General features: G+C 49.8%; 2 protein-coding genes and 1 long non-coding RNA gene across 5 annotated transcripts in view; 1 reads left to right on the top strand and 2 right to left on the bottom strand.

Moving 5' to 3' along the window:
* The window catches only part of SMAD7 (SMAD family member 7), a 26632-nt gene extending 10522 nt beyond the window's left edge, over positions 1 to 16110 (top strand). For both annotated transcript variants that reach the window (XM_052670091.1, XM_052670090.1), the window contains exon 4: positions 14843 to 16110. In XM_052670091.1, the coding sequence (XP_052526051.1) occupies positions 14843 to 15381 (539 nt within the window). In that variant the 3' untranslated portion in view covers positions 15382 to 16110. The remainder of the gene's footprint in view (positions 1 to 14842) is intronic.
* LOC128074343 (uncharacterized) lies at positions 10326 to 10929 on the bottom strand. Of its 2 annotated transcripts, none has more exons than XR_008203163.1 (4): positions 10816 to 10929; positions 10636 to 10725; positions 10456 to 10590; positions 10326 to 10410 (listed from the first exon to the last, which is right to left on the bottom strand). It is a non-coding gene; the product is annotated as an uncharacterized LOC128074343 (long non-coding RNA). The 2 variants fall into 2 exon arrangements; XR_008203164.1 differs by lacking the exon at positions 10816 to 10929 and adding an exon at positions 10771 to 10808.
* Positions 16111 to 24001: 7891 nt separating the features above from the next.
* On the bottom strand, positions 24002 to 65821 carry LOC128074335 (CBP80/20-dependent translation initiation factor). The gene is made up of 6 exons (XM_052670100.1): positions 65737 to 65821; positions 50270 to 50711; positions 48542 to 48841; positions 38125 to 38280; positions 28128 to 28181; positions 24002 to 27250 (listed from the first exon to the last, which is right to left on the bottom strand). Exons 3-6 carry the CDS (start codon positions 48797 to 48799, stop codon positions 27035 to 27037), a joined length of 684 nt encoding a protein of 227 aa, XP_052526060.1. The 5' UTR covers positions 48800 to 48841; positions 50270 to 50711; positions 65737 to 65821; the 3' UTR covers positions 24002 to 27034.
* Positions 65822 to 69160: the final 3339 nt, after the last annotated feature.

Genomic DNA, 69160 nt, shown 5'->3' with positions numbered 1-69160 from the left:
TTTATGATCATTGCTCACTCTTTTCCCTCACAAATGTAATTGTAGCCATTGAGCTTAATGAGGAGCTGATAGGAGAGTTCACTCACGGAGGGACATGGTTACCTACACAGGCCATGAAACAAAGCCGAGTGCCTCCACATGAAAGAGCATTTGTTTTGCATTTGCTCTGATTTACTGGCATCTCCGCTCCACGCACAGAAGTGTAGCACTGAAAATTCCCAACTGGAGGGACCCAGTCGAGAAAGGAAAATAAACACTGCTTGCAGCAATTCTCTAAAGCCAACTTACTCCTTTTTTCTTTTTTTTTCTTTCTTTCTTTCTCTTTTTCCTTTTCCTTTTTCTTTTTCCTGGCATATTTAAATTAGCAGAAGAGAGTGTTTGAAGGGGACGTTAATGAGTCAGGGCATTCTCGGAGCTCTTTAGGGCAGACGTGGGTTGCAGGTTCCTTATGGAGAAATGCATCCTCTGCTCTTGGAGATCCCAGAGCTTGTGGCGGCCTTACAATGAGGAGCTTTCATAAAAGTGATGAAAACCCATTTCTGGGGGTTTGGAAGCTGGGCCAGTAGGGATGTGATGAAGAGATGCAGCTTTGAAGCACCATGAGTGCAAGGACCAAGTTGGATACAGCTGGGGAGCAGTTGGGCAATGGTTGGATACCAAATGGAGTGGGCACCAGTTGGGTACCAGTTGAGTAGAAGTTGAGTGCTGGTTGAGTACTAAGTTGGGTAGCAGTTGAGTAGACAACTCAGGTACCACTAGGGCAGCACATTGGGTACCAAGGTGGGTATCAGTTGGGCACAAAGTTAGGAGTCAGTTGAGTACCATTGGGTGCCAACTGGGTGCCAGTTGCATACCAAATTCCATAGCCGTTGGGTACCAGTGACAGGCAGCAGATGAGTGGCCCCATCCTGAACCACAGAGGGATGGGTGGAAAGCTCAGTTTGCTCTCCTACCAGGTGGAGTTGTGTTTTCATGTTGTCAGCAGCAGCGTGGAAAGGGACAGAGTGCGAGGGGTGGGGACAGAGGGAGGGGACACAGCCACATGATGCCTCCGTGACCTCATTGGCGTCAGTTGTAAATGGGGGGGAAAAGAAAGAGAAAAAAAAGGGTGGGGATGAGGTTTGTTCCAGAGGTCAGAACCAGAGGAGAGAACCCGTGGAACGTGCGTGTGGCATGACTGGGCACTGTGCAGCATCACTGCGCCCACGTCCCTTCGTGTTGATCCATGGCACAGCCCTCGCTCTCCCACTCTCCAGCCCTTGTCCCCCACTGTGCTGCTTTGTATGGGGCTTCCCTCTCTTTTTTTCTTCTGTTTATTTTTATGGGTAGTCTTTGCGTTGCCCATTGGGTGGTTGCTCTAGATGGTCTTCAGGATCCCTTCCAACCCAAAGCCTTTCTGGGTGCTCCCAGCTCTCTGTCATGTTGACACAGAGGGACAATATCCCACTGGGGATAAAAATAATTCCTGCAAACAGGAGACAGAGGGTAGCTCTTCCTGGGTTTGGAGCTTGCTCCCAGCAGATGGGTTTTGGTGAGTGCTCTGCTTCCAAACAGAGCACGTGGGGCTGGTTCTGGGGGATGTGTTGGGCACAACACCCCTAGAAACCCCAATCCCAGTGGGGAGCTCCCAGCACAGGGGTGGGATTCCCATGGGTTGGAGAAGATGGGAAACGACCAGCGAAGGCTGGAGGCAGGGAGCAGACCTTGCGTGGTCTGATGGAGCACTTCCTTCAGATCTGCTCCGTCTTGGCGGCATGCGACTGAGTGACATTTCATTATGGGATGGCAGGCAGGCCTGGAATGTTGCACTATGCCTCTGATCCCCGCTGGTATCTGCTCTCAGGGACCAGCACCTTGCCCAGACCCGCAGCTATCCGCCAGCGGTCCTACATAGCTCCGGTCCCCCCTTCCACCTCCCCCCAGCACAGGCTTTATGGCCTCCTGTGAAATGCCTTTATTTACAAATGGGCATCCTATTATAATCTGGAATTGAGACATCTTCCTGTGCAGCTTGGGTTGTATATTTGTCCCAAGGATAAACAATTGCTTGGAATTTTTTTTTTTTTTTTTTTTTTGGAAGGGGGGGGGGGAGAGTCACTTATTCTTGATTTATTTGTGAGCTTACATCCTCCTTTTAAATTTCCTTTTTTTTTTTTTTTTTTTGGCTGCTTCCAACGCTGCACAAAACTGCTGCACCCTTTCCTCCTGAGCCTCCCAGCAGAGCGTGGCCCCCGTGCTGCAGGGCGGAGGTTATCAGGGGTTAATGCAGGATGACAGTGCTGGAGCCGGCGTGCTGCAGGCTGCCTGCCAGGCGAGGAGCCTCGGGCTGCTCAGCATCAGCTGACCGCGCCACTGCCGGCCTGGCACCGACTGCTCCTCTGCTCTGGGGAGAGGGGGGGGGATTCTATGGGGCACTCAGCCTGTAGGAGCCCAAAGGTGGTCAGCACCTGTTGGGTGGTGGCTTTGGGCAGCTCTGGAGAAGGGGAGTGTCGGGGATGTGGGCAGTAGGCATGGTGGGGGTGGGTCAACAGTTGGACTTGATGGTTCTTGGAGGTCTTTTCCAACTCTGATGATTTTGTAGTTCTGCTTAGGAACGCTGTCAGTGGGTATGAGAGTGGTGGGTCAGTAGTTGGGCTTGGGGATCTTGGAGGCCTTTTCCACCTTTAGTGGCTTGATGAATCTGTGATTGTATGAGCGGGCACGGTGGTGATGAGTTGAGAGTTGGACTTCTTGGAAGTCTTTTCCAACCTTAATGGTTCTGTAATCCTCTGAATGGGCATGGTTGGGATGGGTCAGTGGTTGGACTTGGTGGTCTTGGAGGTCTTTTTCAGCCTTAGTGATTAGGATACTCCCTGAGGTGTTCTCCCAGGATGGGTTAAAACCCAAAGGATGGCAATGCATCACCCCATCCCACTTCCCAATTATATGATGCCTTGGGGGTGGTCTACACTAAGTTGCAGGAGGAATCCCACAGCGAGCCGTGTTGCAGCCCTTTGTTTGCTCTCACTGCAACAAAGGGAATTGGGTTTTTGGGGGCGATTCTCAGCCCCCTGTGGTGCCAGTGTGGTGCTGATGGTTCAATGGTTAGGCTTGTCGGAGGTCTTTTCCAACCTCAGTGATTCTATGAGTGGGCATGGTGGGGGCAGGTTGACAGTTGGACTTGATGGTCCTATTGCTGTTTTCAAATCCTAATGATTAGAATCATAGAATCATGGAATTGTTCAGGTTGGAAAAAGACCTTAAAGATCATCAAGTCCACCCACAGCCTAACCATCCTATCCTAGATCTAACATCCCTCTGTTAAATCAGAATCATACCTGAGCAGATTCCGTGATTCTATGTGGCTTTGGTGCTGTTGAGTTTTCTTCTGTAGCCTGGAGCTTTTGGGGGGAGGAAAGAGGGTAGAGAAGTGGATTTGGAAGCGTGGAGTCAGGGAGGGGTGTGTGCCTGCACTGGCAAGCAACCCAAACCACTCTGCTTGCAAAATAAAATGTCCCAATGAGCAGCGGAAACCCGATCGTTGGGGACATTGAAACCGAGACAGGACACAAACACTCATACAGGGCAGGAGCCATTCCATCCCCACTATCTGCGTGCAGGTATCGGTTACGCTTTGGGAACAGTGACATTAACCCCACGCACCGACCCGCCGTGGGTCACTGGGGCTACAGCTCCCAACGCCAGCACTGCGAGCGTGGTGGTTGGGTGTGCGTGGCAAATACAGGGCAGCGGGGACGCGCTGAGGTCCCCAGACCCCCTCTTTGGCACAGGGCAGATGTTGGGAGCCAGGCCCTGTGCGGTGCCAACCCCCAGCAGATTGAATGACCCACGCTGCAGCCTGGCTGCCCGCCCACTGTCACAAAGGAGCTTCCTTCCCAGTTTATTTTCAGCGCTGGGATATTATTAACCGCTGAGGCACGGTCTCCGTTTTAGCGTCCCCATGCAAAAAAAAAAAAAGAAATCCACTTTGCTTGTACGGCCTTCTTGTCCAAATCCCATTGGTTTGTTCCCCGAATGGCCGCTGGCTGCTCTTTAGGAATAGGGTGGCACTGGGAATACCACTCTGTCTGCCCTTCTCTCCCACTGCTTCTTGGTTGTTTTTTTTTTCCACTGGTTTTTGGGTTGCCGTTGAAGTGCGTGATGATAACTTTCACCCTGTTAACGAACAGGAAACATTGGGACAGGACAGGAAATTACATCAGGCTTTGGGTGAAAAGAGCCAAGAAAGGGGAAAGGAAAAAAAAAAAAAAAAATGCAAGAAAACAGCGCTATTAGTGAAGGGGAAAAAAGTGCCAAGGAGGAGGAGAAAAGGAGAGGGAAGCAGAGAAGGAGGGACGCAACCCTACGGAGCGCAGCTTGCAGCCGGAGCGCTCTTGTTTTATTTTCATTCTGTTGAAAAATATTTTACTAGCGGGGTCACCCCTGCTTGAGTGCTCCACTTCAGTGCACTGAGGAATCGTTTCATGGCTGCTCTCAGCTTCCTTCCCCAAACGGTGAGGCCGGGGAAGCGCTTGGCTCGGAGGCGCATTTTGGTTTGGCTGCTCAGCTCTCCAAACTGGTCCCCACCCAGTGTCATTATCTTGGTTTTAACTTGCAAAAAGTAAGAAAGGAAAAAAAAAATAGAGAGGGAGCAGCTTGGTAAGAGCTGGCTCAGCCCTTCTCTGCCTTTCTCACTGCCTAGGATCCATCATGGCTCCGGCTCAGCAAAGTTGAGTACATGGTGTTGGAGGATGTTGGGGTGAACCTGAGAGTGGAGATGAGCTCCTTCCCTTGTGTTCCTCATCTCATCTGGTTGGGGGGAGTCAGCACCTCATTTCTTGCCCCTTTTCCCTCTTCATCTCCTCTCCCAGTTTCTGAAACCTGCTGTCCATTTTTCCTCATCTTCTCCTTGATCTTTTCTCCTGCTTTCCCATCTTCAATGTCCCATCACTGTCCCAGCTCATGAGCACCCATAACCACCTTGGAAATGGAGTGGGACATCCGGCATGCATCACAAACCTTTTCTGGACAGCCTCCATCCCTGCAGGTGTTTGAGAACTGATGGGGGTGGTTTGGGGTTGGGCTTTGGGATCTCAAAGGTCTTCTCCAACTTTCATGATTCGGTGACTCTACGACTTTCATGGGCTTTTTAGGGCAGAGCACAACTCTTCATGATTTTCCAAGACGTCCTCTTTGCACATGGCAGGTGGGGAGGTAGATTTCTCCCACCCAGAAATGGCTCCAGCTGTTGGGCCGTTGGAGCATTGTTGCAAGCATATCCGTGGATATGATATGCACGTAATAAGGGAGCTGGAGCTGATGAATAGTAATTTTCTTTCTGAATAGATTCTGTTTGTAGGAATGCCAGCGCTGATTCAATGAGCGCCGGCTCACAGCAGTGTGCCTTGTGGCCACGTGGCTCTGTGGGTCAGAGCTGCCGCATGTCCTCCCATCCCATCCCCTCCATCCCAAATCTCCCAGGTCCACATTTTTAAGACTGAGAGACGTGAATCTGGGGAGGTGAGGGAAGTTCAAACACCTTCTGCTTTCACAGACAGGGGAGTTGGCGCTTGCTCCGTTGACTCGTGCTGATGAAACCAATGGCGCTGCCTTCGGAATGCTACAAATTCCTGGGATGTGCCACTGGTGGGAAGGTCCTGGTTGCTGCATAGGGAAGCTCCATAGGCTGTGGAGCCCTGTGAGGTTGCTGCGCTCTCAATTTGTGGGGCAGGGGGCTGAATAACCCCATAAAGCCATCCTGTGAGCAGGAATCGGATAGCAGTAGTTTTATTTGGAAAAGGAGAGGGAGCTGAGGTTACATCACTGTGTTTGAAGCGATGGATTCGTTTTCTTTGGAAGCTGGGCCGAGACGCTGGAGCTCACGAGAAGGAACAAACCCATAAATCTTCACGCCCAGAGCCCTGCGGGTTCGCTGTGCTTTGTCACAGCCCCACAAGAGCCAGCGTGGAAAATGTGTCGCGGTGTCACCGCCGTCACCTGCGGCTCTTGGGGTGGGAGGAGCAGGGTTTAGGGCTGGGAGGATGGCACAGTGCATGGGATGTGGGGACAGGTGGCCCCGGTGCCACTGTGCAGCTGGGCAAACCCACCTCCAGCACGGGGCAAGCAGCTATTGGGGTTCTTCATCTGGGGGAAGAAGGCTTTGGGGGGGTCTTCCTCCATGAGCAAGCGATTTTGGGGGAGGTCTTCATCCATGAGTAAGCAGTTTTGGGCGGTTTTTCACCCCTCGGTGCTTCATGGCTTGGGACAAGCAGCTGGCCCCATCCGTGCCAACCAGGGGTGCCAGCTCCACCGCAGCGCCAAGAGGGTTAATTACTTAACGAACGTAATATTCTCTCTAATTGCTCCGCATTATTAATCCCAAGCAAAGCAAGAGGCGCAGGGAGGACTGCACAGCCGGGCAGCTCCCGCCTTGTCAGCTCCAGCCAAGAACCCTTCATCGGCCCTGGGTCTCTTTGTTGGCCAACCTGGCGGTTCCGTGCCAGTCCATCCGTCTGTCCGTCCATCCCTATGCCCCAGCTCCATTGAGCACCAGGGCTGTGCCACGTGCTCCTAGGAGCGGCCGTGATTAGATTACGGAGGCAGACAGCAGTAATGATTAACTCGCTCCGTCTGCGCGCTGTCTCCAGTCTGGCGCGGGGTGCTTTTCCCCCTCGCAGGGCCCTGGCCCCGCGGCGGCGATGAAGCTGTAAAGCCAGCCGGGAGGAATGAGGGGGGAGAGAGCCGCTCTGCAGCGGATCCGGGAATGGAATTTATTGGCAGGAATGCAGTAAATGCTCCAAATGCCAGCCCCGCTCCACCGTTTTCATAATGGTTACGCAGCGGGGCCGGCGGGGGCACGGCGGCGTGAAAAGGACTTTTGTTCCGTGTTTCCATGTTTTGCAAAAGCCTCTCCCTGCCCTCTAGGAAGGAACGCGGCGCGGGGTGGGTGGTGGGCTTCTTAATTCTTTTTTTTTTTTTTTTTTCCCTTTTTTTTTATCCAAGGGAAACGTCTGTTTTTGCTCTTGCAATAACTTTGGGGAGAGCTGCAGGTCAGCGTGCTGTGGGGAGGGGATCTTTTTTTTTCCCCTGTGGTTGCAATGGGATGCTGTGTGTGTGTGTATCTGTGTGGACTACACTCAGGAACAGATCCCAGCACACATCTGGGCATTGGGTGTCCGTGTGGAAACAGTGCCCCGCTCTGCTCCGGGTTTAGGAGGGCTTCTACAGCCCTTGTAGCATGCAGCCTGCAGAGCTTCATGTTGTCAGTGAGGGGATGACACATGGGCAGCCACCATATCCCCACACTGGAAGCCAGTTCCCCAAAATTGTGGGTCATGGTTGGATTGGTGGTGATGGCTTGGGGTTGTGCTGGGTGATCTGAGTTGGTCTTTTTCAACCTTAATAGTTCTGTGATCTGGGAGAGATGGGAGCTGTGCTGGGGAGGGTCATGACCTACCGTGGCTTTGGTGGCTGTGATTTATGCCTGTGCTGGAAAGATGACGGGCAGGGTGCTGTCACCAAGTCAGCATTTCTGGCAAGCTTGGGGCTGGTTGGCCTAGTTGGAAGCCAGGAGCTCTTTGTGTGCTGGTTTCTCCTTTCTCTGAAGGTTGAGGTGCAGAAGGGGTGTGCCCCGCTGGATCCAGGCAGGGAGGTGTTGGCTCACCAACAGGGTCTGGGGCCAGTACCACCCCCCAGTGGTTGGTGTTTAAGGAACTTGGGGATGTGCCACATGGGGACAGGATTAGTGGGCATGGTGGGGATAGGTTGGGGTCAGGCTGGGGGGTCTTGGAGATCTTCTTCAAACCTGATGATCCTATGATTCTTTTTAGGGTCACGGTCAGTTGGCATAGTGGTAGGGGTGGTTTAGGGTTGGGCTAGAGGATCCTGGAGGTCTCCAACTTCAGTGGTTCTGTGATTCTGTAATCACTGAGGTTTGCTGAAATCTCCCTTATTGGCATTAAAATGAGATCACACCTACTTGTACAGAATGCACTGCCAGAGCATCCCGGAGCCCTCAGGATGCAGTAGGACACATGTGGTGCCAGTGGGGTCTTGGGAGAGCGTTGCATTAGGATGCAGTGTATCTCATTCTTTTGGCTTGAATTCCCTTGGTCATTCCTTCCTATCCCCGGGGCTAGTCCCTGTCCCCATGGGGGGCCTCCTCCTTCTCACCCCATCTGGGCAGGTCTTGGCACGTGGCACAGGGAGAGGAGGGATTCCCATTCTGCTGCTTTGAGAAAAAGGAGCAAAGTTTCCCACACCTTTGAGGGGTGCAGCAGGAGAGGCAGATAAAGAAGGTTCTTTAAATTAAAACTTCAAAAATAATTAGGCTGACTGTATACTAAACAACAGCAAAGAGGCCCATTTACTGTAAATATTATGAATGGATTTGGCTGCCTTCTCCATCCCCGCCCTTCCTCTAAGGCTTTTCTCTGAGCTGAGTCGAAATTCGGCCTTCAGACAGCGCACTACTCTATAATTTGCATGGCTGATGAGGCCCCGAGCCTGGTGCAGAGGAAGCTGGAGTCAGCTGGCTCCGCTCTAACCGCTGCAGACGGCAGACGGGCGCTTCTGGGGTGTGCATGGGGATTTTTTTCCCCTTGTGCTGCAGCAGGCTCAGCCCAGTGGCTTGAAAAGAAAATGGGCACAAAGAAGGGTTCTTCTCTTCTCGGGTAATTTTTAGCCATGGTAATTGATTAATCACCGTAATTAGACAGTAGCAATGACTAATAGGATGTTTGTGAATCAGATTTCTGGGTTGGTGGACTCCGTGAACCCAGCAGTTTCACTTGTGCTCTTTCTTTGCTGTTCCATTAGTGTGCATTGTAGGGTTTGGTTTCTTCGGTCTGTGCTTTAATTAAGCCCCAGTGTTTGGGGACAGGTTCCAGCTGGGCACCCCAGGAGAAGGGTAGCCCACAGCGCCCCTGCGTTGGGCTGGAAGCCATAGGAGATGTCCTCAGGGACCCACTCTTTCCTCTTCCCACTCCATTTTTGTCATGATTTCATGAAGGAGTTTTGCTGCCCTGGTGAAGGTGATGGGATTTCATGCATGGGTCCCCATGGGGTGCCTGGAGTTCCCATGGAATACGGAACAGAGTGCTCCCATTAGTGCTCTGCTCACTGCTAAGTGAGTCCAGACCAAAACCCTGGTTGGAAACATTGGGAAATCCCAAATTCTGTCCCACTTCTGTGAACAAAACCTGTGTGGGTATGGATTTTGACACATGGTTGACTTACTTTGCTGGGATCGTAGAACCATTAAAGCATTTGGGTGTGCAACTCTCTAATAAATTAAAGAAACCATCTTAAGGCTCTTTAGCCGACATCACTGCTGTATAGGTTGGGTTGTAAGAATAGCCTAATTAGACAGAGACACAAATGTAAGGTCTAGCCTGTCTATCCGCAGATTAAGGGCTCCCTAAGCAGCCACTGACACGATGGGCTGGAATGGTTCCTAAAGGGATGTCAGGGTCTACAGTGTCAGTAATCTGCAGATTAAGGGCTCCCAGAGCATCAGGTCTGATTGAGTGTTGCGGTGTTTTAGGGCCTCAACATGGTTTGTTGGATGGGAGCATCCCTGGGGGGTTGTCGCTGTGGAGTGCAAAACTTGCAGTTTGCCTTACAGAAACCAGGCCAGCCATCAAAAGCAAGGGAGCTGAGATAGAAAAAGGGTTGGGGTAAACGTTTCCCTGGGCAGTGAAAGCTCCAGGAAAGGCCTTTTCTACAGTAGTGCCCTTTAATTTTGATTTCTCTTTACTCTTACAAGGCGTACCTGGAAATCTGTCTTTGAAGGACTTTTCTAGACTTTGGGGGTTTTTTTCGTTTGTTTGTTCCCCCACTTAAGGACATTGTGAGTGACCTGAGAGGCTAGGAGGAAAGGCACATTGCCTATTTCCCTTAGCTTTGACTAGCTCTGGGCTTGCTTAGTGTTCTCCTTGTTTCAATTCTTGGTGGGTTCCTGAAGAAGGGCTCTGCCTAATTCATCCTTTCTCCCTCCCTACCCTCTCAGTTAGGTATCTCCATCTTTTCCATCTTGGTGAGCAGCAGAAGATGGGGGGACAGCCCAGCCCCTGGCTCACCAGTGCCATTTGAGGTCAGGCAAAGGGGATTATTGGGCACAGTGTGCTGAGCTCTATCTCAGCCTCAGTCCTGGCCAGATGACACATTGTGCTGACACCAGCCCAGCCCTTTTTTTTAAGCTCAGATGCCCTCCGCATGTGCTGACGTAAAGGAGGGGAAGCATTTGCTTCATCTGGTCTCAACACTATGTGCACGTGTTAATTCATCTGCTGCTGTTGTTTGTTCCCAGTGGGATACTGGTCGTGGGTCTGGGGTCACCATCTAACTATTCCTGTTGGGTTATGGTCATGGGTCTGGGGCCACCACCTTCCATTTCCCATTGGGTTATGGTCATGGGTCTGGGGCCACCACCTTCCATTTCCCATTGGGTTATGGTTATGAGTATGGGGCCACCACCTTCCATTTCCCATTGGGTTATGGTCATGGGTCTGGGGCCACCACCTTCCATTTCCCATTGGGTTATGGTCATGGGTCTGGGGCCACCACCTTCCATTTCCCATTGGGTTATGGTCATGGGTCTGGGGCCACCACCTTCCATTTCCCATTGGGTTATGGTCATGGGTCTAGGGTCACCACCTTCCATTTCCCATTGGGTTATGGTCATGGGTCTGGGGCCACCACCTTCCATTTCCCATTGGGTTATGGTCATGGGTCTGGGGCCACCACCTTCCATTTCCCATTTGGTTATGGTCATGGGTCTGGGGCCACCACCTTCCATTTCCCATTGGGTTATGGTCATGGGTCTAGGGTCACCACCTTCCATTTCCCATTGGGTTATGGTCATGAGTATGGGGCCACCACTGTGAGTTGGTTGGGTGAGGGTACTCCAAAATGGGCAACCTTTTGTTCCTGTGTCAGGGCTGGTGTTTGGTGGGAAATCCCAGCCCAGGCATCTCAGAGGAATATGGGAGAGGAGGGGGGTGTGGGTGGCAGGAAGAGCATGGGAAGACCCTTGGGGGCACAGCTCTTCAGCCATGTCGATCAGTTCAAACACTTCTGCAGTCGGGTAACGTAATTAACGCGTAGTTGTAACATCACTGGGAAAAGATCCAATTAGGGGCATTCAAAGGCTTAATCAGGAGCGGTGGTATTCCCAATTCCAGATAGCAGTGACGAGGATGCAGATAGCTCCTGACTGGATCAGATGGGAGCAACTGGGCGGGCCCACAGCCCAGCATGCGCTCCGCTTGCTGTTTTCATTAGAAGTCGCTTGATTACAGGAAAACCTTTAGCTATGTCAAAACAAAACAAAGCAAAACAAAAGATCCCCTTCTCACCTCCCCCCGCTGGTGTTTGTGAACTTGGCACCGAGACAGGGCTGAGAGCTGGAAACCTATGGAGGCTTTGGCTTCTCTGCCTCTGGGCTGCAAAAGTTGCTTTAAATTCCACCTAAATTCCCTTTTCTGAGATGAGCTAAGGAGTCTCAGTTCTTCCACGGTGAAAAAGAAACTTTTTCTTCCTCCTGCCCTCATTTTCCATTATTATATTTGTTCTTTACAGTAAGTTTGCACAATGGCCTTGGTCCTGATGGGGCCCCCGGGCAGCTGTCGTGCAGCCATAGAAAATAATAATAAACCACCGACAGCAGTGGATGGAGGGGCACTTAATAACGAAACAAGGGCATGCATGTTTCCAGCATTGAGCAGCAGCATTGTTTGTTGGGATGTGGGAGTGCCCGGAGCTCACTGGGACTCTTCTAGGCATTTAGCTTTGAAGGGATGTGTGTGCTCCGAGGACCTTGTAAAAACTGTGGTTTTAACTCAGTACAGGAATCCTAAAGAGCTGCTCAGCCTTTGGTGTCCTGGCTGCACAGGAGATCTGGCCACAAATTTCCCAAGATTTGGCTTCTTTGTGCCACAGATTTTCCAGTATATTTTTACTTTTTTTTTTTTTCCCCACTAATTTCCCATGATTTGGGGTTTTGTTTTGAAAAGTTTCAAAGATTTTCTGTTTTTTCCCTCCCCCCACAAATTCGCCAGGGTTTTTGTTTTTATCTTAGTTTGCAGTAGGGTTCACTGCTGAGAAAGGGTCTGGTTCCAGCATGGCATTGGTTTTCTTGTGGTAGGTGGCATGGAAACATGAGATGAACTCAAAGCAATGTCTTGGGGTATTTGAATCATAGAATGACTGAGGTTAGAGAAGAGATCAGGTGCGACTGTGAACCTATCTCCACCATGCCCACACACAGAGAATGAAGATTGGAAAAGATCTCTTAAGGTCAGGTCCAACCACTGAGTCTCCCCATCTTGCCCACTCATGGAGTCACAGCAGCACTAAGATTGCAGAAGGTCTCTAAGGTCATCGAGTCCAACCATCAACAGGTCACTACTGTACCCCTGTGATCAGAGAAACATGAAGCTTGGAGAAGACCTCCAAGGCCATCCGTTTCAACTGCTGGCCCATCACCACCCTGCCCAATCACAGCATTTTCAGGGTTAGGAAAGACCTCCAAGATCCCCAGCCCCAGTCTGCCCCCCACCATGCCCACTGACCATCTCATCAATTCCCACATCTCCACAGTTCTTGGCTACCTCTGGGGCCATTCTTACCCCTCGCTATGCTCGTGTAATTTGGGGAACAAATGTCCATAAGCAGCATCACTGCATCATTTTTTCCTTCCTTCTTATGACCTCCTCTCTCGCCCCGCTGACGCCATTGGCTTTTCCCATTCATTCGTTCAGTGGGAAACACGGGTGCCAAGAAAAGAGGGGAGCAGGGAGGTCCCAGCGGTGGTGAAAAGCAGCACCGGTGGGGCTGGCAGAGGGCCTGGGCCTGTGTGATTCCCATGGCTGCTGTAGCAGACACCCAGCCAAGAGTGGAGCCCGTGGGCGGAAGGCGCTGTGCCGTATTTACACCGCACTGTCCAGAATCCCGGATTACCTAAGCCTTGTCCGTGAGGTCTGCTCGCCCCGTGCCATTGAAAACCCGAGTGGGATTCATTCATGAGCTCCAGCCCTCCACAGAGCTCTGTTCATTCATCGCCAGGGCGGTTGGCTTCTTCTGCTTTTTTTTTTTTTTTTTTTTTTTTAATGCAATTAAATACCTCTTTGTACATCGGGCTGAGCCACTCGTTAAGGGGTCTTCTCAAACGTAAGCACAAACACGGGGTGAAAAAGGCCTTTCTGCCCCTCTCTTCCCTCCCCCCCCCCCCCCGCCTCCTGAAAGGGATGCTTTTATGTTAAAGAAAATAAACAGAGGGATTTTAGCAGGTCCAACGCCTGCTGCAAAATTCCCTCCACTGCTGTAAAGCAGAACGCGTGCAAGCTGCAGGCACCAGTGGCTGCAATTACTATGGAGGGTGAAGGCAGGGGGGAGTTGGTGGGGGTTGGATTTTTATATTTATTTATTTTTACAACCTAGCTTTGCTTTCCCAGCTCTTTAAGCAAACAGCGAGTTAAAACATCTTGAAATATCAAATGCAAAATGAAAAAAATAAAAAAAAAATTGAAAACAAACCCCTGGGAAGGGTGCGGCAAGGGAGGGTGGGGGGGCACAGCAGCATTTACATCACCCCGCAGCATTCTGTTTTTAGGGGGGGAGGGTGTGGAAAAACGCACTGCTGGGGGTATTTCTCACTGCTACCCCCCCCCGGCACACCTTCCTTTTTGGGCCATGAGCCCCCATGACTGCCAGTGACTGCAGAACTCTGTTCATTGCTGGCACTGAGATGAGGAAATGAGCGTTGCATGGCTGCGGCGCTGGAGCTGCGTTTTGTTGTTGTCTTTTTTTCTTCTTGTTTTTGATTAAAAAGAAGGCTGTGCCGGAGGAGCAGCAAGAAGTCGTAGGTGAAAGACACAGAAAATGCTGAGAATAGTGACATTAAGTCTTGGGGTGGGCTGTGGGGGAAGAGGGTGCTGCTGGATCACCCCCATGCTTTCCTGCAGCATGGTTGCATTTTGGGTTTTTTGTTTTTTTTTTTTAAAGTGCAATTATAGAGATGAATGGTTCCCAGGTCCCAACATGCCTGCAAGGACTGGGAGGGATTACAGAGCAGCACCGTGTGCGGATGCTGCATCAAGGAAAGGGGTTTGGTGCTGCTCAGCACCCCTGGCCCCCTCCCCTGGTACTGTAACCCCACTCCAGAGGATGGAGTGAAGACAAGGGCAAAGGGAACCAAGTTTTGGGTGGCTTTTGTGGCTTTTGGGGCTGTTTTTCTTAACAGCACTCAGCTTCCGGCCTCCACCCCACTGCCTTCCACTTGGCCTGGGCTTCCCTCACCTGGCTCTATGAAAGCCCCACAGTGGGGCAGCTGAACCCAAGGGTGGTGTCCCGTGTGCTGCTTTTGGAACCACGTCTTGTTTTATCACACTGGCTCTGCACAATGGGTGGTGATTTGTTCATGAAGATGGGCTGTAGAGTGTTAGGTTGCACCCTTGGTATGCTCAGTGATCATAAAATCATCACAGAATGGTGGAGCCACAGAGTGGGGACCTCGAAGGTCACAGAACTAGAGAGTGGTTGGGTTGGAAGGGTCCTTGAAGATCACAGAACCGGAGAAGTGTTGGGTTGGAAGGGACATTGGAGATTATGGATTGATTGGGTTGGGTTGGAAGGGGTCTTAGAGACCCCAAAATTCCAACCCCTTGCCTTGAGTAGCACCATTTCCCACCACAACAGCTTGTCCAAGGCCCCATCCATCCCGGTCATGGGCAACTCCAGGGTGCTGAGGTTGTCCGGGTGTATGGAGAGCATTGTGAAAAGATGGAGCTCATGACATCGCATCACTTTTGGATCAGAACGCCTCCACAGTCCTCAATTTCTCCATCTTTTTGTCTCCCTGTAGATTCCCAAGTTCTACAGGAGTCAGGGGATAACTCACACTGGTGCGTGGTGGCATACTGGGAAGAGAAGACACGCGTGGGTCGGCTGTATTCTGTCCAAGAGCCCTCCCTGGATATCTTCTATGATCTACCTCAGGGGAATGGCTTCTGCCTCGGGCAGCTCAACTCGGACAACAGAAGCCAGCTGGTGCAGAAGGTGCGCAGCAAGATCGGGTACGGCATCCAGCTCACCAAGGAGGTGGACGGCGTGTGGGTCTACAACCGCAGCAGCTACCCCATCTTCATCAAGTCGGCCACACTGGACAACCCCGACTCCAGGACGTTGCTGGTGCACAAAGTGTTCCCGGGTTTTTCCATCAAGGCTTTCGATTACGAGAAGGCGTACAGCCTGCAGAGGCCGAACGACCACGAGTTCATGCAGCAGCCGTGGACTGGATTTACAGTGCAGATCAGCTTTGTGAAGGGCTGGGGCCAGTGCTACACCAGACAGTTCATCAGCAGCTGCCCGTGCTGGTTAGAGGTTATTTTTAATAACCGATGACACGAGACGGAGCGGACTCACGACATTTATACTACTTTGCTGCTATTACTTCCTTCTGAGTGCTTGCTTTTCATGCAACCTTTTTGTTTTTGTTTCGTTTTGTTTGTTGTTTTTTTTTTTTGGTTTTTTTTTTTCCCCCCCTATTTTGAGAAATAGCTTATGGAAAGATTTTCGCCTGGGTATTTTGATAAATAGATCTATTTTTTGAAAGTGCGAACGACCAATAACTCGAGAGGAGGGCGCGTGGGGCAGGGAGAGATCGCATATGATTATCATTTCCCACTTCCCAAAGGATTGTTCTATGTGATGGATGGGTCGGGAGCCACTTGCTCTTGGGTAGCGTGAGGGGATCCTTATATTTTTCACGCCTCCTAGTCCCAATGCTGGTGGCACCCGACCAGTACCCCTGCCCAGCAGTGCTAAGCCAACGTAGCCCCACCAATGGTGCACAAACTTCCCACCAGGTCTTACTCCACCCGTGTGGTTTTTGCCATTGGATTTTGCCATTGGGCCGTTGCTGTTGTTGGGTTCACCTCCCGCCCATCCTTCCCATCCGCCCATCTTTCCGCAGCGTTTTTCCAGTCATCATGGATTGATACAAGGGGAGAAAATGGCGATGAAGAAACTGTGCATGGCCCGTGCTTTGCGGTTGGAGCTGAGATGTGACGTAAGCCTAGGAGAAGAAACAAACAGACAAACAAACAAACAAACAAACAAAAAAAGAAACAAGCAGCAAAACAAAACAAAAACAAAACAAAAAAATGGGGAATAAAAAAGTGTTGAGGATAGTTGGTCTGTCGGAACCTGTTGGATCAGGTTGCCCCAGCACCATCGTATCTGGAGACGCCGTTGTGCTTTCATTTCTTCTTGAATTCATACACACGTATGATACTTTTACACTGTTCTGAGCTCAATGAGCATGTTTAGACCTTAACATAAGCTATTTTTCTAAATACAAAGGTTTAAATGAACAAGAGAGCATTCTCATCGGAACTTTGGCATCGTAGTGCTTTGGAAAGAAAACACACACACAAAAAAAGGACTCCTTGAAAAAAAACCTGAGATTTATTAAAGAAAAAAAAAATGTATTTTATGTTATATATAGATATATTATTACTTGTAAATACAAAGACGTTTTATAAGCATCATTATTTATGTATTGTGCAATGTGTATAAACGAGAAGAATAAGAAAAGATGCACTTTGCTTTAATATAAATGCAAATAACAAATGCCAAATTAAAAAAAAAAAAAAAAAAAAAAAAAAAGAAGAACACGAGATTGGTGTTTTTTTCTATGGGTGTTCTCATCCAGATGAATGTTTTTTCTTTTTTTTCTAAAGGATTTTATGTTCCATTAAAAAAAATAAAAACTTACACTTGACCCTCGGTGCGGAGTGGCTTTGTTAGAGGCGGGGAGATGCAGCAGGAGGGGTGTTCCTGTTGCTTGCCATTTCAGGTTGAGCTGACCCCCGTGGCAGCAGCCCAGTGTTCTTCCTATGCCATCCTGTCCCTAAAATACAATGGCTTTCATGCCAGCGTATCATCTGGGTTGCTCTACAGGTCCATGGGTTTGACTGGAGCTGTGCATCACATCCAACTGGGTCACCCCCATGCATTCCTGTCCCCGTGTCCTCAGCAGGAGAGCAGTTCCTTTAGCTGATTGAGCTCCTGCATTTGGTGAAGGCAAATTTCTGAGTGGAAACCACCGGCCCCGTGGAGCCTGGAGGCTTTGGAGAGGTGCAGCATCCGTGTCTTGAATCCTACTGGCCTTCACGTGGTGGACAGATGTGGTAGAGGATGAGTCTTTGTGTGCATTAAGAGCAGGTTGACCCAGTACTGCCCCTTTCTGTTCAACATTCCCCACCCAAAGGGATTTGTTGAGGTACAATATTCATTCTGCTCTGAATGGACTGTGCCTCATCTGGATTCCTTTCACTGAGCCCACCAACCAGCTTCAAAACAGCTTTGGATCATGTGGATGTACCCACCTGCCTTGCTTGGTGTGCCCTAGAGATGCCCAAGAGGGCAGACATTGGTGTATCTTCGTCTGTGGTACAGTTTGCTTCATTTTGTTTCCATTCTGTGCCATCGGACTTAAAACGCTCAATAACCTCTTGTATGTCCAGTGGTCAAACCAGCAGCAATGATTTGTGTCAGAGGCTCAAGGAGAAATGCGCTGGCCCATTCCATGGTACCTCTCCCCACAAAAAGGCCCCAAAAGTGAAGGACAGAATGGTCATCGTTGTGAAACTCTCACCTCCCCTGAGCTTTGGTAGCATCTACCAGCAGGAGCACGACTGTGCAGACAGCAGGTTGAGGTGTCCTCCTGGACGCAGTGCTGCTGAGCTGCGACTGCAAGTGTCTCCTGGGGTTGGGAGATCCTCTGCATGTCCCATGTTGTACCTTGTCCTGTGCAGCTGCCTCTTGCAGGAGATGCGCTGCTGAGTTGGCTGGGTCTTTGGTTGGGTTTGGTTGAACCTTTTGTTTGTATCTTTGATCGGAACTTTGGCAGCACTTTTGTTTGGAACTTCGATTGGACCTTTGTTTGGTTGACAGGTTAGATGTCGTGGTGCTGGAGAATGAGCTGAAAGACCCCAAATGGTCCTTCACTTTCTGGGTCCTCTGCTTAGACTCTGTGAAAATATTAGACACAGCATCACTGCTGTCTGAAAGCCAAGAGATAATCAGCACAACTACAGCTTTTCAATACTTCTGCAGCTTGAGTTAAAATGTTCCAGACTTCACCTCCTGCTGTTCTAATTTTAGTCCTCTTTCAGTGAAAAAAAAGAAAAAGACAAAAAAAGTAGAGGAAAATAGTGCCAGAAGGCTGCTGAACACCGGCTCATTTGCTTTCCCATCTGCTCAGCTCTAGGGCTAGGAGATGCAAAGTCAGACACAGCTGTGCAGCCCCTCTGTAGCTCCTTGCGAGCAGTGCCATGTCCTTGCTAATTCAGACATGTTCCCTATGAATGAGCCCCCCAGCTCCTTGGACACCCGTGACAACTGTCCAGCAATGTGGTGGTGGCCCCAGACCTCATATCATTGTGCTCTGCACAGCTTAGCCGTGGTTCCCACTCCTTCAAAATCACCTTACTCAAAGCTCCTGCACTTAAGAGGCTCAGACAGGAGCTGGCTGAGACAGACTCCAGTCCTGATCTCTCTTCCCCAGCCCCCCCTCTTCCCCCCCAACCAGAAAGGGATTAATCTGGAAATTTGGGATGGCTGAAATCAGTCCGTTCTGGTGAGCTGTAATCTTGCTCTGCACCGTGGCTCCAGCTTAATTGGCATTAAAATGTCCTAATGATATCCTGCTCCACCGTAAATTACAGCACGATTGCGCTTTTTTTCCCTGCGTTGCCAAGTAGTAATTAAAGAGTGCAATAAAGAAGGGTCAAAGCATGCTGCTTTCCGCTGATATATCATATGTGGAATCTGCTCAAACTGTCAACTGCTGATGAAAGATAGTGCCTGTGATGGGCACTGCAAGAGACAAGAGGGAAAACTCCACTATCTTGAGACCTTTGGAGCAAGTGGTTTCCATGGGGCAGAGCCGTGATCCCTGTTTCACTTGAGTGATGCTCTATATGGAACTCATTCCCCATCTGCCCTGAGGACTCCAAGGAATCCGTGGGCTCTTGTCTCACAGATTATTAACAGGTTCATTGGGTGAAGGGACCCATTTATACATGCACTGGGTGAAGAGACCCATGAAAACATCCACTGGGTGAAGGGACCCATTGAGTTGTCCATTAGGTGAAGGGACTCGTGGAGAGACCTGACAGGTGAAGGTATCAGGCTGGGGACAGACCTCTGGTGTCACCAAGCCTTGTGATCCTGAGCTGAGTTTGGTCCCAGCTACATCCTGCAGGTGGCCAGATGAGAATGCCAGTATGAATGTGCTCAAAATGTGGGGAAAATCTCATTCCAGCCCCAAAGGTATTTGTCTTGCTCAAAGCTCCTACGAAACTGAGGAACAGGGGAGTCCCAGATCCCATCACTTGACCAGTGAAGAGACATAACCCATGAACATAACCCATGGGTATAACAAATCTCTTGAGGCTCATCAGCTCATTTCAGAGCCAATGTCCAGGGATGAATGGGTCAGAAAACAATCTTGGCCTTCCATCAGCAAGGCAAACTGAGGCTGAGAGCCTGAAAGAGGAGGAAAACTGAAAAGATCCCCATTGCAACCAGGTGCCCAAGCAGAAATCTGGTGTTAAGGCATTCTCTGAAGCATGGGTGACGTAAGTGAATCCAAGTTTCTTGGTTGCAATGGGAGCGAGGCAGCAATGTGTGGACAGAGTTCATGGATGTGGGGCTGTGGGCAATGAGTTGTTGGGTTCTGCTGCAGAACCAAAGGGCACAAAGCACGCATGCAATGAACCTGAGCCTCTGGGGATGTTTTGTGATGGATCTTTTGCACTGTCAGCCCTGCTGCTCCTGCACCAAAGCTCAGGGAGGGGGGGGTGGTCAGGTTCTGGAGATGAATTTTTCACCTGATGTATATTCTTCCTGCAGGAAGGCAGAGCTCCAGATTGGGATCTGCTTTGTTAGGGGAAATCCATCTCCTGGTACTGCACTGCTCCTGGCTTGGGGAACTGCAGAAAACACCAACCCACGTTCACCACAGGGGTCAAAGAACCACAGCGTGGGTGACTTGGAAGGGACCTCAGAGCCCACCCAGCCCCACCTTGTACCATGGGCTGGTTGTCCCCCACCAGATCAGTCTGTTGAAGCATTGTTGATGAGTTCAGGCACAGGCAGAGGCTGACAGCGTGGTGCTGGCACTCACAGCCTGACACTTCCCTTCTGTTCTCCGCATCATTTGGGTTACAGAAACCTCTCTGCTGCTCCTGGTCTTTCTGTATGGGGCGTTGTGCCTCAGGGTCCAGTGGTGTGCTGGCAGGCGTGGGGAGCTTCTGGCGTCTCCCACTACCTTGAATGTCATCCCCTATGTCTCTACACCACAGGATCATGGAATCATTGGGGATGGAGAGGACCACTCAGATCACCCATAAGCGAACACCCACTGCAGACGTTACGCTTCATCACACTCTGATCTCGGTGTCTCAATATCAGCACTGCGTCCATCAATGGCAGGGGTGCACTGCAGTGATCACAGAGCCACTGGGGCTGGAGAGGAGTTATGAGATCCCTGTGTCCTATCATAACCATCCTCCTGTCTCCACTGACCACGTCCCCAAGCACGGGGATGTAGGAAGCAGCACAGGACCCATAGCATCGCCCGTCCACCTTTGGTGTGCGCCCTCTCCTACCCTCTGCTCCATTCCAACACAAGGTTGCTTTCAGCTCTCGTTCCTCTCAGCTGTTTTTGGACCTCATAAAGAACACTGCAAAAGCTGCTGTTAATTAACATTCCTCCACCTGCCCCTCCCCTCCCCCCCTCCTGCTGCCCCTCCTTCAGCCTCTCTCGTTTTTGTGCCTCCCTTCAAGTGGAAACTCTCCTGACCCCTCACTCTAGGACGTCACAGGGGTGGCACACAGGGGGGACACACGGGATGTCACGCATAGGGGTGACACACGTAGGGGCGGCACACGTAGGGATGGGACATCACAGGGGTGTGCACAGAGGACAGAGGCCACCCGCTGTCCCACGGTGACCCCGTGCCGGCGCCCTGCAGCGGTGCCCGTCCGTCCAGGCTCCCTTCCAGGCGCGTCATGGGACTCCCAGCAAATCCCCTGGGGCCATCTGATCCCGGGGACGCCAGCACCCAGCGCTGCCGGCGCCGCTCAGGGGTTTTCCATGGTTCAAGGTGCCAAAGTTCATTGATAACGGCGCCCGGGGGCTCGAGTGTCACCAGTGCTTGGGGTGGAAATGTAGTGCTGTCGGGATAGGATTGCTTGGAATGATATGAAACTTTGAGTTCTGCTGGTTAGGAAAATAAAACCCTGTATATACTTGGTTGCATCGCTGCTGAGGGATGTCAGCAGCTCCCATTTCACGGAGCAGATGATGATGAAACTCCATCTGCAGCCCCACGGAGACGAATGCCACACATTTCCCAGTAGTCCCGGAATGGCCATCAGATGTGTCAGAGTTAGGAGCCGCCCAGGGGACTGCTCCTCCAGTAGCCACATTCCTGGAAATGAATCTGCACGCTCCCCAGAGCCAGTGACAATGGGAGTTGCTGTTGGGTCACAGAGTAGGTGACCAGTGGTGTGGTGCAGCCCCACAGACACGCTGGGAAGGGGCCCATGGGGTTGGGGCCAGGGATGTGGCGGCTGAAATTGCCTCCCCTGTGGCCCTCCAGCATTTCCGCTAGCAGAAATCACAGAAAGCACAAGTTCAGAAGCAGAGCGCCCTCCCTCCTCACCTCCCTCCCCATGAACTCTCTTGAACTTGGGAAAACCAAACCAGCACTGGGTTCACGTTCCGTTTGCATTATAGGTAAAGTTCAACTTCCTCCTGATTTTGGCCCAGAGGTTCCCAGCAGAAATCGGGCTCTGGGACTGCACCGGTTCCTCTTCACCTCACTCACCCTATGTCTCACCAGGCAGGTGGGGCAGTAAGCATCCCAGCCATCCCATCCAACCATCAACCCATCCCCCACCATGCCCACTTGTGGAACCACACAGGTTGGAAAAGACCACTGTGGCTATTATATCCAACCATTTACCCATGCCCGTCGTCCCAACCATAGAACCACGCCATCTTTCAAGTTGGAAAAGGCCTTGAAGATGACCTTGGGGCAATCAGGTGGAGAAGAGTGGGTACAGACTCAGCATGTTTCATGCCAGATCCCTTCTCTCCCTCCTTGGAGGTCTCCCAAAGCACCTGAGCTCCCTGCTCTGGGTGGCCATGGTAGGACAGTGGTGGCACCAGATGGACCAACAGCAGAAAGGCAGAAATCTCCACTGGAGGGACCGGAAGGTGTGTATGAATTGGAAAGATGAGGACCAGGGATGGTTGTCTGCCCCCAGAAAATGAATACTACAGGGGAATCTCCACATGCAACATGATCCCAAGTGCCTTTCCCCTCCCCTAAAAAATTACAATGGGTTTACCACCAGCACTGAGCGTGCCTCATGCCTGTGCTTTAGCTTTAGCAGAACACAGCCTGCACCTGCGAGCCTGGGTCTGATTTCTTGCAATGCTGTAAAACACAACACCCTGGGGTAGAAGTTACCTTTGCAGTAAAACAATGCATAGGGTGAATTTCGCAACCTGCACTTTGTGTCTTTTTTTCCCCAGAGCGGTATTTTGCAGCATTTGCCCTCAAACCAGTTCTTCTTAACGCAATAGATGCAATTAGCAGCAGACAGGTTGGTGTAACCTGTCCCTGATGCACCTTCGTTTCTCTCCCCCCTTCTCCTACAACCCTCATTTACTGGAACAGAGCTCTTCTAGGAGAGTTTGAGTTTATTGGAGCTTAAAATGTAGAAATGCTGGAAAAGTAAAGTTTCAGTTTCAGAATTGAAATCTGAGCTCTCCTTACGAGTGGGGTTGCTGGATAAAAAAAGAATTCCTACAGGTTTTGCAGGACCGTGGCCTGGGCTATGGGATTTGGGAGGGATGAGCCCCAGCTATGTGTCCTGTTTGCCAGTGACCATGGAGAGGACACAGCACATGCAGAATTTCCTCACGGAGGTCTAATGGACCTCCAGGATCCAGATTGGGTCCATCCCAACCCCACAGAACCTGGTTTTGTTGGCACCAGCTCTGGGAGAGGGCCAGGGGATGCTCTCAAGGCCCACTTCCACAAACAAGAACACACCATGGGAAGGCTCTGCGTGAAGCTATTGAGAAGGGCTGTGCTAATGAAGTCCAAACACTTTGTTTAGATGTCATCGCTACAGCAACATAAAATACACTGAAATGAGGCACTTTGGTGAAAAGCTTGGGCAATCTGGGACAGAATGGAATTCCGAAATCTTGTCTTTTTTCTTCAGAGGGACTTGGCATATTTTTGCCATTAACTCTGTGGCAGTGCTGTAACGGGTATGAAACCGACAAGTTGCAACCTCAGGGTAAGGTGTATCTCCATAGAATCACTGAGGATTGGAAAAGCCCTCCCAGATCCCCAAACCCAAGCCCAGCCCACCCCAACCATGCCCACTGACCATGTCCCCAAGTGCCACATCTCCACGGCTCTTGAACGCCCACAGCGATGGTGGCTGCACCATCTCCCTGTGCAGCCTATGCTGCTGCATCACCACTCTTTGGAGAAGAAATTGTTCCTAATGTCCAACCTGATGGTCCTGCGGTGCAACTTGAGGCCATCACCTGGCATACAGCTGACGCAGCACAGACCCACTTCTGTTTTTCCCCTGCTCTACCAACACCGTAACACAACGCAGAGCCTTCGGGTGAGCTTTTTGGTGGCAACTCCCACCTGGGGATTGCTCCTCCCACTGCCCCTGTTTGCTCGGAGCCCAGCGAGCTGCACGCGGTCACGTAGGCATGTTGCAAGAGGCACTGCCACTCTTACACAGCAGGAGTGGATCAGCGGCATCCTCCTGCCGTAGCCCGGCAGCTGATGACACAAAGCCCTCACCTCGAGTCACCCACGGCTTCCCGACCAAGGCGCACACCTCCGTTGGCTCAAAAGCCCCCTCTAATTGACTCCGGCGACGTTGAGACGGGTTTTCCACAGGAAACTTCTTGGAAAAACCACAGCTTTATTTCTTTATTATATATATATTGAGTAACAGGCAGAGCGGTGCATCGGGTCGCGATGTGCTGCGGGGTTCCCCCGCCCTATCCCCATGGCCAAAACCTACTGGGAAGGGGCACCACCGAGCAGCGTTGAGCGCCCGAGTTCCAACACAAGCTGTAGGATGGATGGAATGGAGCGATGTTTCACACCAGACACTGTGATTTCCTTTCTTCCCCCCTCTATCCTATGTTTGAAGCTCAACACCAAAAAATGATGGCACGTCCCAACAAAACGATGGGAAAACGTCAAGCTCTACACATTTATTACTCAGATGACGTGTTCTATAGCATACGGTGGGTCTGATGTTCTATCAAGAAGACTGCATTGCCACAAAGAGTTGTCAGCTCGTCTCTGAAATGCTGAAAACGATGAGTTTCTGTTTTCTCTAGGATGAATATCTAGTCTTTATGCTCCCCAAATCCTTTCTCCTTGTTGTTTTTTTTTTTTTTTTAATTTTTTTTTTTTTTTTAAAGCGCTTCATTTAACAAATACGATTAAATTAAAAATGGTGCCTCTTCAAATGCAAATAAATACATTAAAAAAAAAAAAAAAGAAAGAACTGCTAGTGTGAACTTCTGCAGGACATTGCTGCTCCCCTGGCGATGGACGCGGTCCTTCGTGTTTGTTCTCCTGAAAAATACTGAGTGTCACTGGGATGGGCGAACAGCTCACACCAAGAAGAGTAAAATTAGTGTAAAGCCATCAAATACCCAGTGGGAAAATATTTCCAAGAGAGGGATGTTATAAAATAAAGCAGGAGAACTGTTCTTCTGACAAGTTTTCCTCTGAAACTGTCAATCACGCCAACTGATCAATCCCCTTTGGGGGATGAGGGGAACCAGGCAAATCACCTTGCCTTTTTTTCCCCCATTTTTGTTCCACCTGCATACAGACAAAAGAGTTCTCCAAACGGGGCTGAACTCTCTCATAGGGAATCCAAATGAATTGACTGTGGGCACCAACACTAAATCTCTGGCAGTTGTTTGGCAATGGGAAGGAGGGTGCTGGGGGCTGCAGTTTCGGGACATCGCCGTGGTGCCAGCCCCACTTTTGGCCAAAAGAGGGTATTCCGCACCCGAAATACAACGTTGCCCACACTTTGCCCCCACAGTGAGGGACACCAGCAGCAGAACGTAATACTGGGGGAAAAAAAAAAAATGACATTTTTGGTCAACTCCTAGATTCTCACGTATCAACGGAGTGAGGGATGTAGTGAGTGACCGAGCGGTCCATGGTGGGATGAACATGGATGGATTTCACACAGAAGTTCTTTGATGGGAGAAATCCCGGTGCTGAAGGGCAAATCTCCCCCTGGGATTTTCTCCTGTTTTTTTGTTGTTATTTTTTTTTGTTTTTTTTTTTTTTGTTTTTTTTTTTAATTTTTTTTTTTTTTTTTTTCTCTTTAGATTTTTTATATTTTTTTTCCTTCTTTTTTCCTTCTTTTGCTCCAGTCAGAGAGCAGGGTCCAAGGGATGCTGTGCTGTGGGCTGCGGGGAGGCTGCCAGCTCAGATCCTGGTATCAGTCCTTCCATACAGGCAACCATCTCCCTGTTTCCTCAGCATTTAGGACCGCTGAAGCTCTTCTCCCCAGTTCCTCTCTCGTACTCCAGGTGTGGATCTGCAAACACACCAACAAGCAACCAACTGAACGGCTCCCAGCACTCTGAACCGTCTAACCAAGACTCTCACTTCCTCAACACCTTCACGTCAAAAGTCTCTGCTCTTCCAGCTCCCCAGAGATCCACAGAACCACGTAATGGTTGGGTAGGAAGGGACCTTGAAGATCACAGAACCATGGAACAGATGGGTTGGAAGGAACCTCCAAGCCCACTGAATCACAGTCTACAAACTAGGTAGGAAATGCAGCCAGTGAGAAAGCAGCAGGAAACCTGTATTTTCGGCTTCTCGTTGTTTTCCTCTTCTTTTTCCTCCCTTTTTTTGCCATATGCTTTTTGCCTTCTCTCTGCTGGTTTCCCAAGAACACCAAGTCTTCATTTCTCCCTTGCCCTGTACATGAATAGGCCTGACTATAACAGGCCTGCTCTTAAATGTATAATTACAATGATGACAGTAATTACAATAAAGCACTCTTTCAACAGAAACAACAACAAAAAAAAAATTAAAAAAAAAAAAAGGGCTACTGTTAAGTGGATGGGAGATGCTGCAGCATAGCAGCATCCCGTGTTCTGCAGAGCTCCTAGCTCAGGGCACGTGTTTTTGGGTAAATCTGAGAGGTTTCTGGCAAGAAGACTGTGGCTACGTTTCTCCAAAAGTGGCTTTTGGGCTCTTGTAAAATCCTTCTCCTGCTTCAGCATCTTCATGAAACCATTCGTGAGCGGAGGCTGAGCACTGCTGCCCCATCTCCGCGCGGATCGCAATTGTCCGTTTTGACGGTCATAAGATAAAACAGAATAAAAACACGAGAAAAAAAAAACAAAACCCAGTGCAAATCAGAAAGCCATCCTATGTGCCCATCGAAATCCGGAGGAGACGGAGCGGAGGTGGGGGCAGAAAGCTGAAGAGAAGAAGAGGGCGAAAAATAAAATAACGAGAGCTCCGCTGCACAAAAGCCGTCAGTGATGAGTGTCTGTGTAGTGTGTGCCACGCTTTGTCCTCCCCAGACATCTGCTGTGTGCTGCCTGCTGCCAGTTGGCCGGAGCCGGGCGGGGGGACAGCGTGAAAACAATCCTGGCCCCATTGGGCTCGCTCCTCCGACTCACCGTCGTCTTTCTAAAGCCAAACAATAACCCGGCGGGACACGCCGATTTCAGAAAAGAAAACCCTACAACAAAAACACGGCAGGGAGGAGGGGTGGCACTTGGCGACGAGGCTGAAAGAAACATGCTTCTCCCTCCCCACCCCACGAACATAATTCTCGAGCATGCTGGGGTTTGTCTGCTTGGGTACATCAACTGGAATCCCGCTAAGGTGCACGTCTTCTCCTCGCCCCTTCCCACCCCATCCTGCCCTGCCCCTCAGGCCGTCAGTTTTTGGATTGTCTTGTTGTAGTACTGCGTGATGGTGGGCGTCAGCGGGTTCCAATTGTTGGCGTGCAGCTCGATGACCTCCAGCAGGAGGGAACGCGTCAGCATGGACTCAGAGGGACACAGCATCTTGTCGCGGGCCGCAGCCAGCAGCTCCGTCATCATCTCAGGCAGCTGCTCCTCCAGCAGCCGGCCGGTGCTCTGCAGCTGTCAGAAGAGAGGGGGCAACAGCGTTACGGCTTTGTTTTTGTAGAAAGGCAGTATCGTTCAGGGTGAAAAAGACCATCAGGTCCAACTGCCAACCCACCGCCACCATGCCCCAATAGTCACACAATCAGTTAAGGTTGTAAGAGAATACTAAGATGATCCAGTCCAACCACTGAGCCACCGCCACAAAGGCCACTTAGACGTGTTCCCAAACAGAAGCACAGAATCAGGAAGGTTGGAGAAGGCTTCCAAGACCCCCAAGTCCAATCCACCCCACCATGTCCACTGACCATGTGCCCAAGTACCACATCTCCGTGGTTCTTGGACACCTCTGGGGATGGGGACTCCACCACTTCACAGGGCAGTCTGTGCCAGTGCCTTACCATTCATTCCAAGAAGAATTTTTACTATTTCCTCCTCTTGTTGAAAAACAGAAATGCTGCACTACGAGCGAGGTTGCGGGAGGGAGGAGTGCATGGTTCATCTCCCACCAACTTCAAAGGCAGCAGCACTGGGTGCTTTGGAAAAATCCCACCCAGAACTTGAGCTATTGTCAAAACACAGCATGTGCTGTGATGTGGTGTACAGCCCTTTACCTGATCCTACATTTGCTGCTGATTCACAGCTGTCGTCTGCCCCGGTCACTAAGCAGGGCTCTTCTGGATGTAGAACAAATCCCTTTGCATCGCAACCAGCACTGTGTTTCCAGCCTTCTGAGCATGGCCACACGCTCCTAAAGCAGCCCCAGAAACCCCAACCTCAACTTTGCAATCCCACCTGTGCAGTATAGGTACCATAATTTCCCTACAAAGCCCTCTGCATAGCCCACCACTGCTGCAGGAGGCAGAAGGGACAACATGATGTGGAGCTTCCCTACCTCCATGGAGCAGCACAGCACAGCATCCTCCTTCACATCCTGAGATTGTAACAACTGCAAAAGAGAGGAGATTGGAGATTAACCAGTTCTCTTAGAGTACTGATGCTTGCTGAGAGCATGGGAGTCTCCCTGGTCCCTTCCCACCACCTTATCCTTGAAGCACAAAGGATCTCCATTCACCTTTTGGCATTTCAGTAGTGATCTTTTCAGCTGCTTCCCCACTGGAGCCAACCCCAGACCCAGCTCTGCTCTCCCAGAACTCTGCATTCCAAACACAGCCCATAGGCACAAGCAGCTTCTAAGAGCACCCCAACACGATGCTACAGGGTCAGGCCACAATGGCATGGGTCAGTGGCAAAGGGCAGCTCAGCCCATCCATCCCCAAAAACGAGGAGCTGTGAGCAAAGCTGGGTCAAAAAGGCACATTTTTACAGAATCACAGAATCATAGAATGGCTTAGGTTGGAAGGGACCTCAAGGATCATAAAGCTCCAACCCCCTTGCCACGTGCAAGGCCACCAACCTCCTCTTTGCTTCTGTCTTCACTTTACCACTGTCATGCACACAGAGTCCTCATTTCAGGCTTTCTCTTAAAGCCACAGGAGACAGAGCAGAACTGTACTGGCTGATTTTTCTGCAGATAAAAACTGTGATGTGGTGCATTGCTGTGGCAGACTTAACTGATTTCATTCATCTCTGAAATTCATAAAAAAAAAGGCAAAACGTGGAAAAGTCTTTGGGCTAATTAAACCTGCCCATGAACAACACAGCTCAGTGGCAGTGAATTTGCTCCGAAGTCACACATCTTACTGAACACACTGTTCTGCTTTTCAGCCTCAGTCATCTCTTCTTCCCACTTCCATTTTATTCTGTTTCCTTTCTTTTAGATATGAACACGTTTACAGCTCCACCACCACTGGGAAACAAGAAGTAACTCGAGGAATTATAGTAGGTCTCAAAGCTGTGTCTTCGCTCTCTTCTGTTTTCAGCAGAAAGCACTCTGTTTTGAAGCTGATGTTGACAGCATCTGGACAAGCACACGGTCCCATCGGTTTGATTTCATGTTAGACAAATACCCAGCCAGGCACTGAATGCATGCAGCAGTTCCCCCAAGTTTATCTTTCCACTGAATTGTTTGGGAACAGTGGTTAAGCCCAAGCCACAAGCTCTGAGATAAGTTCTCCTAAACAGTTAACAGATTCTTTGCAAAACAACTCAAGAGATTACATTAAACCTTCCCCCAAAAAAACAACAGCAACAAAAAACTATTTCGATTAGAGATAAATATAAACAGGCAGTAGCCCAGAAGTACACTTTAGCAGAGACTGGGATGCTACCACTGCGATGTCCCTGCTGTGATGCCACCACTGAGATGTCACTGTTGGGATGCTTCCTCTGGGATGCCATCACTGGGATGTCACCACTGGGATGTCACCACTGGGATGGCACCATTGGGATGTCATCATCAGGACACTGCTGGGATGTCACCACTGGGATGCCATCACTCGGATGTCACAATTGGGATGTTCCTAGCAGCTCACACAGTCAGGGCTGCATGCAAGCGCTGAGTGTGCAAACCCAAACCTGAGCAAACTGCAAGCCTGATGTGTGGCTTTTGCACAACCAGATCCTGACCCTAAGCAATTGTTTGCAATCTGATTTTTATTTACTTAAAATATTTCAAGGTAAACACACTATACTTAGTAAATTATCACTCCCACGTTGGAATTATTATTTATTTCACTATTTACAACTGCTCCTCCCTGTGCTACCCAACCCCACTGTGTCTCACACCATTCCCACTGTCTGCTCAGCCCCACACACTTTGGGTTTACCTAGCAATCATCCCCTTGGGGCTGAGGCTGTCTGCAAGAACACTTCTCCATGCTCTTTAGCCAGTTCCCTGTATTGGGTGAAGCCGTGCAGCCAAAGCAGCAGTTGCTGCTGGAAAGCAGACAAAGAGTCTGCTCGATTTCCTAAGAGTGGGGGCCGTGTGCCAGGATCTGCCCGGCTGGTCACATAACACCCGGCCACGGTTGCAAAAGGCTTCTCACTTCTTCTGCTGGTGCTGGATCGAGAGCTGTGTAGACTGGTGGGAGACAGAAGGCATCGTGCTTCCATCCTTGCAAAGCTCCAGTTCTCAACTATCTGTGCTCCACTGAGTGATGGGTAAAAAATGGCTCTGGACCCGAAATACCTTGAGGGTCTGTTGCTGGAAGTGCTGTGTGTGATTGGGATTTCCTGGGAGCACTGGGCATTATTGCTTATCAAATCTAAGGAACTCCACCGACAGCAGATTTGGGTACAGCTGTGAATATCCACCAGCAAAACAAAGTAGCAAGAGCATATGCCTTATTTCTCTCCACTCACCAAGACTGGCTCTGCAGAAGAACTGAAGATTTTGCATCATCCAGTCCAACCTCTCTGTTAAAGCAGCATCCCCCAGGGCACATCCCACTGGGTTGTGTGTAGATGGCTTTAGATGGGGCCCTGGGCAACCTGGTCTGGTGAAGGACAACCAGCTCATGGCATGGAATTGGAATCGGATGGGTTGTAAGGCCTCTGCCAACCCAACCACTCCTTAGTTCTATCGTTCTAGGATCTTCCAGGTCCCTTCCAACCCAACCATCCTATGGTACTATGATTATCCCCTATTCCTTCCTCCTCTGCTCCCAAGGCTTACTCAGCATCCCTGCGCTCCCATTATCCAGGAGAGGACAAGAAGGATCCAAAACTGCACCTGGGCTTCATCACGTATCACCAGTTTCCTCCTTCCAAGTGCTGACGGACTCACCTGAATTTGTTGCAGTCCACTGGATGTAAGCCAAACTCCCTAGTACTCCAGTGCACATCCCCACAACTATTTGGGTTCATTACCCACTTTCTACCAAGATAACCCACACCACAGAAGTGCTGATGCACAGCTCTCAGGGTGCCCACACCACGAGCAAGATGGAGAACCTGCCTCACTTCTCACCATATCATGCAGGCTGGGTCATGCTCTGCAGCTCTTCCCATCAGGAGATGCATACATTACCCTCTACAGCTGCAATGACACTTTTCCTGTAAGGCTCTGCACTAATTATTGTGTATGACAATGCTTGCAGAATGGCATAAGCAGCGCTGGCCACAAACTGCCTCTTAGCATGCAATGCTTTGGGACGCTTCAGTGATGACTCCAGTGTGAAAGCAAAGAAGATTTTCTGACCTCCTGGAATGATGACCCAGAGGCATGGGGTGTCTGGGGCTTCTCTGGGAGCAGCACTGAGCAGGAGTTGGTCTGTCTGGGTGGCATGGGTTGGCGAAAACAGACTGGGGAAAAAGCAAAGTGCAAATGTGGGCACTGGGGAGGAGTAATTAACACTCCATCAGCACAGACAATTCCAGGATTCCTCCAAACAGTTCCCTGAAGAAGTATCAACTCCCCATTGCTAGGCATCAGAGGAACTTTTGGAACCAGAAGACACAAACAGCATCTTCTCTGATGCTGAGGTTGCCTAAGCACGAAATGAGATTGGGGGAATTCCTTTCCATTACAGAACTGATGAGATAAGGGATGCACAGGGCACACTGTTTTCCCACCCAGCCCCACTGCAGACTGAATCAGCAGCAAAGGGTGAAACCGGACACATTTGGAGGAAACAAGAACAGCCACCCCAAAAGTTCTGCTACTCCAGCCACGATACAATGAAGGTTCCAAGACCACTGCAGTTTCACAATGTGTACCCCACACAGGAGTATCAGCCCCTTTTGGAAGATGCTGATGGCAATTCCCACTTGCTTCATTGGGAAGAGGCCACCAGGATGGGGCACTGCTGGCCCCGCAGTGAGTTAGGGACCGTATCATGCTGCATCTGAGACAGCCTGAAGGAGCTGCTTCTACTTGTCTTACAGCTTTTAGCTGAGGAGGAGACTTCTGTTCTCCTCTTACCCAACCTGGACATTTTGGGAGACTGGAGGTGATTGGAGAGTAGGAGATCGGTTTGCCTACTGCACCCAGCAAATGACAACATTGGTTCTCCTCACTGGGCTCCCGTGGAGCTCCAACAAGAGATACTTAACAGCAAATTACATTAAGGCCAGAGAACAAAGCCTGTGCCCAGCCGTGGGAAACTCCTCCTCCTCCTTCCCACTGCAGACAAGGGAAACCATGAAGCATCTCTCTCCCCAGATCTGGGACAGCAAAAGAGACTTCTCCAAAGATGGAAACCATAGAGACAATGACGAAGGCAATCTTGTTGCTCATCAAGTCAGACCATGCAACCCAGTGGTAGCCCTATTGGGTGGCTCCCCTTAGAAGAGAGAGATGGAAGGCATCGCCCTCACCTTGGGGACACATCCATTGGGACTGTCTGAGCAGAACCAGAGGTATGCGTGCGGGTGAGGTGGAGTGGGAGATCCACGCTGTCAGCCTCACCCTGCCTGGCTGCAGCCATAACAGCCCTGGGAGCAGAGGATGTGACCTCATCCCAAAGGGAAAGAAGCGGCGAAAGCATCGTGCTGATTGCACAGGGCCCACCCTTGGCTGCTGGACACTCGGTGCTCTGCTGGCTCTTCACGTGGTTGTGGACACAAATAGCATCACAGAACATCCTGAGCTGGAAGGGATCCATACGAATCACCGGGTCCAATCCCAAACCCAACCCTGTGGCTGACAGCGGTGTCCCAGTGTGAGGAGGTGGGACCATCCCAGGGGATGGCACCTGCTCTCATTGCTCCTTCCACCCTTTTCCCAAGGAATGAATGGAGGCTTCCCCAGCAATCCCCTAGGGCAAGGAGACAGCGGTGGCCCCGGTTGTCCCTGGTGGCCTTGCTTCTCTAAATTTGGCTCTGCTTGCAAAGCTGTTCATAGTCCAAATCTATATCCATAATGGAAGATATAGAAGAGAGCAAACCCTGGGGTGAGCAGGGATATAGATGGGATTTTCTCTCTGGCACCAAAGCCCTTCCTTGTCTGAAACACGGCACTGCAGTTCCCATGCTCACTGGCTGTGACTGAGTCCTGCAGCTTTCCAGGAACACAAGTTCTGGTGCACAAAACATTGAGCTGAGCTCTGGGTATCACCATTTTTGTGTCTTCATCTATTCCCAAACACCAATTGCTTTCCAGGGGAGACACCTCCTAGGCATCCCCCTCAACCCTGTCCTTGGCCAAAACAAGGAGCACAAATGAAAAACCGCATTTGCTGTTCTGTTTTTGTTTGCCCCCAGGGTCCCAGGGGCTCAGCTCCACGACCAGCACGGCTTTGTAGGCGACATAACTAACTGTTAGTTTCTTCCTTCCTCCTCATGCCCGGCTCTTCCTCCAGGACTGATTTCTCCCTGTTTTCTTGGGTCAGCCCTGGCCACGTTGGAGCTCTGAGGCAGAAGGGGTGTGGGGTCAGGATCTGGACCTCTCGTTGCCTTCACTGCGCAACAGAAAAAGCCAAATTCTGCCTCGCTCTCAGAGAATGCAATCCTAAAACCCAACCTCTTATTTCACTGCCAGAGAGCTTCCAAATTCTGATGCTTTTTGAAAAGGGAAAGCCATTAAAATAAAACTCCCTCCGTGCGACAAGATGTGATTTTCCCTCCCAGCAGCACCGCCCTGCGGCTCGGCTGCAGCTGAGGGAGGTTCTTCCTCTCTTCCTCTGAAGGAGACAGAGAGAGACAGTGCCCTCCAAAGCTCAGACGTTAATTACCGCGTTGGAATACTTCTCTAAATTACACAGCATGGCCCCAGGAGATAACAGGCACTGAGAGGGGGAAGGGAGTGGACGCTGTCTGTGTGCTGCACTGCAGCTCAGATGTGGAGGCAATGAGACGGAGCAGCCCCCTCCCTGCCCTACACCTCAGGCTTGCAGGGAGTGGGGAGACAGGAGGGAAGCACTGTTCCCAGCAGTGGAGGCAGGAAACACATCATCCCCCAGTGTGGGACCCCAATGGGAACCCCCAGTGTTATGCGGACCTCCAGCGGGATCCTTCCCGTGACATGGGGACCCAATGGGATCCTCCCCGAAAACTGTGAGTCCTCAGTGAGACACCCTCAATGCCATAGGGACCCCAATGGAACCCCACACTCAAACTGGGACCCCCTCAATGGGATCACTCTCAATGGCATGTGAACCCCCTAATAGAATCCCCCAAACTGGGCCCTCCAACGAGACCACCCATGCCCCAGTGAGACCACTCTCCATGTCATGGGGACTGCCAAAAGGACTCTTCCCCTCTCAAACTGGGACCCCCAGCGGGATCATTCTTGACATGGGGTGGGACCCCAGTAGGACCCATCCAACATGGAGACCCTCTCAGTGTGGGATTCCAATAAGACTCCCTCCAGCTTGGGCCCCCTCATGGCATGGAGACCTCCATTGGGACCCTCCAGCATGGGAACATCATCACGAGATGTTTTATTAGCCTGTGATGAGCTGCTTTCTGACATGTGCTTAGAATCTGTCCCAGCAGTCCCATCCCATGCACCCATGGGTGCTGGGAGCACAGTGCTGAAGCAACATGGCAGCTTCTTGGGAAATTAGAGATGGGGAAGATGCCCAGCATGAGAGAAAGGATCAAATATGAGGATCCGATAGCCAGACTTGATGATCCTAAAGGATATTTCTTTAATGAGTCTACAATACTGGAGCTCATCAGCTTCGCACCAGGCTGTGAGACCACTGAGTGTGTCTTGGAGGAGATTAGGAATGATCCGCATGGATGTGCCTCACCTCCTGGATCTATGGAGATTTACAGATGAGAGGAGAGCATGGTTGTCTACTGTGTTCATTTTAACAAGCGTTTGGGTTCTGTCTCCCAGTATCCAAGTAGAGGTAGACAACCAGGTTAGTTAACCTGGCTGGATGGCTGGGGGTGGAGGGATGTAGGGCAACCATTGGGCTCACTGCAGGACCTGTCCTTTTTAGCATCCCTACTAACAACCTGGAGGAGGTGAGGAGCCCACTCTTGATAAGTCTGGAAATGACACAGAATTGCAGGGACCAGTCGACATGCCAGCCAGAGGGAGTCAGTGGGCTGGAGGAAGGAACAACAGGAACCTTAAGAAGCCAACGAAGCAAACAGCCACGTGCTGTTCAGGAGAGGAAGACGGGGGCAGGAATACAGTTATAACAGGGCAGGAGGGAGGTAGAGCCCTGTGGGACCCCACTCCTGGAGGAACCATGTACGTCACTGCCTGCAATCTCTGGAGCTGGTTTTTCCACTTTCTTGCTTGCCTGCCATAGGCAACTGCTGAGATTCCCTGGATGTAAATCCAGCTCTGTCTGCTGCACGGCGTCATACAAACAAACAAATACATCCCAAGCAGCGCTCGGCACCAACTCTGAGCTGGAGGCAGCCCAGCTGGCAGTGGGCTGGCAGCAAGGTGGCAGCTCCCAGCCCAGAGGCACCTCCTGTGTTGGCACCCAAACAACATCCCATTGAGGATGGGACAGAGATATGGAAGAATCCAAACCTCTTGACACTGCTCATCCCACGCTGATCCCATACAGCACAGAGCTGGGTAAGGAGCAGCCAGCCCAAAATGAGCCTCAGTGGGACAGAAGTGCTCAGAAACATTTAACAACAGCTGGGATATAGCATTACTTATCATCTCTCTGCCTGCACCAGCCACAGGGCACTCGTTAACCACACACATCCCTGTTGATGGTTCTTGCTGGTCCCCAGTCCTAACCCATTCTCTAAACTTTCCTGACTCAGCAGTGAAGAATAAACGTGGTTGAGCTGCAGGAACCAGAGTCCTTCTGTTGCTGGTTCCCTTGTTGCTGGAGCAGAGTGCCCCACATTGGGCATGGGACAGAGGCTGTGGAGCAGCGAGGATGTCAGCACTACCGCCTGTCATCCTTCAGGGCAATGGGGATTTAAAGAGACTGCCTTGGCAGTTCTGCATTAAGCTGGGACCACACGACCACAGGGTTGGGAGACCACAGCAGGACACCCCTTTCACTGCGGACACAAAGCTCAGTGGTGAGGACAATGCCCTAAAAGCGCTCAAAGCTTCATTTTCCCAAGCTCCCCGTGTTTGGTAGCTGCCATCGTTCTCTGGTTCTCATCTGTCAGAGGGGCTCTCTCTAAAAATCTCTTCTCCCCATAATCCTCAGGTGCCAACCTTGGGGCTGGGAGACCTACTTCCCTTCTCCAGTGCTATGACCCAAATTTCCTCTGCTCTGATGCACACCTGCTCTCATCCCTACTGTCCCCACGCTGCTCTCATCCTGGTGGCGCCTCACTTTGCACTGGCTCTGTAATTAGTTGTGATGTTACTAAGTTTTTATCAAGGGAAAGGCAAGGAGCTGGAGAGGAAGCTCTGCAGGGGAAGGGAAGAAACATTCCTGCTGTAGCCATCAGGAACTTTCCCCTTCCTCTTCTCACTCCCTCACTGACCTTTGGCAGTGTCTGCCAAAGCCATAAAGGAAAAGGGAAAAAAAAAAGTAAAAATAAAGAGAGGAACTAAAAAGCAAGAGAAGCAGGGAAGGATAGGCAGAGCAGAGACTGTATCTTATGTTGCCTTGCGCCTGATAATGATTTATCACCAGAGGATGGGTGGATAGAAGTCCTTTCCAACCCAACTGATACTATGGCTCTATGAGAACCTAGTGCTGAGCTGCCACACAGTCAAGGTCCCAGCCCTGTAGTCATGGGCCAGTCACTTTGGGGCATGATGGAGAGCTGAACAGCTCATCCACATCAGCTGAGCTACAAGGTCTTCATCTCCAGGAAATGGAACAGCTTGGACAGAGCTGTCCTCTTAGGGAACAGAGAGATTAATGTTTAAGAAACAAGCTTCTGCATGACATCTTGATACAGTTAGCAATAGCTTTTTATGGAGCTGTTCTGTAGCAAAAAATATCTGCAATATGTGAAACTCATGTCTTTAGGGTGCCACCATGCCCCTGTGTCCCCAATACGACATGAGCAATGGTGACATCACAGCAAGGGCAGACAGGAGTGTGTTGGGAACAATTCTGGCAGAAACAGGGCTGGGTTGTGTCATGGCTGCAATGGGAAACAGGAGGAACAGGAGCTCTTCCCAATAAGGTGACACATAGTGCTGTGGGAAGAGAATTTGGGGAAGTTCTGCTGTTCTTAGAATCCCTCTCCTACCTCCTCTGCGAGACATCTGTGCCTCACTGTGATGCCCCAACCATTTCTCACTGTTACACTCACTGTCTGTGAACTCTGCCCACAGTACTACTGCAAAGACAAAATGTTTATTAAGCGTTTGCATTCAGAGAAAATTTTCCATGCTAAAAGTCATTCCCAGTGATTTCTCTCCCTCACTTTCCCTTGTTCAAGATCTAGTAGTACTGGACTGACAGTGTGGGGGTAATGGCGTAAGGGAGCTTGCTCTTCTCTCTTTCCTTTCTGTCTGCCTCATCCACTCATTGGCATGAATGCCTCCAATCATAGAACAACTGAACGGTTGGGTTGGAAGCATCCTTGAAGAACACAGAAGCACAGAACCATAGAATGGTTGGGTTCAAAGGGGCCTTGAACATCATCCAGTTGCAACTCCTGCAGCAGGCTGGCTGTCCCACACCAAGGCTCCATCCAACCTGACTTTGGGCACTTTCAAGAATGGGGCATCCATCTGCCTTTTAGAAGTTTTTATAGCTCCTCTGGTGAGGATTTTGGCAATGGTGAGATGTGCCAACCTAAACACTGGGCTTGCAGTCCCAATTGTGGGGCTTTGCCAACCCTTTGAAAAAGAAGTCTTGCACGGACCATGCGGTTTTCATGAGCAAAATCACAGTGGACAGAAAAAGCCAAGTGCCCCTGGAGGCATCCATACTGCTAGAGTGAGAATCGTTCATTTGGGGAAAGCGAATCTCCAGGAATAACAGAGCAAACACAGAACTGTTAAGGTTGGAAAAGACCAGTAAGATCGAATCCAACCCTAAGCCACCTCCACCATGCCCAACCCATCACTACAACATCTACAGATCACGGGCAATCCGGCACTGCAATTCAATTGCTTGGATGAGGACAACTTCTGAAGGCATTACCTCCCTGAGGCAGGTGTAGATGGGGCACACAAGGACTCGGAAGGGCTCCCCGGTGCTGCTCCTCATGGTGCCAAAGACCTCACAGAGGAAGGTGATGAAGCCAAGCCAGCGCTCCACGTCCCGCTGCTGCAGCTCCTCCCGCATGGTGAAATCCTTCTGCAAGAGAGATGGAGACAACGGGCTGCATTAGCAAAATCTCACTGCTGGGAAGAGGCGACAGCTGACGGGATGGAGAACTGGGAGGAAATGGAAACTCAGGGTGGGGGAGGAAGGCAGACAGACTGACTCTTTGGTAACAGTGGGGAGATTGCTCAATGTGAGCACAGTGGTTGGGATTTCAACACGGTGAAGCCACCAGAAAGCAGATAGTATAGAAACAACACCGAGATCTGCAATATCACAGCTCATGGTGCTGGTGGCCTCCCCCGCCCTGCCCCTCCCCTCGGATGGACATGGGGCATTTTATCCCAGTGCACAACTAACACTGAACAACAGCAAGCAGAAGGACCTCAAACATTAACATATGGGGAATATGATGGGTGCTGTTGGCTGCGTTGAGTGTGGTGGTCCAGATAAGCTTGCTCAACCTGTAGACATCAAGTAGAGTCCCACCTCATCCAACCCATAGACACCAACCACTCTCCCAGCTCGCTCAACCCACAGATACCAAGCAGTGTCCCAATCTGCCCAACACAAAGACACCAAGCAATGTCCCAACTTGTCCAACCCGTAGACACCAACCAGTCCCAATTCTCACAACCCATCCCAAATCCAGTGTCCCAGCACCCCCCTGGGGTCTCACAAAATTATGTGTCCAGAAGACAAAGGGAGCACAGCCTTGATAGAGAAAGGTGACCCTGCCCTGGAGCCAATGGTTGCCAGGCCCAAGGAGTATGAGAGTGCCATGATTTACAGAGCAACATCAGGAGCAAAGTAGCTCCTCCAGGCAGGGAGGAAAAAAGGCTTTGCACAAATGCAGGACCTGAAAAGGGGTGAGCATGATGGAGATGTGTGGCAAGGAGCAAGGAGGAACGTGGAAAAACAAATAAAACACTTTCTGGAGGCCCCCAGCACCACATGGGTGGCACAGGAGTGTATGCTGCTCAGAGCCACAGCCTCTGCAAGACATCCCATGTGGTACCACTTGTCTGTCTCCACAGTGACCCTGCCTTGGTATTAAAAATCAGTTGGCACTCCAGAAGGGAAGACCAAAGAGCAGGACAATTTCATTCCCAACAGTGCATTCTCAGTTTGGCTGCACAACCTCTTAACTCCAAAACTGAATAAAGAAGCTAGTATCATTTCATCTCCTTTTACACTGACTGGCTAAGACAGAGGCTCAGCTGCTCACAGGGCTCCAGCCATGCATGGGAGATCCAAAGAAGGAGCTATTTATACATTTCACTACAAAAGGAAAAAAAAATAATATTTGCATATGCAGGAAAAAACCTAGTAACACCACTGAACCACTGCTTAACCACACAGTGGTGACTCATTCCTCTCTACGCCTGTTTCTATTGGGCAATTTCCCAATGTGTCTGCATTGAAATCAAACACTGCTGGGCTGTTTCGAAGTCTCCAGAGGAGTCTGCAGAGCTCTTCCTTCCGTTGTCCTGGGGTGAAGGAGTTACTGGCCAGCTCAGGTTATCACCCCGGCGTTACCCAATGGCTTGGAGTTCCCGCTTGGCTTTCGAGTGGAACAAAAAAAAACCCAACCAGAAATGGAGAAATGCACGCCTGACATCCCAAGAAAGACAAACCCAGCCTGATTCTGCTCATCTTCATTTCTTCATTGGGAATGTTTCCCCCTGGCCTTATGGGGACTGACCTCCCTCAACTCTATCCATGCTGCATCACTGGAGCGTGTTTATCTGCAACCCATTTTTATGTGAGTCCATCTGCGCCCAGGAAAGCACGAGGATGATTTCAGTGACAAGGCAACTCGGAACAACTTTATTTAACATGGAAGCACTCACGTTCCTCATGTCCCAGAACCATTCTGCAGCTGAGTGATCCCTCGCATCTGAGCTGGGGACCACAGAGCAGGATGAGGGCAGTCCCCAGGGCCAGAAAGAGTGTCCTTTGGAAAAGTGTCCTTTTTCAGAGGTAGGGAGAGGTAAAAGAGGTAGGGAAACCTTCAGAACCGTGCTGAATCTCAATGGCATCACCACTACCCTGCCCCGTGAACTTTGTTTGCTCTGGAAATGCCTCTATTAAAAAAACACCATGGATGGGCCTGCCCCATGCTTGTGTGGTGAGGTCAGTGCAGCGAGCATGTCCTCCCTCATCAGTTTGGCTGTATTTTTAAACACACAGAGTATTACTAATTTGGGGGTGCCCCAGCCTGTTGATCCGAGTGCATTTATGGGATGACCTTCCTCCTTGTGAGCTTCTGCCTGCACTGGAAACAGCAAATGCTGTAGGGCTCTTATGTCACCCAACCAAAGCCCTCATCTCTCCACGTGGATGTACCTCATGCAGTGCTGTTGTGTGATTAACAGGTATATCCCAACTGGAAGAGACCCATCGGGTTTGTGGATCCAACCTCTGTCTCCACCCATCACCACCCAAACCCAAACCCAATGTCTGAGAGTGGGGTCTCAGTGCTCCCTGAGCACTGGTGGCTCGTGGCAGTGACCACTGCCCTGAGGAGCCTGTTCCACACCCTTTCCATAGAATCACAGAATCACTAAGATTGGAAAAGACCTCCAAGATCCCCATCTCACCCCACTATAGCCACTGACAATGTCCCACATGCCAGATCCCCACAGTTCTGGAACACTCCAGGGATGGGGACTCCCCACCTCCCTGTGCAGTCAATCCCTGGCCACTCTTTGGAGAAGAAATTGTTCCTAATATCCAACCTTAACCTCCCCTGGCACAACTTGAGGCCGTTTTCCAAACTCCCAGTCAACAAAGCTCCGTGAGATCACTTAGGACCAGAAGGAAGCCGCAGCAACCACGAGGAGAGGAGCAGAACCCCTTCTGTTTTGGTGGTCAGCAGCAGGCAGAGGAGCAGCACTGTATTTCGAGCATCAGATCTCAACTTCAAAAGCTGCAGCCCAAAGCCATCCCTGGGGACTTGACCACACTTTTTAAAGCCAGGTCCCAAATAGCTGTGCACCACCAACGCACAGTGGCTGCGTTAGAGGGCAAAACTTCACCATGGCATAAAAATGAGGGTTAATTTCAGTTCTACCACCTTCTGATGGAAACAAATCCTCTGCACTTGGGCTTGTTGCTTGGTAAACACCGGGCACTTCCTCTGGCAGCTCTGCTGTTTACTCACTGCCAAGGAGGGAGGAAATACTGAGTCAGAAATACTGCAAAAAAAGAAATATAGAACAGTGAGGTGCTGGTGATCGGTGTGACATGAAAAGCTGTGCTGAACACTTGGTGTTACTGGAAATGTGCTGCAAAGGTTGGAGCCCTGAAGGGCTCTTTGGGAAGGGGCTGAGGTAATAATAAGGGCAGGAGGAGGGATGGGGCAGATGCAGGGTTAATGCATGCAGGAGGAGGTCAGGAAAAGCCTGACAAAGCCTTGGTGGCACAGGGGATTGATCCAACTTCTCGATGCTAGAGGTATATTTTCCAGCCTTGTGTGGGCTTCTGTCACCTCCATCACTCTGATTTCCTGGGAACAATGTGCTCATTTTCCTCTGCACAGTGCTTTGGGGTGTGTGACTGAGACATGCAAATCAGAACAATTAGTATTACTCCAACAAAAGAGCTATTGACATTTAAAGCAGATAAACCTTGTAAATTGCAGATGACACCCTGTGCCCAGCCTCGCAGGTCTGGCCTTCACCCAGCTATGAGGCACTGTTCTCCCACAGGTTTCATCACTGTGTTTCCTTGAGCTGGATCTGCACCAGGAGAGCACATATCTTCCTCTTCCCCGTTGCTTTGGTCACTTTGGCAACAGCAGAAGATACAACTGGGGACGTGGAGCTGGCTCCATCATCCCTACTCTGTGCATCTGTCTGGTCCTACTCCTGGGACCACCTGCCCAATCTGGGGACCTCAGGACGGATTGCAGTGATGCTCCTGAGGTTCCCAGTTAATTATTAATTGGACAAGTTTAAAAGCACTCAAGGGGGAGCGGAGCAATGGATCAGCAAACAGCAAAGTGTTCCTGTTGATCTGGTTGCTGTGACAGATCTTGGAGCACTTTCTCAGTGATGCTCTGAGGTGGCTACGAGGGCGGAGTAGCCCAGTCTGGCCACAAGGAACAGCAAACACCATTTAGTGGTTGTCCTGGTATAAAAATCTTTGTTAATGAGTCTCTGAGTGCGCATGCTGGAAAACACAGTGCCCTGAGGGTCAGCAAATTCTACAACTGAGGTGTAGGAAATCTCATTTCTACCATAACACATCAGCATCTCTGCAGAGTTCCAAACCTCATATCTTATTAATGGAGGAGTTCTTTTGAAGCTTCAAGTGGGGTAAAGCTCAGAGCACAGCTGCTCTGGAAATGTATGAAAGAGAAGAAGGCACTTTAGGCACCCGGATTGCTTCATCAGGTGTCCTCCACTGCCACCCAGGCTATGTTAGCAAATATGTCCTCCTCCAGAAGCCAACATGTCATCCACTGGCACCCAGGTGATGTTGGCCAACATGTCTTCCTCCTCTGGTACCCAGGTGAAGTTGGCCAACACATCCTCCTCCAGTTGCTCTCCTTGTTACTTAATTTTTAGCGTCATCCTACCGAGGCACCTCTCTGGGCTAATGCTGGATTCAGAACATGTTTACCACTGCTGCATAAAGCCCTTGCGTTTCCCATGAACCTGGACCTGACTGTGATAGCCGATCTTAATCACAAGCCCCCAAAGCCTTGCCAGTCTAAGAACAAAGATATCCAAGGTCTCTGAACTGCTCTGTTTATCCCAAGAAACTCTTCACCCAGCAGGCTGACCTGTGTCAGAACCGCAGGAACACACAACAGCCGTTTTCTTGGCCTTCAAATATAAAAAAAAAACTGCAGAAAGACCTGGGAGCCCACAGGCAGACATCCAGATTCATAGGAGGACAGGTGTTCCCTTTGTCTGCCCAGAGCATGACCAAGGAGGGAAGAGGAGGAGATGGGGTTAACAGCTCTCATCCAGACATATTCGTGGCACCCAAAGTTCGTGTAACATTTCATGCCGGGACCCTTTTCTAAATTCTTTTGGTCATGGGAGAAAATGCTGCAACTGTTTAGTCTACGGGGAGCGATGGCTCTGGCCCAGCACTTGGCCGCTGCTGAGCAATCATGCCGGCACCTCCAGCCTTATCTCTGCTTTCTGCCTGCCTCTCTGCACCCACAGCCAAGTGTCTGCTGGGCATGGGCCACAGTACTGCTGCTGGTGACAGTGCCAGAGGATCCACGTGATGGGGACGAGCAATGACCAACACCCATGGTCCCAAAGTGAAGTACTAGCATAGTAAGAATGTCACCATCCAGCTCTATTTACACAAAAGATTGCAGAAAGTCTTCCTTGTGTGCTAATGTTTATAGATCCTACGAAGGATCTGTAACAGGGAACTTCTGTTATAGCAAATATTTTCCTTGGCTGTTTTTTTTTTTTTTTTTTTTTTTCTTTTTAAGGATGAAAAAGATCAATTAATCTGTTCCCAATTGCTCCAGTAGATGATGCTGGTCAACACATCCTTTTCCAGTGTGGCCCAGGTGACGCCGGCTGACACATCCTCCAGTGGGACCTGGATGACATTAGCTGATACGTTCTCCACTGGTACCCAGGTGATGTTGGTCAACACATCCTCCTCTAGTGTGACCCAGGTGATGGTCACCTGGCCAACACATTGTCCAGTGGGACCCAGATGACACAGGTGAGCACGTCCATACCCTACACACACTGCAAGCTCTCTGTCTCCAATTTCACTTACTGGTTCTCCTGGCCCAAAGGTGATATCAGTGCTGGGTTTCCAGCAGTGCCAGACAGCATCTTTCCATACACTTCTTCCATCCTTCTTTATTAAAAAAATAATGCAGTGCATCTTGCTCCTCACCTGAGCGCACTGCACGCTTGCTCCCTGAGGTTGCTGCTGATAGGTCAGGAACCAGCCCTGGGAAATCCCTCACTTCACCCCACTTTGAGGTGCTGAAGGGTGGTCCCCAGGTCTGGTGATGCTTTGTCAGGGGCTCACACCAAACACCTCAGTCCTGGGGGCACAGAGACATTGCCAGCAGCTTGGATCCACCTCTTACACTCAAACACATTTTCCGTGCCCCCACGGTTATTGATGGAGGGGGCCAACATGGGAGCAGGGATTTCCCAATCCTGCAGCAGTTTGACCTGGATTGATGCAGGGCAGTGGCAGCAGATGGCCTGGCAGGCTGCTGCATTAACTCAGCTGAGTCCCCGGGCTGGCAAACCTCATCTCATGTCCTGAGGATGGATTTGAGCCTTTTAAGAGAAAATGAGTCCTCTCCCCAACAAAACCAGTGAGATGAGAGCAGCTTTTAAGACTCCATCCAGCCTGGCACAACGAGTTCTTAATGTTGGGAGAATCCCTGAATTTCTTTGCGTTTGGATGGATTTCCAAGCTTTTTTCTACATTTTTTTTTTTTCCCAGGGTGGGGATACCTCACTCAGCCCTGAGTATCCTCACCCCAGCAGTGAGTGGGAGCAGCTCTGGGCTCCCCAGCAGGCAGCAGTTGCCTGGATCTGGCTGGGTTTGCAGGAAGGCTGTGGGCAGGCTGCACAGTCCACAGTCTCCACCTAGAGCCCAGCAGAGCCTCTGCTCAGTGCTGCAGGATCCGTCCATGCCTGATGCACCAGGAGCACGGGGAAGCTCCATGCCCAGCCTGGGGGGGATGCTCTCCTGGGAGATGGTGGGACCCCAAACCACATCCTGAGCTTACAGGGGGGCTGAGCCCTGCCATGGCCCAGCTCACTCTTCCCACATCCCCGTGCTCAGCATGGCAAGCACTGCCCTTTGCATTCTGATTTATCAAAGGGAATCAATAAGAACAATTCAGGTCGGAAAAGACCTTCAAGATCATAAATCCAACCATCAGCTGTCGGTTGATTCTCCAGTACTAACGCCACAACATTCCCACACAAAAGTGATTCCAGCTCAATTTGACTCTTCTGCAAAGTCTCGTGTCTTACAGAAGACAAGACCGGCCTTTGCCACCTTCCTGGCTGTCTCCCTCCAGAAGTGCTCCCTTTGAACATCCCCAGTCCAGCACAGTTCACACAAACACCGGTGTGAGTCACGCCAAAAGTCTCAGGATTTCAATTCAGGTTTTGAAACTAGAGAGAAGCACAGAATCCGAACCGTGGAACAGCTCTTACTGGAGTGTCAGGAGGTTAAGCAACCAGAACCTCTCAGGTCAAATTCTGTGTTTGAACAAGTATAAGGCTGAAGAGCACAGAAGAATCCCTGCAAGGATACGCAAGGGGGTTTATAATTGGGTATGCATTAGGGTATGCAACTGGTATGTAAGGGAATGTAAACATGTATGCGGTAGAGCATGCAGAAGTGCATGCAGAAGAGCATACAGTTTGGTAAGCAGTAGGGTATGCAATGGGGAATGCAACTGGGCATGCAGAAAGGTGTGCAACAGCAATAGCCCTTCTGGCCCCTGGCTCTGAGGTATCTCTGAGCGCAGAGGCTTCATCCCAGGCTGAGTGCATTTGTGATGGGTTGTGCTGGGCACTGTACAGGGATGCACCTTCCATTTCTATTTTTTTTTTTTGTTTTTTTTTTTTCTCCTAAGTATCAGCCTTCTGTTTGATGTGTTGTTGGCTGGGTTGCTAAGGGGAGCAGTGTAAAATTACAGCCCCAGTGATGTCCTCTCTAATAATATACTCCGCTCTGCATAGCTCGGATGCAGACACATCTCAGCTATAAAGAGCAGGGAGATTTCACCAGAGGAATACTCCAACTAATGTTACATGTGGAGGGTTTGTGGAAACTGCTCAACACCTCCCCACCAAAGAGAAAAGCACCACGGCCAGCAGAAGCCAGTGGCTGATGCTATGACAAGCAAAAATCTCCCGCAGGAGCCTTCAATTTATTAAATACAGAAGGACCTACAGAGGGGCAAAGAAACCACATATCTATCCACCAAGACATTTTCCATGCCACTGTCCCCCAAGGTTCCCACTTCAGCTGTGTCCATCACAAGGGCTCAGACACCCCCAGATCACTCCTGGTAACAAAACATACCCAACGAGGAGAAATCCCACATGGAACTCGACAAAGAGAAATCCCAAATTGAACCCAACAAGGAGAAATCCCACACCAAACTCAACGAGGAGAAATCCCAAACCAAATACAACAAGGAGAAATTCCAAACTGAACCCAGTGAAGAGGAATTCCAAGCCAAATGCAATGAGGAGAAATCCAAAGCAAACCCAATGAGGGGAAACTCCAAACTAAACCAGGCCCAGCGCCAAGCTTGGGGTCAGCAGCATCTCCCCAAAGCTGCCCAGCCACCCACCCCACAGCATCCCAGTGGATTCCCAGAATCCAAACTCAACAGCAAGCTTGAATTTGGTACAAAAACACACAGAGAGGACAAAATGTAACCTACGGTATTACCAACATCCATCCTCTTGTTTCACATCAAAGCAGACACCACTAGACTCTGGCACCCTAGATTCATTGGCCCTGTCTCAGCCAGGAGGGGCTCTTCAGAGGAGCTGTTAGCAGGGAGGAGATTCACAGCCATTTTGCTCCTAACAAACAAGGACAAACAAGTCCATCCTGCCCAGCCCTTCAAAACAGAGGCATCTGCCAGCACCATATGGGGGAGCGTGGCTCAGAGCGGCACCGCAATCCCGATTTATCACACCCTGGTGCAGTGAGCTCCTTAGGTCCAGGGATTGGATTAGTCTGAAAGGTGCTGGAGAGACAAAAATCCAGCCCCGGAGCAAATGTTTTATTAGAGGTTTTTAATTAATGGGAAATGATCTAGAAATAGCTGTTGGAAAACATCTGTCCGATGGTGGCGAGGTCACGGCTGGAGCTCAACAATAGCGGGTTTTTCTAAGCACTGCCAACTCCTCAGTTTCACAGCTTCTGTTCCCTGGACAAGGTTCCATCTCCAAACCCGAATGTGCCACAGAAAGACTGATTTGGGGCTGACCAGAGGATGCCTCAAATCTGTGTGGGTGCACTGATTCTTCTGCTTGGAAAAAGAAAAGAGCCAACTGTTTGCAGAATGTCACGATGCTTCACTACCAAAACAAAGTGCTTTTCTCATTTCTGTTTGATTTCTCTGCAGCTCTTCAAAGCAGGCACTGTGCTCCCTCCCTGCACCCTGTGCACGGCGAGCTGAGTTCTGTGCCCCTGGGAAGCACTCAGGGACTCTGGAGAAATGAGATCTATTATTTATCCTGCTCTCGTGCCACAATGAGCTGGATGTGAATCCATTCATTACTGCACACAGTGCTGCAACACACATCAGCTCGCTGGGTCTGCTGGAAGGGGTTTCCATTATTGTTCCTTCTCTGTCAGTTTCCCTTGTTGATAAGCATCACCATGACACAAGACCAGATAATGACCTAGCCTAAAAGACCTAATAACCAAACATTAAAACCCCTTAATGTTTAAAAAATGACAAATATATTGGTTACTTGCTGCTCAGCCATAGAACTGAACTTAAGAAGTCCTCCTTCACTGCACTCTTAGGAAATACAAGCCATGTTGGCCATGGAGATCCCTTTCCAATGACACTGTGGGTTCTGGGTGGGGAAGGAGCCATCCTGCCCTCCATGGTGTGCTCTGGTACCCATGTCCACCCTTACGTGGATCCCCTCAACTTCACCCCCACCCTCCTCATTCTCAGCCCTTCCAGCAGCCAAAGCCTCAAAAGCAAGGGGCTCAGGGAAAAACATTGGGAGATACAAGAAGAAATACAAGTTGGTTTTTGCGACGCACGTGTCAAAGGTACCTGAAGAAAGCAGCAGAGCACCCTGGCTGGAGGATCCAGAACTACTACAGTACAAGAGGGAAACGATGGCAGAGGGAGATGGAAGACCTGGCCATGGTAAAGGACTGATTGCTAGTGCAGCAGAGCCCTGAACCTGACAGACAATAGAGTCTTATCAGCTTTCCTCTCATTTCCACGTGGAAATCTGTTGCCAAAAATAAATGCGTTTCTAGACCAAGTTTTAATCTCCAAAAAAATAAAAAGAAGAAAAAAAAAACACACAAGCACAACCAAACATCCCCAGTGAGCACTGCTGACGTGGGTGCTGCTGCCCACAGACTTAGAAGGCAGTGGAGATGGCAGAAGATGACAGCTAGCCATTAAGGACTGTCACCAACAAAACTGGAGGAACACTTCCCATCACGTGGGCTGGAAAGGAATTTGGTGAAAGCCCAGCTCCTGCCCAAAAGCACAGCAGGACCAAGTGGGGTGAAGCTGCAAGCATCTAACTAGATCACTCCTTCTCTTTACCTGCAGCATGTTGAGGAGCAGACTCCGGAACTTGGTTCCTTCCACCATGAAGAGGGCCATTTTGTCACAGAGCTTGGCAGCCGTGGAAGCAAAGCTGCGGTCTGTCACTGCTTTCTGGTAGATGGTTTTAACTATCTCCCCAAGCATTTCCTCAGAGTTGGTGGAGTTCTGAGCCTCCTCCATGAAGGTGGTCAGCTTGGAGTCAACGTCACTGCTGTTGTTACGCATGCTGTTAAGGATTTCAATTAATTTGTCCATTTTGTTCTTTTCAGGGTGGGTGGTTTCCACTGTGACTTCGTCCTGGTCCGTGAAAAGGGAAAGACAAGGCGTCTGTTACACAAGGAGAAAACAGATAGGTCAGCCCTTGTCCTTCCACAAAGTGCAAAGGGGGAAAGGGGTTGGGAAGACATACAGACAGACCCAACAAAATCAGAGCATCCCCACCTCAGCACTGAAAGCAAGCAGTGTATGAGCCCCCACCCATAAATGCGCTGTTTCCTCATTTAGCCCAGTACTCAATCCCAGATTCTCCCTCATCAGCTCAGGGAGATGTGTTCAAGGCTCCAAACTGGAATGCCCAGCTCAGACTGGCATTCTGAACACTTAATCAAGCATTTGTCCATCCCTCCCCATGTATCCAGCCTGCTCTGGTCTGCTCCCTTCTCCTCCTGTAGTTCAGTCTTAACATATACTGCACAGAGTAAATCTGGAGCCATTTTTTGGACAACCCCAGCACCAACTGACAAAGCAGTTGTGTTGACTGCACACACCCAGAAGTGGGTGCCTAAAGGAAGTCTTTCTTACAGGATTCTAAATCCACAAGACAGGCACTGAAGTGAATACTCCGAAAGTCTCTGCTCTACTCCCGTTGCTTTAAATAACATAAAAATAGTGGACAAAATCTCTTCCTCCCCCTTATGCCACATACATAAATAGTAAACGCACATACACTCAAAGGTGTACATTCCCAACATGCACTCCCATGGAACTGTATATGCTCAGGTTATTTTTGCTGCACATTTTGAAAATCTCTTTGGAGTTACCCCTGTGAATGCACTTTCCAGTCTGAAAAGAGAATCTCAAGAGAAGGAATTTGAGTTGCACAGGGGCAAATGGAGATATCATCTCCAAATTCCTCAGAAATCTGAGTCTGAATATTGTTTCCAGAAAGGATTTCTCCTCCGTCATTTGCAAGCAATGGTTTTGTTATTGTTGGGTTGTTGGAAGGAAGGGGGAAAGATAAGGGAGTTTCAATTCATTACTGAGATAAATGGATATCAACTTGAGAGTAGCTGACTCCAAACATTCAGCAAAGCACAGTATTAGGCTCTAGTTCTTTAATTCCAGACACAAATTGCCGTTTTTAGACCTCTTTGGGAGCGGATGAGCCCTGCAGACTGGAGGCAGTCTGCTGAGATCACCACTGAGGAGGGAGAGCCCACGTGGTATCTTAAGTGCCCCATCCTTGCAAGCGATGGAAGAGTTCCTGACCGTGGAAAACTCCCCTTAGGAGCAACCTCACTGAGTGAGCCTTAATGCTGTGTCAATAAAGGGCCTCCCAAAGAAGCACAAAGACACTTCAAGACAAGCAGTGACACCAGGAGATCAAGAGAAGTTGTGTGCGCTCGTGGAAAGGTCTCCCGAGCCCAGCCCACCTCTGCATGGAGCACGGCCAACCACCAGGCTCATGGAGAAGGGGAAAGCCAAAGTTCCCCTAAGAAATAATACCTTTTCTTTTAGTCTCCTCCGCAGCCTGTCTTTGGAAGACTGAAGCAAGTTGATCTTGGGCCTTTCCCCAACGCGCTCGTGAATGCTGTCCTTCCTCTTGGTCTCCACCTCTGGGCTGTACGGCTGGGACTGCTTCTCCACCGCCTCCGGACTGCGCTGCGCCTCCACGGGGCTGTGCCCTGTGCCAGTGGAGGTGTCCTCGATTTTCAGATTCTCAGTCTCTTTGGTGCTCCTGTGCGTCTCTTTGTCATTGGGCGAGTGCTTCTGGTTGTGGTGCCATCGCCGGTTCTGGCTGTAGCCGTGGTGGCCTGGTCTACCGGAGGAGTGAGGGGCCTGACCTCCTTGGTAGAGCTTCTGGTGATCTCTGTTGTGTTTGGTACCACCTTGCTGATGGTCTGCGTGCTGCTGGGACTTGTTCCCACCAGGAAGTCTCTGCTGTCGCCTGAAAAGTCAAAGGAAGACGTTAGTACACTCTTTATGTGTGGACTGGTACAAAAGCAACAAGAATGAGGGACATCTTTTCTGAGCAGGGTACTAGAAACCATATTTATCCATAAAACGGCTGAATTCATGCCATGTCTCCATCCCCGGAGGTGTCCACGGCCATGGATAGAGCCCTGGGCAGCCTAAGCTGGTTGGAGAGCACCCACACCACTGCAGGGGTGGGGCTTTAAGGTCCCTTGCAACCCAAATATTCCACAGTTCTTTGGTTCTGTGATCACTAGATTCCCTTCCAACTCCATCATTTTACGGTTCCATGATCTTTAAGGTCCCCCCAACCCAACCATTCCATGGTTCTTCAGTTCTGTCACCACTGAAATCCCTTCCAATCCAACCACTCAATGATTTTTTGGTTCTGTGATTCTTCAAGGTCCCTTCCACCTAACCATTTTGTGGTTCTAGGATTCTACGGTAACACGGTTTTGGTTTCTAGGAATATCTCTCCTATGTCTCTGTGTGAGATACTTCTTGCTTCCACACTCTGCCAGGGAAGAGCTGGCCAGCCCCAGCCCAGCAGTGGGACATCACATAGGGAAGCAACGTCAGGAGTTCTCCAGTGATTCGCTGGAGAGACAAGGGCCCAACAAGCTTCCTGTTGCCAAGACTGCAGCTTCCCATAAAACCCAATAGACTAATGGAAGAAACACTTGGGCAGCCCCTTTGCTTTTGCATCCTATCTTTGGCTTCTACATCCAACCATCTCCAGTGATCTGCCCAGCTTGATTAGGGCTCTCAGATGCAGCCACTGCTGCAGAAAGAGGGCTTAGAAAGAGGGAACTTTCCTCTTGTTCCTCCTCCAGAAAGCTGGAGTGAGAGAAAATTCCTGCCAGCAGATGTGGCTAGAGCATCTTGCACCCTCCCACTGAGCTTGGACATCACACGTTTCTACATGGGCTGTCAAGACAACATTATCATGGCTTGCAACACATACACACGTGAGCAGAACAGTGGAGGAAGAGCAAAGGGCTTTTGTCACCCAAAGGATGAAGCTTTGGGCCATTTAATTTCCATAGTAATTTAATTAACTTCCCTGAGTGTGCAGGGAGGGGCCGACCACAACTCCACCAGTGGCTCAGCCAGCCCCAGAGCCAGCTGTCAGCTGAGCTGCCCCTCCGCTGAGCTCTAAGGCAGCCACAGGAGCTCCAGTCCCACACTGGGAAGCCAACTGGCTCCCAGCACAAAGCTCAGTGCTGGTGCTTGGCTGCAGCACGATGAACACACAGATTCTCGATGGCAGGGGAAGGAATCTGTGTTTAGCCTCAAACCATCAAATCCGGTTTTCAGAGATATTCAACCTGTTTTCTTCACTGAATGGCAGGGAATGAAAACAAAACAGAAAAAAAAAGAAGAAGAAAAAAAAAAAAAAAAAAGGAGATGGGGAAAGCTTTCCTGTTTGCTGCTGGAGCCTGTGAGCGTTTTATGAGTACAGATCCTCCACATAAAGTTTTCCTGGCATTTCTTTGTTTCCTCTCAGCGACGCAATCATACAAACCGCTTTGTAAAATGCATAAAGAGCAACGCTTATTAAGAGGGGAATGTCAAAATAAGAGCTAGCAGTACCTCTGATGGAGCACTAAGCCCTCACATGCTCCAACGTGCAGGAGTACTGCTGATGCAATTCAGCGTTCCCTCATTGTGGTTTTGCTCTTCTCTTGTCTTCAGCATAGCAGTTAACCGTTTGGGTGCACTTTCAGCTTTGGGTGTTTGGTCACACGTATTTAGATTACAAATATTGCACCAAAATGGTAACAGTTGCAGAGATAGGGAAAGAAATCCACGCTCAAGTCCATGCGGAAGGGGAAAGGTTATTCAGTTTGGGGCTTTAACAATGAGACAGGGAGAGCAAAGGCAACAAGGACAGCTGAAAGACAAAATTCACACGGCTGGGGCAGAGCAAACACGAACACAAACCAAATCTCTGCAGTCCCTGACCACAGGATGGAAAACACCAGAGTTAAACGAGTCAGGGGAAAAAAAAATGCAAGAACTAAAAGGCGAAGGAAGGAGAATGGCAAACAAGAAGCAGTGTCCGTGACTTGGCAGCAGCCTCGGGTTGAGACAACAATCCAGCGTTCCGGCAAAGACTCGTTCTCTGCTATTATCTTCCCAACACCCCAGCAAGGAAGAAAAGCCAAGAAGAAATAAGACTCTCTGCTGCAGAATGAAAAGCCAAAGGAGGGAGGAAAGGGCCCAGAACTCAAACTTTTATGTCTGCAGAGCACTGCAAAGCCTGGTGGACGGGGATGACCATGGTGGAAGAGTTTCCAGGGATGAGGTCTTGGGAAGGAGTGGGATGAGAGCTTGGAGAAAGGCACATGATGGACACGAGAATGGGGATGACCTGCAGCTGTTGGTTGGGGCAGGGGTTCATGGCTTGAAGGCTTTTGGGGTCCATGGATGGGATGGATGGCCCGTGAGAGATGTTAGTCCTGAAGATCAAGAAGCCAAGCCGAGGCACCTACACACCTGGGCAGTGTTCATTCTGAAGTGTTGCAATAGGACAGATCAGTCGTGGTAGAAGACTGATTTCCCCTGTTTGTCTCACCCAAATGTTTCGCTCAACTGTCTGGGTGAAAAGAAATCTCTTCAGTCTTCCCAGCGATGACGGCATCAGCCTCTTCCCAAGCAGATGAACTCCTAAAAACCCCAACACGAGGCCCAAGGGAAAACCGACAGGCGGTCACCCCTTTGCTCTGTAGAAAAAAACAGCCACGTAGCCTTCCTCACTTCCATGCTCCACCACAGAAGATGTTCCTGCTGCATCCCAGAGGTTCCCAGAGGTTTTCTGGGCCATGGAAAGGCAAACTGGATTTCTGCAGCTACAAGAAAATATCCCAGAGCACACCGTTTTCCTACCTGCTGCCTGTTCATTTAATGCTGAAGAACTATTTTCCATGGCAGTTTAACTCAGAACTTCCACTGGGTCCAGCGGGACTGGGAATTTGGGCATCAGTCAGTGTGGAAACTAAGAGACATCCAGAGCTATGGAGCAACCACGGAAGTGCAAGAGAAGGCAGTCAGGGTATTGGAAATTGGATGGTAGAATTTGCGCTATTGTTTCTCCCATGACTTTTTCTTTTTTTTTTTTTTTTTGTAATTAACAAAATGAGATACCTTTCAACAGAATTTAGATCTGACAAATGTTTGCTCTGCTGTAGGAGCCTATGCAAACAAATCTAAGGCTTCAGCTGTCTCAGTGATTACCAGCCTACGTGCTCAGAACTACAGGATTCCTACAAGTTTGACTACATCGCTTGCTCACAAGGAGAGAGGCTGGAAGGCACAAGGCTGGGGAAAATAACTCCAGACATGTGCACAGCTGTGGTCTAACACACAGTTGCTCTGTCCCATCAGATCTGCTCGTATCCCTTGAGCTACACCCATCCACTGAGAGCCACTCCAGCTTGTCTGGAGTGTCCAAAGCCAGAGGACAGCACAGGGTTATATTCTCCTGGTGGTTGCATGCAGATTTGCTTAGGCAATTGCTGGAAATATGGAGAGGTAAGGAGCTCCATCTCCAATAGCACTTGTGAAATTCACCCGGTTGGGTGGAACTGACTGCAGTTAGTCAGCAAATGCCATTGCAAGGCATTGAGATTTGCTGCCAAAATGGACTTTGTGAGATCTTCCACCCCCACAGGGACACCAGATCCCACTTATTTGTGGCACCCCTCAAAGAAGAGCTTTGGATCAGGCTGCAAATGGAGAATGTGCAGAGTTGGCTCTATGGGTTGGAAGGACACCTTTCTCCTTTCCTCCCTCCCACCTTCACTTGAAAATCCCACGGTAATCCTCCATTGAGAAGGAGGGAAACTGAGATTCTTGGAGGCCATGATTATGGGATGCATCAACTTGCCCAACCCCACAAAAGCCTGGGAAGCACTTTAACACATGGATTGGCAGGATGAGTGCTCCAGGTAATGTCTCGTGTTGTATGGGCTCTGATGCTGTACGGGCACACGTAACAATAACTCAGTGATGTATATTGCTATTGCTCAGTGCAGGGAGCACTACAGCCCAGCCCAGACATGGCTATGTTCTATTCTTGCTATGACTGAGAGTGGGAAACACTCAAATAGGCTTGACGGTTACACACAATTTAATCAAAAACCTCAAAATTCCCCAGAAAGCAACAACCACCAGCTCCAAGCATGAAGAGCACAGAAATTCCGTGTGCTTTCCCTTTGGCTTTCTCTCTCAAACTGGTTTCACTTGGCTCCAGTTTCATTTTTATTTGCATTTTTCTCGGAGGAGAAGAGTATAAGATGTCATGTTCACTCCTGAAAACGAAAATGAAATTATTCACATCTCTTTTATCCCTTTCTGTCACTAAGGTTCAAGTCTACCCCAATCACCAGGAACAGCCCGAGCGTCTGGGCAGACATGCTGTTTTGGAAGCACAGAAAATCCACCAGTCAAAACCATAGAAACAAGGAATCATTAAGGTTGGAAAAGACCACTAAGATCCCAAGTCCAACCCCAACCCAACCCCACCGTGCCCACTGACCATGTCCCTCAAGGTGGAGGGGATCGGGTTCTAAATCCCCCTTTGAGCACTACAGACACAACACACACTTGAGGTCTTACACACACACATCTCTGGAAACATACGACGAGCTCCACAAGACCAGCAGAGCCAATAAAAACAGCGTTACGTGGGTGCAGATTGTCCTGATGTGGTTCACAATGAAACCACGTGGCTGTGGGGAAAGGCACTGGGAAGTCGTCAGAGAAGTCACCCAGCTGGGATCAACTCCTCTCTTGTTTTTTGGGGACATCTTTGTTTGCTGGAGGTGGTTGTGTTTGACCTTTACAACAGAAGTAAACTCGCCATAAAAGAAAAGGGAAACGTTGGAGAGCTTCACACAGAGAAATCCAAGGAATTCAAGTGGGAATGCAGGCAAAAAATAGGGCTGATGTGAGGCATGGCTCCTCATCTTCTGCTATGGGATGCTGACTGCTCTGGTCTTACTGGGCTGGAAGGACATACACTAAGCCCATCTGAGCACTGAGCAGCAAATCTGGCTGCTTCCAAAGTCCCATGGAAGTCCTCACAAGCTGCAGTGCCTGGCTGCCTGAGTCAGCTATTTTCTTCTGAGCTTCATGGAAACGAATCTTCGGGAGGAATTTAAATAGCTGTTTTGCAACACCAGCTTGGGAAAGACATCCTAAATGCAGATGGCATGTGAGATAGCTCTAAAACAGCTCTTTAAACACTTTGCTGGATCTCCCACAAATCATTAGGGACGTCCGGACGTGGCCCATTGCACAAAGTGAGCAACCAGGGAGGAAGACAACCCCAGACCTCAAGGCTGGCTGCCCGGGTGGGTTTAGAAATCACTGCAGTGACTGAATGTAGAAATTGCTCGGAAATGGTTTTCTTCATAGACTGTTTTGCTTGGAATTGTGTTTTTGGATTTGTAGTGTGCCGTAAACATTATACCAAAAATTACATGAAAGCCATAGAGAAATACAGAGACAAGGAAATTAATCCATTTTAGCTGAAGCAGTTCAGAACTGAAACATAACCACAGCGTGGAATGCTTCCCAAAAATCTGCTGAGCTCAAACACACACAGATCCTGGACTACTGGTAAGAACATGAGCAGAATGGATATAGATTCATCCTTTGCTGCTTTGCAATAAAAGAGCTTATATCCCAGACTCCAGGCTCCCTCCTGTAAAAATACACCAGGACCATTCAGTTATCCCGAGATCAGCTAATCCTAAGAGATGTAAGACGTAAACCCACGCCAAGATGCATGGCTCCCAGACACAGCCCCATCCTTCCATGATCCCGTCCCCAAAGGCACAACCTAAATAGCACGCATGGACTCCACCTGCTGCCTTTTTGCTCAGCTGTCCTCCTCCAGACCTCCGTGACTCTTTGACCTACAGCAAGGAAACATCCTAGGTTTTTCCATATCCTATTTATACCAGAGCTTTCGAGCGAAGAAATAAATGTCTTTCCTCTAGAAGCTAAAGCAAGATTTGACAGGACCCCCTAACAGCTGTCCAGACACATGAGCTGACCCCAAGTCCATGGCAAGCAATGACTTCCATTGTATGGATGTGGTACAACACCAACCCAAGGAGCTGAGATGCTTTAACTCATGTGTACCAGAAGCCTTCTGCTAGCGCTCAATGAACTTCTTCAGAAAAGATGTTGGATTTTCTGGCATTTAGCACCATGGAGCTTTAGGAGCTGGGACCAATCTGGGTGTTGACTTATTGATGATTCCAAGGCAGCCTTGTCCAAATGGCATGTTTCAATACGTCTGCCTCCCTGTCAACAGAGGAATTTTCTCCTGTTCTCCCCACCCCTGCCTCCCTTCTCATGACACCATCAACGCTTGTTGTGTCAGGGAATGATCCAGCCTGAAAACTGCTTTTGTCTTGGATGAGTTTCCCAGCCTGGCTGATGTGGATGGGAACATGCAGCCCGGGGTGATGGATGGAGCTGGGTCACGTTCTGCAGCTCCAGTGGAGCAGCACTGCCTGGGGAGCAGCACCCACAGCTTTAAGCTGGCACGATCTGGAGCACGGGAATGGTCGGAGCAATCTCATAGCATCACGCAGGGAGGCAGGTTCACAAAACATTAGCATTGCATGAAACGTTTGCCCTTGGAGCTGGACTGCTGTGGCTCTAGCAGGAAGAAATGGAAACCAAACAGTTAACAAATATCCAAAAATAGAGCGGAGTTCACTTGTCTTTTTTTTTTTTTTTTATTTAATATGGAGATGAAAAATCCCTGGGTGATTTACGTGCCAGCAGAGATATTAGCTGCATATAATAGATGCAATATTTTTAATACTAATATTTTGGGCAGAGACAAGAGTGGGAATGGAAAGTATTTCCAGTGCCTTGACTTCTTTATTTTGCAAACATCAGTTGCTAACTGGGGTCAGACAGAAAGATTGTTTCTGCAACAAGAACCCAAACAACTTGAGCTGGCAACTCCTTCCCCCCCCAGCCGTGCCAGGAGGCCCTGGGTTTGCAGGACCAACATTCCCACAGGGCTTGCAGGGAGGAGGAAAGGTGGTAGATGCTCTGCTGCTGTACATTTGGGGTAGAATTCTATGTAAAATGAAAGCATTTTTGGCATTGCGGAGCTGGAAACGCTCCGTCAAAGAGCAGCAGAGGAAGGTGCAGCCACAGCCCTTTCACTGCCTTGTCCCTGGTGTGCTCCGTGGAAATGGGGATGTTCTGCTGAAAGCATGCTGGGGCAGTTTCATTTCTGATTCTTTTCCTAGGGAACAGCTCTGGGATGACTCCGCTGTGACTCTTCTCAAGGACTTTCCAGGCAGGCTGCTTGAAAATCAGCAGGTCACACTGCCATCTACCAAAGCAAACCACAGTGTCTTGTGTGCTGGATGATTCCGGAGTAAGCACTGGTCTCACTTGCAGAACTGCAAACCCTGCCTTGAGTGCTGACTCTTGCTTTGTGTACACAGCTGGAGAGTGAAGGTAGGCACAGCACTTGGAAGCTAACTCTTGTGATACCAAAAGAAGGATGGTTCAGGATAAACAAAAGGTTATTTCTTCACATAACACACAGTTAAACTGATGTAGTATACGGTATTACGTGAGCTATATGCTCTCCCCATGCTCCTCTTGGTATCAGCCCTCACGGAGTCACAGAATCACAAAGGTTGGAAAAGATCACTACGACATCAAGTCCAACCCCCCACCATGCCCACTCATAGGACCATACAACCACTAAGGCTCGGAGAGACCTTCAAGATCACCAAGTTCACCCCCAAGCCCAACCCCACCATGCCCACTGCCCAGCATGCCAGTGAGCATGGAGCCAGACATTTTGGCATGCCCAAAGGCAGCTCCTCGACTGGCAGACCACTGATGCGCGACCACAGCCGACTGCAAAACGGAAAGCAATGCTGCAGCACAGAGTGCATGTGCTGGGCCTGTGGCACCATGCAATACAGTGAGCCATCTCGGGGCTGGGTGTGGGATTTGCAGCGTAACGCTTTGCCAGCAGCACGGGCAATTAGCAGCGCCCGGCACACGTGCAGTTGTTCATTAAGCAACGCAATCACCCAGCTGAGCCCTTTTAGGAACAAACCACCAAGACAATATTGGGCTCTGGGGGCCTGCAGTTCAGACAATTAATTTAGTGTAATAACTCACGGTCATGCTGCAGACAATCAAAACGAATGAAACCATGATCTGTCTGTAAACTGCCTGTAACTAACACCTCGCTGATGCACGGCGCACCACTGCCAGCCGTCCATTTCCGTGGCACACAGGCAGAGTGCTGACTGTATCTGGGTACTTTCACGTGTGTGAGTGATGATCCAGCTCCTGGATGCCACTGATGGGCTCGGGGTGTCTGTGCTGGGCCCCCAGGTTCAGCCTGTGGTGGCTCCATGTCTTGCAACCAGTGGCCAACAAGGCACGGAGGAGATGGGATGGTGCACAGGATTGAAATCTCCAGCCAGGCACTGCCACAGAGTCACAGAACATCCTGAGTTGGAAAAGAGACACACAGGGACCACTGTGTCCACACAGCACACAAATCCAAACCCTACAGCTGAGAGAAGTGTCCCAAGGCTCTGTGAGCTCCAGCAGCTGTAGGTCACCATGAGGGAGCTGCAAGGTGTGAAGAGCTATAGGCCAGTAGAGATGCAGGGCCATGAGGGCTGTATGGCCACAAGGGGCTGTAGGGCCATGGTGGGCTGTAGGGCCACGGTGGGCTGTAGGGCCATGAGGAGCTGTAGGGCCATGGTGAGCTATAGGGCCATGAGGAGCTGTATGGCCACAAGGGGCTGTAGGGCCATGAGGAGCTGTAGGGCCATGGTGGGCTATAGGGCCATGAGGAGTTGCATGGCCACAAGGGGCTGTAGGGCCATGAGGAGCTGTAGGGCCATGGTGGGCTATAGGGCCATGAGGAGCTGTATGGCCACAAGGGGCTGTAGGGCCATGAGGAGCTGTAGGGCCATGGTGGGCTATAGGGCCATGAGGAGTTGTATGGCCACAAGGGGCTGTAGGGCCATGAGGAGCTGTAGGGCCATGGTGAGCTATAGGGCCATGAGGAGCTGTATGGCCACAAGGGGCTGTAGGGCCATGAGGAGCTGTAGGGCCATGGTGGGCTATAGGGCCATGAGGAGTTGTATGGCCACAAGGGGCTGTAGGGCCATGAGGAGCTGTAGGGCCATGGTGAGCTATAGGGCCATGAGGAGCTGTAGGGCCATGAGGAGCTGTAGGGCCATGGTGGGCTATAGGGCCATGAGGAGCTGTAGGGCCATGGTGGGCTATAGGGCCATGAGGAGCTGTATGGCCACAAGGGGCTGTAGGGCCCTGGTGGGCTGTAGGGCCATGAGGGGGCTTTAGGCCACTATGAAGACTGTTCCAACTCTTTCATCTCCTTCCCTTCCTCTCTCCTGTTCCAAAACCATCTGTTGAAGTCAATACAGAACTGCAAATCGTCTTGCTTGCCGCTAGTTTTCGGCAAACACACAGTGTGTCTGAAATATTGTGCTTTGTTCCAGCGAGGAACAGCAATTCTGCACCAAAATAACGCCTCGATATTGTTGCTTTCTGTAATAAACATCCTCTCCACTCACGGCGAACCCCTCAATAAATGGCTCTGTAAGAACAAAAGACATTTCTGCATTGTTTCAAGTTCTCTTCCTTTCTGAAAACCTCAATTAAAACAGTGAGAAAGCCAACGCGTCACTTCTATACTCTGTAATTATGAACTCATTTCCATTCACTCTCCCAGCAGGAGAGCTTTGTCCTGCTGACCTCTGGGAACGGCTCCTCTGAGGCTTTTCCAAAATCTCCCAGCACTAAAAATGACACGTTAATATCAACCATGAAAGCACGCTTGCCTTCACGTTCACCCAAAATAATGTGTAATCTTGAAAGCACAGAATCATACAATGGCTCGGGTTTGGAAGGGATATCAAGGATCATGAAGCTCCAAGCCCCCTGCTGCATTCAGGGCCACCAACCTCCACATTTCACAGCAGCCCAGGCTGCCCAGGGCCCCATCCAACCTGGCCTTGAACACCTCCAGGGATGGACGGGGCATCACAGCCTCTCTGGGCAGCTGTTCCAGCACCTCACCACTCTCATAGCAAAGAACTTCCCCTGACATCCAAACTCCATCTTCCTTCCCTCAACTTCAAGCCATTTCCCCTTGTCCTGCTGTTATCTACCCTTTCCAAGAGTTGACTCTCCTCCTGTTTGTAGGCTCCCTTTAGGTATTGGAAGGCTGAATGTGAGATCTGAAATCCATGCAACTATTTTTATTTGTGAAACATGCCCGAGCACCGACCACGAATAGAATAGCATGGGAGAGGCTCTGGAAACAACTCTAAAAGCAGAACGGATATCAGTGGAACACAAGACACCAGCTTGATGTAAAGAGTTGTCACATCAGTACCTTGCATGATAAGCTCTAAGCGATGCTCGGGCTTTTCTTACCAATCCCATCAATATTTCCAGCACAAAAGCCTAACCTCCCACACTTCCAAGTGCTGTGGCACACCTATATGTATATATTTCTCTCCTTTTAACCTTTAGGACCAAATCCAAATGGCACAGCTTAGCTGGAAACAAGGAGCCAACAGCTTAATGAACAACACCCAAAATCCCACCTCACTCCAAGGATTTGAGGAGCTCACGTTTTATCCGAACTGCTCAAATTGTGCCCACAGTGCCTGACCTGAGATGCCACTGCATTGCTGCAGACCCCTGGCTTACCCATCTCCTGCCTTAAGACACACCAGACTGACAAGCCATGTGTCCACCCCCAGTTACCCACCACTGGAGAAGAAACCCTCCAGAAGGTGCTCCCTGTTAATATGTCTCCTCCATGAGATGGGAGAGGATGGGCTGTCCAGTCTCAAGTCTACATTCTTGCTGAAGACAGAACAGAAATAAATCCCAGTGATTTCTCTGTAGTGAGATGTTTTGGTTTCATTGTTCCCACAGCTCTGTCTTTCAGACTTGCCTGCCTCAGGTCAATATGGGAAGGTGAAATAAAGCACAGAAACCTGTTCTTACCCTTAATCATCTTTGCCTCTCCCCAGTGGGCTCCTTCTAGGAAACCTCTGTCCTTTTTCATCAGGGGGTCCCAGAACTGGACACAGCCATCTATTTGAGAAGAACCATCCTCCAAATGCCAATGACTGCATCCCCACTGAGAATTAAATCATAGAATGGCTTGGATTGGAAGGGACAATAGAGATCATCTAGATCATCTAGGCCACCTAGCATGACATGGGCAACCTAGTTATGGACAGTATAGTAGGATCCAGATGTCAGCATCACTGGGAATGCCCTACAGCCCTTTGGCTCACAGTCCATCCTGGTACAGGTCCCACAGTATGCTCTGGCATCCAAAATAGCAGCTGCGACCATGGAGGTGAATCCCAGTAGTCTCTGCTAAAGGTGGGAGTTGCAGGGAGGTCTCCCACGTGCTCCATGAGGCATTAGTAACATTATAAAACCCCAAGCTTACCCAACAGACCTCAATTTCTGTTGAGGTTTAGTAACAGTGAAGTGCCCTGCTGATGGCATGCAGGTCTTTCAATCAGCAGCAGGGACACAGAAAAACAACCTGCAAAGCCTCCTGATGCCATAAAGTCTACTGGCAGCTAGGCAATTCAGGTTAAATTTAGCCTGCAGTACAGAGGTCACGTCAGTCGCCGAGATCATAAAAAGAAAAGAGAATAAAAAGTCCTGTGTTGTGCAGGCTTTATGTAATGCCAGTGCTGCTCTCAATAGAGAGGTGAACCCTGCAGCTGGGAAACGCACCCAGCTCGCTCCTGCCACTGCCTCCTGGCATTAAAATAAAGGAACAATGAAAGGAAAGGATTACATTTGCTCAGATGGGCATCTCTTTACCCCTCTGTACCATACCTGTCTAGGCAGACCAGGCTGGTGGAGGAGCTGCACGTCTCCCAGTTCTGTTCATGTGGACTCACATGTATTTTTTGACTCTTTGTACTATTTTGGGGCGCAAGAAAGCAGCTCCTAAGTGGTCAAGTCCAGGGCTGATGTTAGAGACAAGCTTGACTGATCTTCAGATACTTTCTGTGCAGCTGCTGGACCTTCTGCTGGGATTACTGTGCAGTCAGACCACCACAGCCCAGCTTCTTGTTGCTCTCCTTCCCTTGGTAGCAGTCATGGCAGATCTTCTTCCCGGTCTGCAGCAGGTGGCCAGCTGCCATTTACTTTTCATTGTGGCAGTGTGGCTCTTCAGCAGAAACTGCTCGTGGTCCTGCACTGTGCACCCTGCGTACCTGAGAGCATCTTCACTGCTCCCAGCCTGCTGGCAAGGCTGCACAAGCAGAGATGTGCAAAGAAGCGTCTCCTTTGGGCTTTGAGTTTGTTGTGACTTCCCTACATCCTTGTATCAACAAATAGGGGAAAAAAAAAAACCAAGTGGAAACTTTTGCTTTCCCTCTCCTTATCCCAAAGGATGCTCTGGCACCGGGCAGCTCTCTATGCTCATCCTACTATACCTCCACCCCGGTGGGGAGATTTCACCCTTGCAGAACTGGGTTGGGCAGAGCTGATTCCTGTCATGTTTTATTGCAGGGTAAAGTGGTGGAGTGCCCTTTATGGTGTTTTGAAAGGAAATTGTACAGGAACAATGTCCCAGGCAGTGTGGCTATTGAAAACCCTTCACAAAGGGAGTTTGCCACAAGAGGAAAAGCTGCTTAATCAGTCCAACTAATCACCGTAGGTGGTTGAGAGTCCCTGAGGGTCCGTAAAATCAAATAGAATGGGAAAAGAAATCTATCACAGCTTGCCTGCACTTCTCCTGGAGCCACCGGCGGATCCGGGACGCTCCCTGCCTGGCCCCGAGCCTGCGGTCACCATCCTCTGGGCTGTCCCCATGTAGCACAGCACTCTTCCCAACGGTGGGGATGTGAGGATGAGCCCTCGAGACGTCCTTCACCGGTGTGGTGGCCACGGGATGGGACGGTGGGGCTGGGGACAGTGAGCAGGGCAGGGTTGCCCACCCTCCCGCTGTCACCCCAGGTGACCTCGAATGGCTTTCGGCGTCTGCAGGGGGGGGTCAGCGGTGCTTACACAATTCTCAGGAAGAGGAAACTGTCCCTGACAGCCACCCGCAGCTCTCCGGGGAGGGAGGATATTTCTGCCTCCCCTAGATCTCTCCATCTCATTAGAAACAACACCCAAAAAAAAAAAAAAAAAAAAAAAAAAAAGAAAAGGCCCAAAGAAGAAAGAAAAAAATGAAACAAAGCAGCCAGGCTGTTTTTTTTTTTTTCCTGATCATTAAAGTGTAAAGCCAAGTTAAACGTAGGAAGCAAATTGGGACGGTGAGAGAGAAAATTAGGGGACGTTTCTGGAATCTCGTTATCAAAAGCAATAGGGGCACGCTGAGGAGAGATAGGGAAAGCTCCCACCCTCTGTACTGCGGGAGGTCTTTGGAAAGAGGAGATGAATAACTCACACCATCCTCTACGAGTCATTACCCTCCACTGCACAAAGGCAGACCACCAAGCCCCCACCAACAGCCAACAAGAGGCGACAGAACCAATGGGACGGCGACGGTGCCAACTTTTTTTTATGAGTTCCCATTCCCCAGCAACGTTCCCCTGGAGCAGTCTGCTTCCTGAGGTGGTGATCACAGAACAGCAGGGGTTGGATCTCTGAAGATCACCAAGTCCAACTGTCCCAGGGCTTTGGCTGGCTGGGCCCTCCATCCCCAGCCATATTGACCTGGGATGCCACAGAGTGGGTTGGGTTGGGGTGGAATGGAGGACAGGGCTTGAGAGAATGAGTCTGTTGTTCTCCATATCACAGCTCTGTGGAGGTCAAACCAAACAGCCTCTGCTGTTGGCTGGGAAGGGTGGGTCTTGTAGCAGCAAATGGCAGGTTAGCATTTGGGACAAGAAAAAAAAAAAACAACCCAATGGTAGCCAGGAGCTGCTCTCATGGATATCTGTGGCTGATATCAGTCTGTCACCTAAAATGTGCCAAGCAGACCAAAGTCAGCATTCCTCGGGTGCAGCCTGGTTCAGCACCTTTAATCTAATCTCCCTGTCTCTTCTATGGAGCAAATGAAGCACTCACTCCATGGCAAAACTAAAAAATTACTCATGTAATGTAAAACCCTGGGTTCCCCTAATCCAGCTGTGCCCCTGGGATGTCACCCTGCCACTCAGATATTTGTTCTGGGGTGGTACCTTGCCCCACATCTCCCAGCAGCAGCCCAAGGCAGCTCTTTCCAGTCCAGAAGGCATCATACCTCAGTACAGAGAAGAGACCCTCATGTTACTAAATATGCAACTTAAACAATTATACCATTAAATTAACTCAATAGGTTGAAAACACCATTGGCACAGGAACTCAGCTGCATGCCTTGTTAGCACATCCCCTCCTTAACGCAGACGTCTTGCTGCAAGCCCTGCTTGACCCATTCTGAAAGCGTTCCGTGGAAAGAGAGGAAGCAAGCCACAAGATTCAAAGCCTTTACAGACAACACTTTGCTGTTGTCTCTTCTAAAGGAAGTGTGGGGGTCTGCCTGTGCTGGAATATATAGTGCTGTGTCAGATGGACGCTCCATTTCCCAGGCCTTAGTGCTCCCGGAGCATGAGAGCTGCTAAACAGCAATATTCACAGAAACACAGAACCACAGAACTACAGAATGGTTGGGGTGGAAGGGACTTGGAGATCATAAAGCCATACGTCGGTTGTGTTGAAAGGGAGCTTGAGGATCACAGAACCGTAGAATGGTTGGGTTGGAAGGGACCTTGAGGATCATAGAACCATAAAAACGAGTTGGACTTGGGGGGATCTTAAAGCCCCCCAGGTCCCATGTCTGCCATGGTCTGGCTGCCCCATTCATGGCACTGGCATCTCCAGGGATGGAAGTGTCCATAGACATTCCACGAGACAGCGGGGAAAGATGTGCAACAGGGAGGAAAAGGCTAAAAAGAATTTTAAAGAGAGGTTTTGCTTACCGCCTGTCGTTTCTCCTCCTTCTGAACAGCTTTTTGGTGTGTGCGATTTCAGCTTCATGAGGCAGCGGGTGGTAACCCTGGAAAAGAGGGAAAAGCAATGTTCAGCTCCAGGATACAACAGGCAGTGACTGAGCCCCTGGGGAAGGGATGAGTGCCATCCACCGATTGGGCTGACCAGGGCAGTAGATGTCTTGCCCAAAGCAAGCTGGAGGCAGAGGTGCAGTTTCCCCACCTTGTCCTCTCCCCAGTGAAGGTCACCCCATGCTCATTTGTTGTTGGTCTGGTCAAGTGAACTCCGTATTACTGCCTTACTACAAGCATCATGGGGCCTCATTAATGTGAGCAAAGAGTTCTGAGGTTCCTGGAGGAAAGTGCAAAGCATTATTTATTTTCCAGGGACTACAGAGCTGTCATAACTGCAATGATTTTTATTTATGTAGCATTGTATTTCCCAGGCTGGCAATAAAAGCCTCGTAAAACTCACTCCTTCTACTTCCATAGCGATCTGTCTTATCCTTCAAGCTGGTGAATCAGCCTGGACATTACTGAAAAGAGCCTGGAAATCCTTGATGTCAAGCTGCTTAAAATTATATTGCAGCTTTTCCATTACTGCCCACTGCGGTTTGCGCCCTTCTCACCCATCTGGTCACTATTTTATTTTATTTTTTTTTGCCAAATGCATTAGAGGAGCTTAAGCCTCAGAGACCTTTGCTCCTCTGAATCACAGAATTGCTCAGGTTGGAAAAGACCTGCAAGATCATCAACTCCGACCTCAGCCTAACCATGCTACCCTAACTCTGACGACCCACCACTAAATCATGTCCCTGAGCACCATAACCAATGTGCTTGCAGTTAGCTGATGATACCAAAGCGACTGGGAAAAGGAAAGGAGGGAGCAGACCCACTGCCCAGTCTTACCAGCTGTAGTTATTTAAGAAACAAGGCAAAAAAATAGCACAGTACTCAGAGAGACTGCTTCCAAATGTTTCGCTATCACAGCTGAGCTTGGGGTATTTTTAAGAATTTAAACTGCATGTCAGAAGCATGTGCAAATACAAACACCCTGAAAACTGAAACTACTTCTGCAAAGCATGAGCACACAAAGTGCCAATTTCCTACAAGCTGCCACTACATCTCAAGAGCTGCATTCTTGTTCGTTCCAAGCAGAAACTATAGGTAAAGTGGTGCCACGCTGCTCCTCCTCATCCCTTGGGCATCCAGAGGGTGTGAGAGATGGGTTAATTCTATGGGAATACATCTCCCAGCCCAAAGAGGAATGGATTAACTCCATGGGAATACATAGTCCAACCCAAGGAGGGGTGGGTTACTTCCAGAGGAAGATGTCACCCAGCCCAAGGAAGGGTAAGTTAATTCCAAGGGAATATGTCTCACAGCCCAACGGGAGATGGGTTAATCCCATGGGAAGATGTCCCCCAACTCAAGGAAGGATGGATTAATTCCAAGAGAATGCATCCTGCAGCCTAAGGAGGAATGAGTTAATTCAATGGGAAGATGCCCCCCACCCCAAGGAGAAATGCATTAATTCCATGGGAAGATGTCCCCCAGCCCAAGGAGGGATGGGTTAACTCAATGGGAATGCATTCTCCAGCCCACGAAGGGGTGGGTTTATTCCATGGGCATCTTCCAACCCAAGAAGGGGCATATTAATTCCATGAGAATGCACCCCCCAATCCAAGGAGCCTGAACACAAAGTGCCCATGAGGAGAAGCAGGCGTCCCGCTCCCAAGCTGAGTGGTTCCCTTCTTTAGTCCTAGGCATGAGACAATGTTTTGAAAAAAAAAAAAAAGAAGTCACAGGTCCCTACTCTTGTCTATTTCAGTGCTTAAGGAGAGCTAAATTTGGAAGGGAGAAAAGTCAACTTTTTTTTTGTGTGTGTGTGTGTGTGCAGGGAGCTGATGTAAAAGGAAATATCGGCGACTTCCAAGGAGGGTGGAGTGCCTGGAGAAGGCGAGGGCATGGGTTGGGTGCAGGCCAGAGTCCCAAGGGCACGGCACACACTTTTATGACATCTGCGTGTTCTTCACTTTGTCTGCAGGCTGCTCCCCAGTGCAGGTTGTGCAGTGCAGTGCTGGAAGCTGAATTGGCTCACTGAGGACAATGTGGGTCTGCTATGGCTCTTCCAATTCCATAACATATTCCGAGTTGTGCTTGCAACTCTGTGAAGGTGAAACCCAAGGGCAGAACCAAAGAAACAAGTTTTGCAAGGCAGAAGGCCACCCTGTGCCCTGCTATGGGTCCACAAGAAGACCTACAGACGAGAGGCATTCTTTGCTCCTGCCCAACCCAGAGATGGTTTGCAGCTTGTCAGTGGGCAGCGAAACTGCATTTGGTCTCCAGACCACCATGGTTTTATTTTGATATTCGATCACATGTGGCTTGAGAACATAACATTTCAGTGCCACCAGTTCTGGGAGTGAGAGGTGTGGGAAAAGAAAAGAACAGGGAGCCCATGGTCTTCAGAACCACCACTAGTAGGGGTCATGCTCAGTTTGGAGCAAAACAGTCCGTGGTTTACACGGTGGTCAACTTGGAGAAGAACCTGAGAATCCCATGGGACTTCTCGTTTATGTACACATACGTCAAATTTGAATTCCACATGTAAGGAAGACTAGCAGCTCTGTGAGAAAAGGGTCTCTTGGCCAGTCCCCTGGAGATCAGCTTTCTTGTGATGGGATGTTCATTCTGATGTCTTTGCAAAAGTGGCTCTTAGAGAAGAGGTGCTAGCCTCTGGCAAGCACTTCTCCGTATGGCCTGATAGTGACAGGACAAGGGGGGGGTTGGTTAAGGGCTGGGGGCTGTGAGGACCTTGGATCTCTTCCAACACAACCATTCTGTGATTCTACGGTTCTATGATCTTCAAGGACCCTTCCAACCCAACCATTCTGTGATTCCACGGTTCTACGATCTTCAAGGACCCTTCCAACACAATCATTCTATGATTCCACGGTTCTATGATCTTCAAGGACCCTTCCAACCCAACCATTCTGTGATTCCATGGTTCTACGATCTTCAAGGACCCTTCCAACACAATCATTCTATGATTCCACGGTTCTATGATCTTCAAGGACCCTTCCAACACAATCATTCTGTGATTCTATGGTTCTATGATCTTCAAGGACCCTTCCAACACAATCATTCTGTGATTCTATGGTTCTACGATCTTCCGGGTCTCTTTCAGCCCAGACATTCCATGGTTCTATGATATTTAAGGTTCCTTGAATACAACACAACCATTCCATGATTCACTGTTTCATCTCTGTTGTGTTCACATGTGCCTAACACAGCCTGACTCCCAGAATTGAGATCTGACCCCATGAAGTGACCTTCTTCACCCCATAAGCCCGCTCAGACCTGCAGAAGATGCTCACAGCTCTGAGACAGCCGAGCATTAAAAGGTGACCCA

The sequence above is a fragment of the Tympanuchus pallidicinctus genome, unplaced genomic scaffold (genome assembly GCF_026119805.1).
Source record: "Tympanuchus pallidicinctus isolate F22 unplaced genomic scaffold, pur_lepc_1.0 scaffold9, whole genome shotgun sequence".
Taxonomy (NCBI): Eukaryota; Metazoa; Chordata; class Aves; order Galliformes; family Phasianidae; genus Tympanuchus; species Tympanuchus pallidicinctus.
Note: the sequence above shows the minus strand (reverse complement) of the source record. Positions and strands in the feature narration are given on the sequence as shown.

What these genes read in the sequence shown, in the direction of transcription:
- LOC128074335 (XM_052670100.1), bottom strand. Translation starts at nt 48,799, where the DNA reads ATGGACAAATTAATTGAAATCCTTAACAGCATGCGTAACAACAGCAGT. An exon ending in TCTACACCTGCCTCAGGGAG is followed by an intron (nt 28,182 to 38,124) that starts GTAATGCCTTCA and finishes TCTCTTTTGCAG; the next exon opens with TTGTTACAATCTCAGGATGT. An exon ending in TGCTGTGCTGCTCCATGGAG is followed by an intron (nt 27,251 to 28,127) that starts GTAGGGAAGCTC and finishes CTCTTCTGACAG; the next exon opens with CTGCAGAGCACCGGCCGGCT.